The 59,292-nt window shown below is 40.0% G+C and overlaps 3 protein-coding genes across 9 annotated transcripts; all 3 read right to left on the bottom strand.

Annotated features, from left to right (window-relative positions):
- Positions 1 to 816: 816 nt before the first annotated feature.
- LOC144026913 (protein-glutamine gamma-glutamyltransferase K-like) lies at positions 817 to 26,073 on the bottom strand. Of its 4 annotated transcripts, none has more exons than XM_077534041.1 (14): positions 25,952 to 26,073; positions 19,703 to 19,983; positions 17,976 to 18,167; positions 14,264 to 14,512; positions 12,481 to 12,599; positions 12,302 to 12,409; positions 12,047 to 12,224; positions 10,440 to 10,620; positions 8,750 to 8,942; positions 7,693 to 7,846; positions 6,390 to 6,674; positions 4,854 to 5,014; positions 4,638 to 4,774; positions 817 to 4,550 (listed from the first exon to the last, which is right to left on the bottom strand). In XM_077534041.1, exons 2-14 carry the CDS (start codon positions 19,980 to 19,982, stop codon positions 4,391 to 4,393), a joined length of 2,397 nt encoding a protein of 798 aa, XP_077390167.1. In that variant the 5' UTR covers position 19,983; positions 25,952 to 26,073; the 3' UTR covers positions 817 to 4,390. The 4 variants fall into 4 exon arrangements, with proteins under 4 accessions (XP_077390167.1, XP_077390166.1, XP_077390164.1 ...); XM_077534040.1 differs by lacking the exon at positions 25,952 to 26,073 and adding an exon at positions 20,116 to 20,734; XM_077534038.1 differs by lacking the exon at positions 25,952 to 26,073 and having other exon boundaries at positions 10,440 to 10,578; positions 19,703 to 20,734.
- Positions 26,074 to 27,647: 1,574 nt separating this feature from the next.
- On the bottom strand, positions 27,648 to 41,069 carry rabggta (Rab geranylgeranyltransferase subunit alpha). 4 transcript variants are annotated; one of them, XM_077535010.1, is made up of 17 exons: positions 40,994 to 41,069; positions 40,639 to 40,679; positions 40,386 to 40,496; positions 39,910 to 40,034; positions 39,651 to 39,838; positions 38,779 to 39,021; positions 38,124 to 38,207; positions 37,241 to 37,323; positions 37,060 to 37,155; positions 35,028 to 35,133; positions 34,486 to 34,537; positions 34,295 to 34,383; positions 33,306 to 33,394; positions 33,098 to 33,214; positions 32,902 to 33,015; positions 32,688 to 32,775; positions 27,648 to 28,744 (listed from the first exon to the last, which is right to left on the bottom strand). In XM_077535010.1, the coding sequence occupies exons 2-17, from the start codon at positions 40,639 to 40,641 to the stop codon at positions 28,596 to 28,598; spliced, it is 1,737 nt and encodes a 578-aa protein (XP_077391136.1). In that variant the 5' UTR covers positions 40,642 to 40,679; positions 40,994 to 41,069; the 3' UTR covers positions 27,648 to 28,595. The 4 variants fall into 4 exon arrangements, with proteins under 4 accessions (XP_077391136.1, XP_077391138.1, XP_077391137.1 ...); XM_077535012.1 differs by having other exon boundaries at positions 41,005 to 41,059; XM_077535011.1 differs by having other exon boundaries at positions 40,639 to 40,721; positions 40,994 to 41,053.
- A 973-nt stretch (positions 41,070 to 42,042) lies between these two features.
- On the bottom strand, positions 42,043 to 57,711 carry LOC144027761 (uncharacterized). The gene is made up of 15 exons (XM_077535566.1): positions 57,424 to 57,711; positions 55,347 to 56,057; positions 54,554 to 55,240; positions 52,143 to 52,913; positions 51,932 to 52,060; positions 51,682 to 51,790; positions 51,243 to 51,372; positions 50,370 to 50,563; positions 49,769 to 49,790; positions 49,292 to 49,334; positions 46,432 to 47,142; positions 45,638 to 46,324; positions 44,144 to 44,926; positions 43,926 to 44,063; positions 42,043 to 43,754 (listed from the first exon to the last, which is right to left on the bottom strand). Exons 1-15 carry the CDS (start codon positions 57,437 to 57,439, stop codon positions 43,615 to 43,617), a joined length of 5,271 nt encoding a protein of 1,756 aa, XP_077391692.1. The 5' UTR covers positions 57,440 to 57,711; the 3' UTR covers positions 42,043 to 43,614.
- Between the last annotated feature and the right edge of the window lie 1,581 nt (positions 57,712 to 59,292).

Genomic DNA, 59,292 nt, shown 5'->3' on the forward strand with positions numbered 1-59,292 from the left:
TGATAACAACCAAAGCTCGCGCAAGCAAGCAGCCCGCCTCTTCACATCCTCTTGCGGTCGGAATTCTTTTAAGCCCGCGTGATAAATAAATGACAAATTACAAGTCTCTGCACGGTGACTGTTGGACGGTGCTGTTAAAGGACTAAGAAGAAAAAAAATACAACCAATCATTAGGTGAAGACGGAAACGCTAGCTGCTAAAAGATAAGCCGTATCCTGTTCGAGTGGAAACTACTAATTTGAAAACTATTTAAATGTTTCTTGACAATATGTTATATGTGACCTCGCTAGTCTAAACACGACATTATGATTAATATAACATTTGTGGAATATGAGTTGTGAAGTAAAACCCAGCCATTTTTATCCATCTCAAGGGGCGGCCATTTTGCCACTCGCTGTCAAATGAAGACGACATCACAGTTCTTCAGGGCTCAGGCAACAACCAATCAGAGCTCACCTGTTTTCTGAAGCTGAGCTAACATTGATGTTATCTTCAGTCGATAGAAAGTGGCAAAATGGCCGCCCCTGAGATGAATAAAAACAGCTGGATTTTTGCTGCTTAACTCCTGTTCCACTAACGCAATATTAACCACAATACGATATTTAGATTAGTCGGGCTACATAGGACAAATATTGAACAGGAAGTGACCTGATTTCAACAGGAAATGACCCAGAAGTGATCTGATTTCAACAGGAAGTGACCTGATTTCAACAGGAAATGACCCGGAAGTGACCTGATTTCAACAGGAAGTGACCTGATTCAACATTTTTTTTTCAACATTTTGTAAACAATCAAAGTCAATACAGAGACTTGGACCACAGTAAAATATATTTTTATAAATGTCAAAGATGATTGCAGTTGCCGACAAATGTAAACATACATGTTTTGTAAATAGCAAAGACAATCTCTGCATTACATGATATGACTAAAATTTGAAATCAGTAGTGACTAAAAAGAGGTCGACAAGCTCCTCCCGTATGTTTCGACGTGCGATTCACACGCTGAAAAAAAACACGGCGTTCACATCAGATGAGCTTCCATTCTCAATGTTTTAGGCAGCAGCAAAGCGGCTTAAGAAAGAGCGGAACACGTATGACGAGGCGAGTCGTCACGGTAGGCGAGTAGCTTGCTTTTTTTTCTTGACAGCTTTCCTCAGGCGAGCTGACAACAGACACACGACGAGCGAGAGGAATGTTTTTCTTCACCGGCGTGAAGGTGGGAAGATATCAGTGTCACTCGCGAAAAGTTTGCCCCTTCGCCAAACACTTTGATGACGTGCGAGAAGTTGGAGATGTCGACGGCTGTCGTTTCCGTAAGGGACGGACGGGAAATAAGGAAAGAGATGATGTGATGATAATAAATAAGTAATGTGACAAGAGCGTGATGGGGAACTCATTTGAGATACTTGCTCAAATGACCCAGTTAAGCTTAAATCAATGCATAACTAATAGTTGTTCAACTTTACAAGATAAACACTATTATTTTTAATGACAATAGATTCATAAAGATTCATAAAGAACTCTTTTGTCCACCATGCCATTGTACTCTACAACTCCTCACTGGGGGGTTGCATGCACTTCTCTTCACATATATGGCACTTTGATGTACTTTAATTTATTTAATTCAATCTCCGTTGTAATAACCTTATTTATTGATTGGTTGAATTATTATTATTATTATTATTATTATTATTATTATTATCATTATTATTAATTCAATCTCTGGTGTAATAACCTTATTTTTATTTTATTTTTAATATTATTATAATTATTATTAATTCAATCTCTGGTGTAATAACCGTATTTATTGATTGATTGATTTTTTATTTTATTATTATTAATATTATTATTATTATTATTATTATTATTATTATTATTATTAATTCAATCTCTGGTGTAATAACCTTATTTATTGATTGATTAAATTTTTATTTTATTTTATTATTATTATTATTACTATTATTAATTCAGTCTCTGGTGTAATTACCTTATTTATTGATTGATTTAATTTTTATTTTATTATTATTATTATTATTATTAATAATTCAATCTCTGGTGTAATAACCTTATTTATTGAGTGATTTAATTTTTATTTTATTTTTATTATTATTATTATTAATTCAATCTCTGGTGTAATGACCTTATTTATTGATTGATTTATTATTATTATTATCATTATTATTATTATTATTATTGATTCAATCTCCGGTGTAATAACCTTATTTATTGATTGAAATTTTATTTTATTATTATTATTATTATTATATTTCATAAATAAAAAAAATCAGATCATTTTCAAAATGTGCTTTCAAGCATTTCACAGGCCACACGACTCAGTAAAAGCCAACTCTGAATCCTCTATCAGTGGTCATCACCCATTTGTGTTCAGCTTGCTATGGAAATATATCTTTTATTCCGAAATCCCATTTCAAACTTGCACATCTCAAAATCAAGAAGAATGAAGTTCAGATAGCACAGGCACTGCATACGAATGATCATTCCCGAGTTTCAATTTGACACAGATATACTTCCATAGCTTCCCTTCATACGCCCCATCGTGATGATTGTCACTTGTCCCAAAAGAGATTGAAAAATCCATTACCTGGCATTCGTGTTCCGGAACGCGCAGGAAAACCCTCGACACTGTTGAAACTGATTATGTAAAACACTGAAACACGAGGGAATCGCTGGCTTCGTAATCAGCGTGTCAGACACACATTTAGCGGCGCTCCCTTACTTCTGCTCCGCTTAACACGACTCAGCACATTTTATTTTTATTTTTTTGAAGGAATTAGGCCGGTGTGGTGGAACACTAGCAAGGCGAGACTCCATGTGGTGCCAGTGACAGGATGTGAGAATGCCACGCCATTAATGAACTCAAAGGTTAATGTGCAGACAGAACACGAATTAAAATAGTGCACTGAAAACAGACTCGCTGAACACACTTACTTGAATGCAAGCTTGTGGAATTTGAATACAGCGTAACAATCTAATTGCAAAATGAATGTGCCAAAGAAGTATCACGATATTTATGATACTGGACCAGATTGCGATTCAAGCAGTATCATGATACTATCATATGAGCCATATTTTGATAATCATGGATTTGTGGTTCTAGATGATTCATAATATTAGTTGTACTAATTTTTGTGGCTAGTTCTGGTTAAATCGCAGTAGCTGTGTCATGATGCTCGTTGTTATTACTAGCTAACTTGAAATGCAAGTTTTTTTTTTTTACATGGCACGTATCGTGATGCTAGTTGTATCGTCAGGGTTTAGTCGCACATTTTATAGCTGTTGTAAATGTACGATCAAGTTTGAGCCAGATTTTTTTTTTTCTTCATCGAAGAAAATCGGTGCGCTGAGAGGCGACCTGTTAGGCTTCCATTTAGGTCTCCCCCTGTTGGTCATTGTTTTCATGTTTCTTGGACGGGCTGACTGGGGGAATATTTTTAGGGATCAATAAAGTAATCAGAATCCGAATGAATTTTATGAGCTGTATTGTTTTGTGCGACTTTAGATGTACAGTTTTTTAATTAATTAAAAAAAGAATAATTCAAGTCCTACTCAAGGGCAAGTATGTAAAATGTAGGGCTGGGAATCTTTGACTGTCTCACGATTCGATTCGATTATGATTTTTGGGTCTACGATTCGATTCGGAATCGATTTTCGATTCTCGATTCAAAATGATTTGATTGACTAATGATTTTTGCTTCAATTTACAGATATGCAAAACATTGTCATGATCTACTCCAGTCTGCTTTGCAAGACAAAATGACAAATAGAGACATTAAAATGTCTTTTTTTGTTTGTTTTTGTTTAAACATTTATTAATTTTGTACTGTAAGTGCCTTTTTCCACAAAAACAGCATGTGGGCTACAACTGCCTTTTCCCCTTCTTCTTCATTTCTAATTTAAATAAAATAGATTTTTGGATATTAAATATCGATTCGATTCGATTAATAAATGAGAATCTCGATTCTTTTATGAATCGATTTTTTTGGCACACCCCTAGTAAAATGTGATTAGCATATCTGGACTCACGGTCGGGAGGTTCCGGATTCAAGTCCCAGGGATTTGAACCAAGAACCTTTTGGCTGCAAGGCAGACATACTAACCACATTTCCAACGCACTGCCCTTCACTTGGTCCCACTGTGTGCAAAAGGTTATTTTGACCTAACCTAAAAAGTACACTGCAAAGGACAAGGACTTGCTAATTATTTTGGAGCGTGACTCTTACAGCTTACACTTTCACTTTCAGTCCTTTCCGAGGTGAAATGCAACTTTTGCACCAAGGCTTTTTTTTTATTCTTTGCAGTAGCCAATGTCAGACTTTAAATAAAGTTTGACTGCGTTTCTCTTGATGGTTCCTACAGGAAATGTCAGCCCCCTATACCGCGCCGTAGTTCTTTTGGTGCACGGCGACGTCCGTCACGCCGTGGACCTGCGTGAGCTGCTGGCAGTGCAAAGACGCCAGTAATTTCCTGGGCCCGGCAAGCGTGGGCACCAAGTGTTCAGTCAGGGAGACGGTGGCTCGGCTTACGATATCTCTGAGGGGTGGGACGGGAAATGACAGGTTATTAAAAAAGAAAAAAAAAAAAGGGAGGGAGTCAGCGCATTATATGTTTTTTACTCACCCATAATGAATTTTTCGAGCGGTGGCAAGGCCGAGTCCCTCCACGTGGAACATGACCGACTTGAGCACCTGAGGTAGAGGGTTAGTGAAGGAAATCTCCACCGCCATCTTCTCCCCGACGACGGCCTTCCCCATGGGCTGGAACATTTACACGTTTAAATATACTACATTTAATTCCCTTATGTGCCCGTTTTGAAGTAAACTTCATCTGGCTTACCTTTAAGCGCAGGTCTGGAGTCCTGAGTCGGAAATTGAACTGAGTGGCGAGGACCTGCTGGGTCTCTTTGACCCGGCCCGCCAGCGTCAGCATGAGGGCGGCCTGGTCCACCAGTTGGTCCTTGTAGTCTTTGTACTCCAAGGTCCACTCCAAAACCTCCTCTAAAGGATTAAAGACGACACACGCCATATAAAAAAAAATAAAAATCCTATTGCAATCACACGAGTGACTGACAGCCATGCTGATTGGTCCTGCCATCTGATATATTACGTTTGTGCTCAAAACCAAGTGAGACAGACGGTGGATTGCCAAGACTGATAAAATTGTGGCAGAGCCATCAGCGTCCTTCAAGGTTTAAATGAAGCAGGAGGCTCCACTGAAAGCTCGTAAACGATAAACAGACTCTGAAAAGAGAGAACTCCATTCAATCAATATAGTAAATTGTGAATTGCAAAAAAACACACCGCACTGAACCCGAATTAGTCAGAATAAGACACACTGACAAAAAATAAATAAATAAATAAATAAATAAAAATTAAAAAAAAAAAAAAGAGAGTGAGGGTCTTTTATCCTAGAGGACATTGAGGGCAGTGAAAAAAAAAAAAAGAGAGACACTGAAGAGTAGAACAATGCAGCAGCCAGAACTTAGCTTTTTTTTTTTTTAAATATAGGAGGAGAGTGTGGGCAACGACAAAAAATAGAGCACTGCAGCCAAGCGGAGACTGTGGAGTATAATACTGCAGTGTACGGAACTAAGCAGTCTTCTTGAAATATAAGAGGAGAAATGTGGGGAGCAAGAAAATGGATCAGTGCAGCAAAGCAGACACTGTGGAGTTTAACATTACAGCGTCAAGAGGGGTCTTCTTTTATTCAAGAGGAGACTAAGGGCACAGAGAAAATGGGATGTTGCAGCAAAACGTAGTCCATGGAGTATAATGCAGCTGTGTCCGGAATTAAATGGTATTCTTTTATCCAAGAGAAGACTGGGCAGCAAGAAAACGGCGTTGCGGCAAAGCAGAGACTGTGGAGTACAACAATGCAGCGCTCAAAACAAAATGTCATATTCTAGGCGAGAGGAGACTAAGGGCACTAAGAAAACAGGATGCTTCACAAAGCATAGACTGTGGAATATACTACAGTGTCCACAGCTAAGGTGTGTGCTTTTATCCAAGAAGAGACAAAGGGCACTGAAAAAATGCAATGTTGCAGCAAAGTGTAGACTGTGGTGTATAATACTACAGTTTCTTTATCTTAGAGGTTTTCCTTTTATCCAAGTGGAGACAAAGCACAGTAAGAAAAGCAGCGACTGTGGACTATAATATCGGTGTCCTGAATTTAGAGGTCTATTATCCAAGAAGACACTGAGGGCTGCAAGAAAACTCATTAAAAAGCAAAGCGTAAACTACGGGGTAAAATGCTGAAGTGTCCAGAACTAAGGGATTATCTTTTATCCAGGAAGAGACTGGCAGCAACAACAACAACAAAAAAAGAGGAGAGCTGCATCAAAATTGAGATTATGGAGTAAAGGGAACTCACCCTTATTGGGCAGCAGATCCAGGTTGGTGTGGTCCGTCCTGACGGTGGCCTTGTGAACGCCGGTGTAGTACATGATGGCCACCTGGCTGTGCAGGATGATGTGTCGGTGCTCCGCGCTGCTGTTTCGCAACGTGACGGTCAGCTCGGCGTCCCGCCCCATTTCGGGGCCGTCGCCCTCCATGGCCACCTTGATGAACACATCCTCCACCTCGGGAGAGGAGTACGCGGCCGCCTTGGAGCCGTAACGGCATGCCGTCTCCACGGCGATGCGCTCCGCCTCTGTTCCTGAACGCATAACACGGGGGAACTTTTTCAAATTCAAATCAAAGGACTCTGATGCATACACTTCCCAGCGAGACTACCAGACTCAGTCGGATGAGTGATATGGAAGAGAACTTGCATGTTAGCTGGTGAGATTAAGCCCACTGTTATTCAAGCACTCGTTGACGAGATCCAGCTCGAAGATCTCAAAAGTTCCACTTCATGCATACACTCGCTGGTGAGATGGCAGACAAAGCAAGCAAAGTATAAGAGGAGACAGCTGAAGGACAGACAAACTAGCACACTAGCATGCAAGTCCAGCCTGTTAGCTTGCTAGTGAAATCAAGAACTGTGGTATGCATACACTCGCTGGCAAGATGTTGCTCACTTTTACACTCACACTCACACTCACAGGTTAGATATGACCCACTGTTAGACATGCACACTCAGCAAGATATGGTCCACTGTTACACATGAGGTGCAGAGGTGAGCCAGGCCATCATTGTGCACACACTTACTGGTGAGATCCAGTCCACCTTTTACGCTTTAACTCACTGTCCAAACTCTAATACACTAGCCAGTGAGATGCAGCACAAGGTTACGCATACACTTCCTGGTGAGATACAGCACTGTACGCATACACTTGCTGGAAAGGTCTAGCCCATTGTTACACATGCATTCATTGGTGAAATACAGCACTGTGTTATGCACACACTTGCCAGCAAAATCCAGCCCACTGTTTCAAAGGCACCCGTCAACAATGCATACACTCACTGGCGAGATTAATCACACTTCAACAAACGCAAGAAGCACCACTTAAAAACACACACTTGCTGGTGAGTTTCAGATAACTAGCACACACACACACACACACATGCACCGGTTGTTACGCATACACTTGCTGGCGAGATAACAAGAGGCAGCCCATGAATGCTTTCTATTGGGAAAAATATGCGTTACATCAAATGGGCAGCATTTTGTTTTTAAAATAGGAAATCAATCATGTTAATCGTGTGAATGTTTATTATGAGGCCGGCGATACCTTCAGGATGCTTGTAAAGGTGCGTGATGTCGCTGCGTTCATCCGATCCGACAGCCTTGGTGCTGATGAGGTGGCCCACGACTTTCTTCTCGCTATAGATTTGCGAGAAGGTCCCGTCCGGGTTCCTCTGCCAGTAGATTTTATCGCTGTTCACCTGAGGATGTCCGGAGGGGCGGGAAAAAAGAAGAAGCTTAGAACAGATGCAAAGTGTCATTTGCGTCGATGTGTAAACACTTTTGAGGACAACAAGAAAAAGGAAATGAGCAGTCTAAATCCCAGAGTTATTGGCTTTTCTTTAATCCAAGACGGGAATAGATGCAGCAAGAAAACAGAGAAAAACAGAGACTGTGGAGTATAACACCAGAGCATTCATAGCATTATCCATATGGACACTAAGGGCACTAAGAAAAAAGTGCTGAAAAAAATGAAGATATTTGTGTAGTATAAAACGCCACAGCGCCAAAACTAAGCGGTCTTATTTCATCCAAGAGGAGACTTTGGGCAGCAAGAAAACTGAGTGCTGCAGCAAATTGGAGATTGTGGAGTATAACACCGCAGCATCTAGCGCTAAAAGGTATTTTATGTTGTCTGAAAGGACATTGAGGGGAGCAATAAAAGGGAGTGGTGCAGTAAAACAGATTGAACACCAAAGCATCGAGAGCTAAAAAGCAAGAAGACACTAAGGGCAGTGAAAAAGAGAAGACTGAACATCATCCAGGGTTAGGAGATATGCTTTAATCCAAGAGGAGCAGCAAGAAAACAAAGCACTACAGCCAAGCAGAGACTGTGGAGCACAACACCAAACATTCAGATCTTAAGTCTCTTTTTTTTTCTTTTTTTTAATCCATAAGGACACTAAGGGCATCAATAAAATGGAACTGGAAGAAAAGCAGAGATTATGGCTCCTATCTCCACAGCATTCGGAGGTAAGGAGTTATCTATTTACGAAGGTGACACTAAGATCTTCTTTTGCTAACCAAAACAGCAGCAACTACACAAAACAGCCCCGCCCCATCAGTGAAAAACATCGTCTGTGACCCCATCGCCATCGACTGACCTCGGCAAAGACAAACTGGGCGTCGTGCTTGAGGAAGACGTGTCCGTTGCGGATGGCGGCGAGAGAAGCGGGGCCGCAGCGGAAGGTTCCCTGACTGGTCTCTTGGGGCGTGGCGTCCAGCGCTTGCCAGCCGCCCATCCCGGGGGGCAAATCGTGACGAGCCATCCAGCAGTCGTTCCACACGTGGAAGTTCCTGCGCGCAACGCACACTTCAATCAGTGACGCCTGCTAATTGATCATCTCTTTGTTCATCTATCCATGCCAAAATTTATAGTGACAGGAAGAACAATCAGTTCACCTAACTCATTGACTGCCATTGACGGAAAAAGACGTCAAATAATGCATTTTTGCTGGGCTGGCAGTGAATGTGTTAAACACAATGTGCCAATATATTTTGTGATTATATTGCAGCCTCCTTTTTTCATTTTTTTTTTAAGGCAAATGTTGCTTAAAAATCCATCAATTTTGGTTACATCTCATCTTAAGTCATTGACTGCCATTGACGGAAAAAGACGTCAAATAATGCATTTTTTGCTGGGCTGGCAGTGAATGTGTTAAAAGCCGAATTCGGAACCCTTTAACCCACATTTTAAACCCTAACCCTTGCTTGAAACCCTAATTTCATGTTTTAACTTCCATTTGAAATCAGGCTTAAAACCTTAACTCAAAACCCTACTTTGACGCCCTTATCCACGTTTGAAACCCTAATTTGATAAGATAACCTCTCTTGAAACCATAATTTGACACTCTAACATGGTCTTAAAACTCAAATTTGAAACCTTCGATACCCCAACCCCTCTTGAAAGCATAATTTGAAACCCCACCCCAGGCTTGAAGCCCCAATTTGACCCTAATCATGTCTTGCAACCCAAATTTGAAAACCCAGGCTTGAAACTTTCATTTGAGATCCTAACCTTTGTTTAAAAACCTTAACTCAGGCTTGAAACTTTAAATTGAAATCAGAACCTTCGTTTGAAAACCCTAACCCAGGCTTGAAACCTTAATTTGAAATCATAACATTTGTAAAAAAAAAAAAAAAAACTTAACCCAGGCTTGAAACCTTAATTTGAAATCATAACCTTTGTTTTAAAACCTTAACCCAGGCTTGAAACCTTAATTTAAAGCCCCAACTTCTGTTTGAAACCCCAACCCAGCTTTAAACCTTAACTTGAAACCATAGTTTGAAATACTAAACCCTCTAATTCTTGATTGAATCCCTAATTAGATACTCGCCCTTGTTATGAACTCTGACCCAGGCTTGAAACCCTAACCAAGCCGTGAAATCCTAATCTGACACCCAGAGTCAATACTTTCAACAATCAGTATTTGTATGATTTGTTTATTACTGTTTACGTCTTCACTGTGACCCCACGATGTGACACTCTAATGGAACCATTAGATTTTTATTTATTTATGTATTTATTTATTTTTCCGAATATGGACTTGGATCAATTTATTTCAGTCACGAGCGCGTCACAGAACTCAATTTAACTATTTCATCATGATGACACCAGAATGTAAGTCATCGCTCCAGCAGTGGCGAGGCTCACATGAAGCCAATATCAATCATGCTGCTTTTTTTTTTTTTTTTTGCAATGTATATTTATTGATGTATATTTTGGCTAGTTGGCCGCACACCAATCATCCATTTCCACTCAGATGAACTGGTGTGTCACGACAGAGCACACACCAGACGGAGTCCGAATTCAGATGAGCCAAGGGCTGCATGTTCTCGTCCAGGTACACATCTGTTGTCAAGGAGACGTCGGTGTCGTGGGCTGAGCTGTAGTTGGTCACCGTTCGGCTCGGAATGCCCAAACACCGCAACACTGCACACATAAGTCGCCACGTTTGCTTCAGTTGCACCACAGCTTAAAAAAAAAAAAAAAGTACATGATGTAACGTGACTCAAAACTTGGATATCAAATTTTTCTATTGAAATTAATGAGAAATGGAATTAATCCATTGCAGTCACCATAAGACATTTTTTATAATGTGTAAAATACCAAAAACAAAAGTAAATTGTCATTGTGTCATTTTAGTGGGGAAAAAAATGTTTTTTTACATTTTTTTTTTTAATTTTTTTTAGTTTTTTAAATGTGACATACAACAAAGAATGTTCAAAAGCCTGACAAATTTGGTTGATTTAAAAAAAAATAATCCCAAAGTAAAAAAAAGAAAAAAAAACTGAACTTTTCACAATTATGCACTAAAAAAAAAATAAAAAAATAAAAAAATAAAAAATAAAAAATAACACACGACCCATTGATGTGTAGACTTGGGCCCAATCAATATGGCTTGAGGCCAATGTCGATACAAATATTTGGTAGAACAAAATTCAGATAACCAATTCAGTGGCTGATTAATAAAAAAAATATGCACAAATAAAATAATAAAATATATTTTGGTCCCATAACACAAAAATTAGGATGGGAATTACAGGCAGAACATTTGACTGCTTTACAAGTTACACTTTATCCTTTAGTATTCGGCCCAAAAAAATCAGCTGATTTTTATTTTTTTGATGGGGTTGAATGACATCATGTTTGTCTTGCGCTGTAATTGTGAATATGAAAAAAAAGGCCAAGAAATTGACCTATGTTCTTAGATTTGAACCCCCACGTTATGATACGGGTCAAATTGACCCGTTTAGAAAAATCTAGAAAAATATACTTAAAATTTTGTCTGTAGGCTTCCATTTTTTTTTTCTTAATATTAATACGGTTGCTTAATATTAACTCTTTTACTGCCACACGTTATCAAAAAAATAAAATAAAATAATAATAATAATATGACAAAGGCTTTGATGATTCACGTCATCCTTGAAAAAGTTCTATTTCATCAGATTTTGTCATGTTTCATTGTAATTTCATAAACCGGCAGCCCATTGAAAAGAGATACAATGCTGCCATCTGCTGGCCAGAGTTAGTGTTTCTGATTCCACAACCTATTGACCAGGCACGCTGCACTTAGATGATGCACTGCCCATTGATTTAAAAAAAAAAAAAAAACGTAGTTGACGTCATTTAACATTTATGGCGGCATACATCGTGATTTTACTAATCGTTATTAAACGTTTTTGGCAGTCAAAGAGTTAAAACACTGCATTGGATGATGTAATATTTTTTAGATGATTAAACATTAGAGCGGGTCACATTGACCCATGAACATTGTTCAGAAATAAACACAACGGAAGAGTTAAATGAGCTCAAAATCGGCCAGCTGATTAATCAGTCCGGCCTTTGTATAAACTTCAAATTTAAAAATGCCAAGAGTTCGTATTACTTCATAACCAACCTGTGGTGACGATCCCGGCAAAGGTCCAGCATTGGCCGTACTTGACGGGGGTTCCGTTGTTTTTGTGGTATTCCGTCAGTATTTCCATACTTCCACTCCAGACGCTCGGACATGTTCCTTCAGTGTAATTCCCCGACCAGTTTCCCTCCACAACGCCTTGGTCATCGCGAGAGTTGATCTACAGTTAGATGATGACATCAAAGACTATTAAAAAAGAAAAAGAAAAAAAAAGACCAAATGATCGCATTTTCTCACCATGCCTGACACGACTCGCACCACGTTGACGGGGTCTCCCCACCCAGATGGAGGAGTTCCGCTCTTCTCCAGGACGAACAGACACGCGGCCAGGATGCCCTCGTCAAACTGAAAACCAAAACAAGAGCAAAACCCGTCAACGTGCGCTTGAAACTCTTTGTTGCGCACCGAGTCCTCACCTGTCCGTAGTCCCACGTCCGGACGGCGATTTGGTCCTGCGTGCCGTAATAGATGCGGCCCACGTCGTTGAGGACGTACTCCTGACGCTCGTCTTCGGCGTCCATGAACACTGCGTCCTCTGGCACCATATTTCGGTCCACAAAAAAAAAAAAAAAAAATTTTTTTTTAGCTGTTTAACACATTCACTGCCAGCCCAGCAAAAATGCATTATTTGACGTCTTTTTCCGTCAATGGCAGTCAATGAGTTAAGATGAGATGTAACCAAAATTGACGGATTTTTAAGCAAAATTTGCCTTAAAAAAAGAAAAAGGGAAAAAAGGATGCTGCAATATAATCACAAAATATATTGGCCCATTGTGTTTAAAACATTCACTGCCAGCCCAGCAAAAATGCATTATTTGACGTCTTTTTCCGTCAATGGCAGTCAATGAGTTAATTTCACACTTGTTTAGAGGGGCAAGCGCACCAAAGCACTATTTGTACACATGCAATTTAAAAGTCAATTTTCGATATGTCAGCTTTAAATTTACTTTAGCACAGACGGCATTCAGGAAACATTGTGGACAACAAAACACAAGCGTATGGTGTGCATGCCATACTGTAAACAACCGTGTTGTTATTATTATGATTTCACTTTGCAGCTGTTTTTCTGTCACTAAATGTTCCAGGCTGGTGCACCAAAATTATGAGTAACAAAAGTACTGCAAGGTGATTCAAGTTGCTCTTCTGCTTATTAAAAAATGTGACAAAGATTTCTCATTCCAAGTTTAGTTTGTGTCATTTAAAAAAAAAAAAAAAAAAAAAAAAAAAAGTTTCTCATTATCCTCAAAGTGATTGGCTGAAAATTTTGTGATTGTAAATGTCAAGGGAAAATGTCTCGGTAATTGAAAAGAGACAGGACAAAGCCAGAGTAAAAAAGCCATTTAACATGAGGAGAATACATTATTATTTTGAGAGAAAAATGAACAAAGAAATGTTACAATGCCGTAGTGGGAGCGGACACAGTCAATTCCTGGACAATACAAGCGGCTTTAAAAAAAAAAAAAAAAAAAACTTCTAGAGCAAGTACTGTAGTAACGTGCCTATTTTTTGCAAAACTAAATGAATAAATAAATAAATACAAACATAAATATTTGGCCCCAAAACTAAGTTTGATTTTCATTAGTCTAATAGCATAATAGTCCATGTCATTTTAGCAGTTTTCTTGCTAAAAATTGTTTTTATTTCTATCTGTATAGCTTCTCCATCATCGAGCTTTAAAACTTTTTGACCGCCAAAAACGTTTAATAACGATGAGTAAAATCACGATGTATGCCGCCATAAACGTTAAATGACGTCAAATAAGCTTTTTTTTTTTTTTCTTTTCTTTTCTCTCATCAATGGGCAGTGCAACGTCTAAGTGCAGCGCTGCCTGGTCAATAGGTTGTGGAATCAAAAACACTCACTAACTATGGCCAGCAGATGGCATCATTGTACGCTTTTCAATGGGCTGTCGGTGCATGAAATTACAATGGAACATGACGGAATCTGATGAAATCTGATTAAATAGAATGTTTTCAAGGATGACGTGAATGATCAAAGGCTTTGTCAGTGTTTTTTTTTTTTTATTACGTGTGCTAGTAAAAGAGTTAATCTACAAAAGTTGAATCAAGGTATTTAGACTCTTTTTGTTTTCTGGGAAAAATGACAATTATGCTATTAGGCTAATGTTCTATTGGGCTGGCTTCGCTCTCATGCTCATATGCACTATGATTGTTAGTGTGTTTTTTTTGTTTTTTTTACCGTCACACCAGGGGTTGAAGAGCACATAGATGTCATTAGCCGGGTCGTGCGCAGAAAGAGCACGTCCGCTCGGACACTCCGTTTCCACCTGGAGGCGATAGCGGCCGACGGCGGCGCCGGCCGAGGAGTTGACGGACAGCTTCAACCTGGCGCCGTCCCGCTCCACTGGGCTGGCCTGCCAGATGTCCTGCAGCTCGTCCACCAGGGGGATAATGACGTGCGTTCCCTTTGAAACGGTCGGCAGAGGCCCTGAGGGGGAAAAGCAGACGTGAACGCGTGCGACGCCTCCGAGATCAGCAAGTTTATTTATTCTGCTGCCACGCCTGCATTCCGACCTCGACAGGTTTGCTCGGACACGACCGAGAAGGAGGAAAAACTCACAAGGTGCTGCTATGACGATAACAACAAACACTCAAAATGGAGGAGGAGACGCTTCCCACACTTTTAAATAGTTTTATGGGGTTTTAATAAAACATAAGTGACATCCATATTTACATTTTCTATACAGTAACGCTTATTAGGGGTTGTATAGTAGAATGCTGGACAATAATGGTGGCAAATTGGCAATTTTTATTGACAATTTGGCCATTTACACTTAGGGGTGCATTCACTTTTGTTGCCAGTGTTTTTTTTTTTTTATTATTATTATTATTATTATTGTAATACAGATAATATTTTTGCTTTTTATTGTCCCCCCCAAAAAAACATCAGAATGTGAAAAATAACGCCATATTAAATTGTGATCTTGAAAAGGGCCGGGGGGGAATTGCAATGAATTTTTTTTATAGATGTAAATTTTATTTACTTGTATACCGACTTATAATGTTTGTTTTGTTCTTGTTTTACTAATCTCATACTTTACTGCATGACCAATTTCTGTTCCATGTACAGCACTTTGTATACAGTAATGCTTGTTTTAAAGTGCTTTATAAATAACGTTAAGTATTTGTTTGTCACATTTGTTTTTCGCAGATGATAAAGAATACATTCCTGCGAGTATTGTGATATTTGTCTACACATATTACTTCACGTATCCTTTGCTAACCGTTAGCCCGTTCAATAGTATTTTAGTATTTTCATTATGTGTTAGCATTAAGCTAGCATGAGGATTCTTAGGGCAAGGTTTTTTGGTTGTACACTCTGGCTCTCAGAGTTAAAAATAATAATAATAAAAAAATAAATAAAATGCTCCCCCTCCTCACGCTTCTGCCAATCTCTCTGTGACATGGACTTTAAAATGGATCTCACAACCGGAATGCACAGGAACTTAGTTACAACTCACAGCACTTGCTTTCAATCTCGCAACAGGTGACATAGGCAAGAGTAGCAGAATAGTCAGAGCGTACTGTAATTTGCATACATTCACACCAGGTGGCGTTTTGTTTTTTGTTTTTTTAAATTATAGCCCAAAATCTTGCTACTGGTAGACTGCACAAAGCACCCGAGTCGAAAGGCCTCAAATGCGAAAAGTCAGCACAGTTGCTGTTGTTTTGAACGGCGCCGTTTGTGCTCGGCTTCACGCCAAGACATCAGCAGTCAAACGCCTTTCAGATGTCGGGAGTGGCATTAGTTGCCAGCTGGATGCGTCTTTGTGCTGTCACATCAAACCGGCTGGGACACTGGAAAATGCGTCCTTCAATAGTAATCCCCTTTTAATCCTCACAAAAACAATATAAGGGACTAATTACCTCAGGTTGAGCTTTGAATTGATTAATTTGTGGCTTTTATATATACATCTGGATTATCCATGGATGTCACACTTGCTTTTGGGCTACAATCATCACATTGTAACAACAGAGGAGCGTCACTATTCGCAGGGGATAGGAACCAGGTAAGATGATCAGCAAATTTCGCATATAATTGATGCTCATTATAAATGCATTGGAATTTTTTTAAATAGGCGAAAAAAAACTCCAAGTGTTTTTTTTTTTTTTTTTCACACAAAAATGGGGGCTGTCTCCCAGAAAAAAAATAAATTAAAAAAATAACAGCAGGGCCCCTAAAATTGAACCCTGTGGAACACCATATGAGAGTGAGGGAGAGTGGGACTTTTTTTTTTTTTTTTAAATACTCTTCCTTTTATTTCATTTTGGTAACGGATTTTAAACTTAAAAAAAAAAAAGTGTATTTTTTTTTTTTTAACTAAAATAACCTTGAACCCAATTACATGTTACCATTCCATCCCAGTTCATTCATTCCCCCACCCCCCCAAAAATTTTTTGCCATATGTTATTGAGTCACCTGGGAACTGCTATAAAATGTGAAAAAAAAGCATCATATAGAATAAGGCAGGTCTATTTGTATAGCATCATTCATACTCAAGGAAAATCAATAGTACTTTACAGTGGCAACGAAATCATGATTCAAAACAAGATTAAATGAAAAGAACCTTGATGGAGGTCTGGTTTAAAAAAAAAAAAAAGCCTTCACATTTCATGGCTTCCAAATACGGATGCACAATAACTCCAGTTAAGTCCGGCAGCCAAGCGTCACTTGCAGTTATAATTGCTGGACGCGGACGGGCCCCTGTCGCGGCATCTGCAGACGGGCCCCTGTCGCGGCATCTGCAGACGGGCCCCTGTCGCGGCATCTGCAGACGGGCCCCTGTCGCGGCATCTGCAGACGCCAACGCGAGTGGGGTGAACACGAGGCTCGCACCGCGTCTGTGGTAAGCGCAAGGGCAGATTGTTACTCGGAAGGACCGAGCGCTCTGCATCGGCTCGCTTTCTGGAGCATAGCAACCAAGAGTGGTTGCCATAGCGATAGCCGCCCAAAAATCCACCTTACTCCCTCCACCCTCACCCTTCCTTCCTTACTTCCATCATGCTCTCGCTTTTTTTTTTTTTTGTCAAGCTCCCCCTCCCCATCTCACAGAAGAAATTGCAGGAAGACCTTCTTATTCCATCCGCCAATTCCGAAAACCTGTTGGCGTTGCGGTCCGATTTAAGGGCTGCCATTTTTAGACGAGGCGGAGGCCAATGTAGGGGCAATTCTCACACATGGAATTAGAATTCCCACTCATGCTTCGGGAGACAAATGTGGCCACTGATAGGAATTAATGAAGTCAAAACTCAAGAGTTTTCAGGTTATCGCTAATTTACCTGTCACACCTTGAAATTTGAGTGCCTCAAGATTTGAATAACGACCACTGTATTGTGATTGCCATGAACCCATCTCACCTCACAATAGGCTGCACTTTGACAATTAATGAACAATTCTTTCACGAAGCCTTATGCTAGCCATTGACATGCTAATGATTAGCATCGTCGCAGTGCTGGATGACGGACATAGAATATCACAAAACTCACAGGCACAGATTCTTTATCCTCTTATCGGTAGGATGCCCTCTGGTGGCCAAGGCAGGCACACTAGGAGGAGCGGCAGAATGAAATTAAGCATTAAATATGATGGAACGTTTGAATTCGTTTACATTCCATCCAGTTATCCTATTATAGAGTGCTAATTTCATTTTCAAAAACACATTACAAAAATCTTGGTTGGGTTTTTGAGCAGGCGGAACGCATTAATGGGATTTCCATTCATTTCAATGGGAAATGATGATTTATAAGTGTGCTCACAGAATCAAGGCTCCAAATGATCTGGAAATATAAATAATTCAGTACCGATAGCTGAAAAGCAAAGTAATGAAGTATTTTTCATTGTCCTTCTATAATTATACAATGTGAGTATAATTGCCACCTCTTTGACTGACCCGTTTTGAGTTCCAGGTGGAGTTTGTCCGTGTCGGGCCGGAACGCTCGCGTCAGAGTGAGCCAGATGTGAAACGTCTGCCCTCTGCGGATGATGAAGTCGTCGCATTGGTAGAGGTGCGTGCGGTGCGCCAGGCGCTCGGCTCCCGTTTTGCTCTTCATCAGCTCGATTGATTTCACCTTGAGGGGAAGCTCTGCGGAAGGGAAGCGGAGCACACGGACGGGCAGATGAGAGTCGACCGCTGCAGCCACTGAGAGATCAGGTGCGCCATGGGAAAATATCCACTTTCACCTAATTGGTACATTTGTTCATCTAACTATGGAGTGACATATAGTGACAAGGAAACAATTAAATTAATTAAATTAAATTAAATTAAATTAAAGGGTCAGCAGCAACTTTTGCTGTCAAAAGAACCGTTTTAGTCCAAATAAACAACTACAAAAATCTGTCTGGAGCCACAAAACATTTGAACATTGTGATTAATTAAACAGTGTGTAATTGTACTGAGGGCCCAAGAGCTAATTAAAGCGTCATCATAAAACACAAATATGCAGTATCCAATATTTGGAGTTTCATTTTCTTCTACCTTTCGTCTCCCGTTTTTGGATTTTTTTTTGGGGGGGGGGTAATTTTTCACACTTCATTTTTTGTCTTTTTCTGTAAAATTTCTAACATTTTCGACAATTTTATGAATATATGGTAATTTTCTGCCTCTCTTAGTGCTTTTTGGACATTTTACGGCCATTGTTGAAGATTTTTTTTCTGCCTTTCTTGCTATCAATTTTGTGACATTTTTGTCAAATTTGCAGAAATTTTATGGTAATTTTCAGGATTTCCTGTTTTGTTTTTGTACATTTCACGGTTACATTTTAATGTTTTATTTTCTGTCTTTTTTTAAATCAGTGTTCCTTTTTTTTCTTTTTTCTTTTCTCAATTTATTTTATTTTTTGGGCATTTTATGATAATTTCCCACCTTTGTTCTTTTTGGTTACTTTTTGAACATTTTATTTTCTGCCTTTTTTATTCAGTTCAGACTTTTCTGGCAATTTCATGTACATTTTATGGTAATTTTCTGCTTTTCTTCTTTTTTTTATGGACTTTTAATGGCGACTTTTTGGACCTTTTTAACAATTAAAAAAAAAAATCAACTTTTTAAAAAATATTTTTCATTTTTTTTATTTCATCATTGATTCATTTGAAGAATATTTTATGTAATTTAAAAAAAATTGTAAATAAACAATTTCTATTTTATTTATTCTATTCTATTTTATTTTATTATTTCTTTTTTGGGAGGAGCTACAGGAGCCACATGTGACAGAAAAATGTCCTGGCGGAAGGTACAATCAACCATTGATTTAACACAATTCCCTACTTGTTTATGCCAGAAGTTACATTCCTTATTATTTATTATTATTTATGTACATTTGCAAAGCTTTATGCATAATACTAATAAAAAATATGCCCATGAGGTGCAGGTACCATGTTTGTGTGCTTAGTGTCGCCATCCTCACGCTTCACACTGTCGTATCTGTGACTTGAGTGACATGGGAGTCAGTCAATGAGAGTGTAGATTTGCCTCCCTCCAAATATAGTTGGCAAAAAGTAGTAGTCATAACGTCTTTGGGACATTTTGCCATGAGACTTTTCCAATGCAAACAATATGAAGGTTGGGAAGCATTGAAGTAACTGCAGACAATAAACAATATGGCGACCGAGCCAGGTGTGTACCTCCAAGCTCGCTATCGCCTGGCGCAGGCGTCTTGTCGGACTCCCCGGGGTCCTTCGCCTCTCCCGGCCCCTTCACCAGTGTGTTGGTGATGTCGTCGTCTGTCTCGGGGTAGCAGCACTGGCCCACCCGGCGCAGCCACCGTTGGCACGCGTTGTCTTTGGCCTCCTCGGGGGGATCCTCGGTGCCCTCCTCGGGGTCGTCGTCAAACGCGCCGAGAGTGACGCTTGGGAATCGACCCACGGCTGACATGTTTCGGAAGGAGTGCGTCTCCACCGGCATCCTGACGACGAGATAAGAGGAAATATTGATTGAATGGGAAAGAAATGTCATTTTATACTCTGTGGTTTGTCATTTACTTTTTATGCACTGAAAATCGGACATTTTGTGTTATAATTTACTCATCATGACTCACCAAATAATGACTTCACTCCACTTCCTTTAAATTTAGTAGAAACTCCATCCATCCATCCATCCATTTTCTTGACCGCTTATTCCTCACAAGAGTCGCGGGGGCTGCTGGCGCCTATCTCAGCTGGCTCTGGGCAGTAGGCAGGGGACACCCTGGACCGGTTGCCAACCAATCGCAGGGCACACAGAGACAAACAACCATCCACACTCACGCGCACACCTAGGGACAATTCGGAGCGCCCAATTAACCTGCCATGCATGTCTTTGGAATGTGGGAGGAGACCGGAGTACCCGGAGAAGACCCACGCGGGCACGGGGAGAACATGCAAACTCCACCCAGGAAGGTCCGAGCCTGGACTCGAACCGGAGACCTCAGAACTGGGAAGCGGACGTGCTAACCACTCGACTACCGTGCCGCCCTTAGTAGAAACTCAACTTATGAAAATGTTCAGTAACAAGAAATTTAAAATTACAAGAATATAAAATTGCCAATAATTTAATTCAATTTAAGGAAAAATTGGCATGGAACATGCTGTGTAGTTCATTGATACAGTACTTTCATAGTAATTCATAAAGTTATTTGAAATTAAAGTTAAGATTCAACTGTACTGTTAAAAAAAAAAAAAAAAGTGAGACAATTTGTGTTGAGGTCATTTTTCTGCCAGTAGATGGCATAGGTGTTTAATGTTGGACATTGATGACGGCACAGTTCAAAGGGTGGACGTTAAGCATGAAAAAAATTGTGTCATTAAAGGAGCTTTAAATTAACTCCATATTAATGCATTAATTTTGCTTTAATATCAAGTTAATGTAAAGGTCGTTTAACGACTAATTTCTTTAACACTTGATTAATGTCCGCCCCTTGCACTGTGTCGTCATCAATGTCCAACATTAAATGCTTATGCCATCTACTGGCAGAAAAATGACCTCATTACAAATAGTCTCACTTTTTTTTTTTGACAGTACAGTTAAGTCATAATATTTCAAATAACTTTATGAAAGACTATGAAATTAAAAGATACAACCATATTTGTATTAGGGTAACATTTTTTCCACTTTTATGCTAACAAGAGTATGACAAACTGGGAAAAATGTTTTACTGAACATTTTATTGTACATTTAGAGCATATATAAAGTGTGATTAATTTGTTAAAGAGGATAAAAATTAACTTAAAAAAATGTGGTTGCACAAGTGTGCACACCCTTTCATAACTGTGATGTGGCTATGCTCTGAATTAACTAACCATATTCAAACAAATGTTAAGTCACTGAAATATAGATTCTGCTATGTACTGTTGGGGAAAAAGTGTTATGGTTGCACGAAACCAAGGTGGAGCTTTGGGGCCCTAATTTCAAAAGGTATGTTTGGCGCAAACACAACACTGCTCATTATTAAAAGAACACCATCCAGTGAAGCATGGGGGGTGGCAGAATCAAGTTTTGGAGCTGTTGTTTTTTTCAGATGCAATTTGGGACTTGGTGAAAGGAACAATGCACAGTTCAAAACAAAATCTCGGGCTTCTGTTCGAGAGCAAAAAAAAACAAAAAACTGTCAGTAAGACATCAGAGGCATTTTAAATGGTGGCAGGTGTGTGCCAACTCCCATTTAACATGACTTTGAATGTGATTGTTTCATCCTGAAAACAGCCACATCACCAGATATAAGAGGCTTCCGCACACACACAAAAAAATGATCAGGCATGAAATCATAATTAGAGCTGCAGCCTTACGTTAAACGTTCAACACCTCCAGTGATTGATCTTACAGCTCGGCCTTCCCGTACTAAGGACCGCAGACTCCAATCGACCTCTTAAGCCTTTTTCTTATTAAAACACCATTCAGACAGATAGCATTAAAGCGCCATTAGCGATGACTCACTTTTAATTAGCGCTATCATCCTTTTGTTTCGTAACAGCCCTGCTTCCTCCTCTCCTCTATTCATCTCCCTTGCACTAAAATGCGCCGACAGCGGCCACCGCTAATGCTCTCACGGGGGGGAAAAAAATGTATTCCTTCAACCATAACCTGCGGTGTTCAAACAGAAATTATGAACGTGTTGAAATAGGATTTCAAAGAAGCTCTTGTCATAGCAGTGTTAGAGTAATTACATTCTTTTGTCTGCTTATGAATATGAAGGTCTCCCCAGGCTTGTTCTTTGACAATATTGTAGAAATACACCCACCGTGTGATTCAATTAGGAAATATATTTCATTTCACCTGCTAGTGATGATAAGAAGTATATGGATGGATGGTCAATATAATCCCGACTATCCCAATTCGCCTGCGTCCATAATGGGGAAAGCGCCACACAAAATGGATGACGCAATGATGAAAAAATAGTTTGTTTTTAACCAATTTGATTCTATAGCAAAAAGTCACAAAACTATTACATTCTTGAGATTGTAATCTTTTGTCTTTCATCCCTGGCTTCCTCCCTAGTGGTCAGAAGCAGGAAGTAGCCTACAATGTGCTGATTCCATCAAAAGCTGTCGAGATCCAGTTCAATGATGCCCACTTTGATTGATGAGTGAGCTTGAGGAAGTGAGCGTGCTCGGATTTACACCGCCATATACAGCGTTACTTTTGATCAAAAGTAACTCACACTAGCACCGCTTCTAAACATGATGTAAAAGATTAGATATTACTTAGATATTTTAGATAAATTTAATTGCGGCATGCTTTTGTTCATATACATAAATTACATCACACTTTTCACCTCTTTTTCCTCACAGGGTTCTTCTGTGCCCCGCCATGTTTTGGTTTGTGTTTATGGGTATGATTATGGGGATATTTTTATTTTGACTGCATTTATTGTTTATCACCTTGAGTTGCATTTGAATGTAAGAAAGGTTCTATATAAATAAAGTTTGATTTTTCTATCCTTGCTGAAATCAGCCTGGTTTATTTGAGTTGTCCTGTCTCAAGTCAGTGCTTGCGACTATAGGACATGAAATAAGAGGTATAAAAGAGAGTTAAAGCCTGTAAAAAATGTATTTCGTTCATAGAGGCAGCACTTCATCACTAATTGGTGTATTTAAAAAAAACTTAACGCAACTCTGCTTAGCTTTTGAGCTTGCGATAGTAGATGCTTCTGCATAGTTGCTTGAAAATGGTGGATCTTCACCCCGCCTAGCTACCAAATTTCAGAAGAACTTGCTCACAGGCATACTTTTCAAAATAAGAAGTTTACAAAACCAACTAAGACATTTTTGCGTTGTCTGTCCTGTTCAATGCTTTGCATAGTTACTCTTTTCAAAAGAGTGCGGTGAAACGCTGTTCCTCACCAACGGCGACGCTTTGAAGAACATTGCTACGCACCAACAATGGGCTTGCTCCGCATTCATATGAAAATGGCAACCAGACAATGAGTGGGATGCAAGTAGACAGACAGACAGACAGACAGTGAAGAAAAGAACTCCTTGAATTTCGAGTGCGTCACGCTGCTACCGACTGGCTCCGGGCCCTTTCAAAATGCGCCAAAAAATCCACAACAACCTGATGAACGGCCGAGATATGCACACAAGATGACAATCTTCTTTCTACAGATTGCATTGTTGGCATTGGCGAGGAAAAAGTTGGGATTTTCAGGCATATTAGGAATTAAGCCAAATTCAGATTTTTTTTTTTTTTTTTTTTTTAAGACAAAAATACATCACAATACTTTATATTTTGGCAATTTTCTACTTTCCTAATTTCTAGTTCCTTATCATAAAACAGAAAGTACTGATAACTTGAAATAATGGCGTGATGTAAGATTTTCCTCATGTAAATGATGTGCCTCGGCTCACGTTTCCATTTCACAACAAGCAGGGAAGACTCAGTGTTGATGTTTAGCGCAGAGCGGGCCGCTCGCACCCGAAAGTGAAAATGTAATCCACCCTTGACACCTGCCTCAGCGCTAAAATGAGGTGGATTTAGTGGTGGGTGCATTGATGCTCCCTGTTATGGAGATTATAGCCTGCTGTGTAATGCAAAAAAAAAAAAAATGTCGGTGTTGTGTGGTGATATTCTGTGCATGTTAACTGATCACACAACAGATTACATCACCTGGTGTGCAACATTCCGCCTAACCAGATGCCTTTAAGCGCAGAAAATTCCATGAATGAAGATCATCTGCCAAACAACAAGCAACAAAAAAAAAAAACTCCCCTCCCTCCCACGTGATGTCAGATCCAACATGGCTTCCTACGGGAGGATGCTGCCGAAGCAACAAGGCCCACTTGTGACCTGCTTTGCCTGCAGGCTGCTTGTTGTTGAGGATGGCTGGCAAAAAACAAAAGGGAACATTCACTTTTGGAATGTTGCGCTTAAAGGCTTGCCAGGCTTGCAAAGATTACACACTGCGCTTGTTGTGAGCTCGCCACGGATTTAATTCAACGCAGCGACGCCAACAAACGTACAAAGTCAAGTAGCCCAAAAGTGGTACAATTTGGATAGCCAGAGAACTGGAACGGTGACATTGGAGCGGATCTTGCTGCTCAGAATATGAGAAAAAAAAATATGTAGATGACAAAATATCAATGACATGCACACATTATTTTCAACAAATACATACTAACATACATTAAATGCACTTAGCATGTACTAGGTTGTATGTGGTTCACATTGGGTATAGCAACGGAAGAAAATGTGATATAAGTTATTTTCTTTTGTTTTGACTTTTAACCAAATTAAAAAATATATATATATATATTTGTAACAGTTCTAATATTTTTAACAGCACGTTTGCCTTCCTTTTTAGGAGGGGGCTACATTGTTTTTTCTTTTTTTTTTTTTTTTTTTTTTGGAAAGTGCAACATCACTATATTGTTTTTCTACTTAGGAAAGTATAACATTTTATTTTCCTTATAGAAAAGTACGTCATCAATAATTTGCCTTCTTTTTACAAAACGGCTTCATATGTTTTAACTTCTATTTCGAAAAGTATAGCAATATTTGTTTTCTTTCTGGGAAAATAGAACAAGTTTGTCTTCTTTTTATGAAAGTGCACCATCAATAAATTGTCTTATTTTTAGGAAAGTGACAGAAATAGTTTGTCATCTTTTTAGTGATGTGCACCATCAGTGCTGTCTTATCGGCGTAATGTTGACGAGAAGAGTGTGGGTGTGAGCCATGGGAGGAGTCTGTTTTGAATTGTTTATTTACAAACAAACGGTCAGAACTTAAGACCCCACCTTTAACTCCTAATCAGAAAATTATAACAAGATTTTTGTTTTCTTTCTTGGAAAATGCATATATGTCTTCTTTTTAAGAAAGTGCATGATCAATAAATTGGCTTCTTTTTAGGAAAGTTACACCAATATTTTTTTTCTTCTTTTTATGAAAATGCTTCATCGATTTTCATTTCAGGAAAGTGCAACGTCAATATTTCAACTTCTGTTTAGAATATTTTGTTTTACTTTAAGCAAAATACAACCAAGATTTTCTTCTTTTTAAGAATGTGACAACTCAGTAGTTGTCTTTTTTTTTTTTTTTTTTTTTTTTTTAAGGAATACTCCACCATTTTGTCCTTTTAGGAAGTGATGCAGACAAGTGTGACAGTATTGCAACATTTTCACCAGCATGAATCATTATTCTACAAAAGTGCAACTAACATCTGTTTTTGCTTTGGCTCTGTGTGAAGAGCAAAAGCGGCTCTTTAGTTGCCACTGGAAGCACCGAGCTGCTTGTTCTTTTTCCCCGTGAAGCACTAAAAGCAACGGCTCAGCATGGCCATCAAAACAACAAACGGTGAAGGATCGTGCAAGAAGTGCTGAGAAAGTAAGTTTGAATCAAAGACATCACCAAAAGGCCCAACAGTTCACACAAACTACAAATAAAGATACTCTAGAGCAACTCACTCAAGTCAGTGGCAGACGAATTGGGACACAAAAAAAAAAAAAAGAAGGCGAGCGGAGGCGGAAGAAGAAGAAATTGTCTTTCTTTTCCCAAAGGCTTTGTGGTGTTTCTGAGACTAGTTGCATGCTCACACCTCTTTTAAGTGCTCAGACGTTGAAGGCACACCCCTCTTACCACACACCCACACACTCCTTTGAATGCTGCTTTTGCCAACTTCTCCAAACGTCATCTTAAATGCCACAATTTGACACTTTTGATTAAAAATGAGTTTGTTATTTGTTCTTTTAGTAGTATGATTACTTTGTCTTTACCTGAGTGTGCTTCATTTCTTCATCATTTTGTGGCCCGATGTACAAAAAGAAGACATCCAGGCGGGACGTCGACACCTTCGTGATGAAGAGGAAGTCATGGTGATCGACGTAATATACAATCTGACTGAAATGACACATTAGATGACTGATTCACGTTATCTGCACTGACAGGTTAAGTGGATTTTTAGCAAGTTAGAAGTCTGTATAGTACAAGAATAATGGAAACATACTCACCCGTTGGAGATGACTGTGACGGAGAGGAAATGATAGGAGGCTGTAAATTGGCCTGTTTTAAGATTAAACCTCGAAATATATATAATGTGCATAATATATTAAAAAGATTGACCTAACACAAATAAATAAAAATAGGATTAAAAGTGACTCTTCCAGTTGCATCATTTTGGCTTCCATTGTCATGTGTTTTACAGTTCAACAATTCAGGCTCATAATCCCATGAAAGGAACAACAGAAAGATTTTTTTTTTTTTTTTTTTTAAAGTGGCTCAATTCCAGCAGCTGAGTCAGACGACACTCCCTTCTCTTGAAAATACCTGAGCGAGTTATTCCGTTTCATACACAAACCACACGGGAAGCGTTCACAGTTAAGGCAAGTGACACCATTTAATGATTCTTTATAGATTTGTGGTGACTGGGCACTTCTCCTGACATGTACAATAAATACAAATAAATGTTTTGCACCAGCAAGTGGTTGCAAATTCACAACGACAAGTGACAAGTAGACAACGCCGCTATGATCAGCGTTATAAGCCTCAGCAATTAAAGCAACAATAATAAGAAATATTGAATAACAGCGTCTTGTCAAACAGTTTAGAATAGAGTTAGGAAATATTTTTAGTACATTAAGATAACACTTCAAAATGTGAATTTATGTTGCGGGTCAAATGAACCCAGTGAAAGGATGTTTGTTTTTTTAAGTAGTGACTGTTGTGGCTCATTACATGTAATCAACTATGAATTTGATTGGAATGGGGAAAAAAATGTAAATTATATTGACTGAAATGGAGAATAATGGATCTCATTAGGATTGAGTTTGTTTGATTTTTGGTCTATTTCTGACACGTTCAACCCTTCAGTTATGTTGGTGGTGAAATTGACCCACTATGTTTTTTTTTGTTTTTTGTTTTTTCTCTAAGACATTTAGAGGCTTATCAAGTGTAATTAACAACAACAACAACAACAACTTTGTTTGAGACACTTGTGTAAATTTTGGGTCAAATTGACCCAGGAAATTTCTGTTGTGCAAAGCAGGTTAACATAATATGGTACGTGATGTCATTTAGTAAGTTTTGGTCATGATACAACTATTGAAAAATGTGCATAATATTTTTTGGAGCATTTAAAAAAAAATGGATCGTTGTTTTGGGGCCTTTTTTTTTTTCTTCTTAAATGTAGGTTTTATTTGGTTTTAAAATATGTCCAGTTGGATGGACGATCTGGCAGGCTGATTGTGCTTCACAGGGAGGTGTTTTACTATTTGCTGAAGGCCTCAGTCCCAATTAGTGCGAACAGGCTTGATATGTAATTGCGTGATCTGGTTGAATGGTTTTCTAGTGTAGTATGTGTCCAACTTGTAGTACATAAGTGGTATGTGAAACAAAAAAACAAAAATCACTGAAAAGTACAGCTCGGTTGTATTAGACTTTTAAGTTCAATAAATACATTTCATTTTTATGAAAGTTCTGTTTTTGTATTGAATTTTTGTGTGCCAACACTTTTTAACTGTATGATTTAAATTGGTTTCAATTTTTCGAAATTTAAGCACAATGTTTATGTTTAAACTGCATAATGCTACAATGGCTTACGTGAATATTAAATGACATTTTAATGTATTTATTTTAGGTGGTACTTGGTGTAAAATATTTAAAACCGCAAATCTCGAATCCAATGAGCTCCGCCCACATTATCGCAGCACATGGAGTTTCATTACTGTTGCTTTAAGCGACTTTAAGGCTTATAAAACGTGATGATGCGGATCCATCCACACACTGCCAATTTGTTCCATTATTGGAGATGTTGTAGCATGCATTTGCAGGTATTAATAGACCTTCACTCACATTTTGAGAAAAAGCACTTATGACTCATGCACACACGTACACACAAACACACAAACAACACAGACTTTTCATTACAGGTGTTTTGATATCCGCCTTCAGAGGCATTCAGATGAGCGTGGGGCTGTTTTGATCAAATTCCGATCAAACAAGTGGAAGTGACAGCTTGAAAAAAAAAATAAAATCATCCACTCACTCCTTCACAAACCGGCTGCCAGCGGCGTTGTCTTTTGAGTGACGGGCCTGACTCCCGCCGCCGGCGCATCAGAGCAGGAGACACGTCACGGTAGGCAGGAGCTCTGCTAGACGCGACTCGGCGTCGGCGCTCTGAGCGACGGGGTTGCCGCGGAGATCGAGATGCCGCAGCTTGGGGCAGGTGGCGAGCGGCCGCAGGGCAGCCAGCGTGGAGATGTCTGAGCGTGCGGGGTTAAAGGAGAAGCCTTTGATGGGGGTGTTTTAGGTGAGATGCGGTGAAGAATACGCCTCATCATCTACAGGCAATGACACTAAAACAAAACGTGAAGCCCAAATAGAAACACAGTGAATAAAGACATTCAACACACATTAAAGTATTCCCTCACCCGACTCACATTCACTTTTTATAGTGCTTGTACTGTTCAATGTCATGGAAGATGATTTAATAACAATGTAAAGCATTTTTCACCAAGTACTTGTGTTATTCGATTATTTACATAAAATCACAAATCCCTTCTTAACGTAAATTGAACCTCCATTGTGGACTTAAAAAAATAAATAAATAAATAAATAAATAGTTGCCACTATTCTGCAAAATGTCTGATCTGAAATTCAATTTGATGTTTAAAAAAAAAACAAAACAAAAAAAACAGAGCTGAGATTCAAACCCATAAGATCAGAGAAGCAAAATTGTCAATCACATGCCCGCCCTGCCAGCCGAAATAATAACAATAATAATTAGCCTGCAACTTCAGTCAAATTTAAGACCTCCCCTTCATTAAGAATGGTCATTAAGAGAGGACAATACTGATTGGAGACCAGTGCTTACTCAGTGTCAAGTACGGGTACGAGCGCTATAGAAAATGCAAGGATGGATGGAGTCGGCAATAGGGGCTCAAAAATACGTGGAAATGACACATTTTACCATGGTTGTGATGGTTTTTTTCTATACCAAAATTGAAACAAATTCATCAAACATGATCCAAGGATTTTCTAAGGCAACATAGCAATCTTGTACAATGCACATTTTTCAATTATGGGACTGGTGGATTATTGGATTAAGTGTCATTGTTAATGAAGGACAAATAATGACTTCATTCTGGAAAATCCGATTTAAGCCTTTAAAGGCTCATTCATAAAAGTTGCATGAATTATAACTTGGACAATACGCCTAAATCTTGGCATGGTGTGATTTATTTATTTTTTTTGTTAATTACAACTGTACTCCTATTGTGTGCGATTTTGCGAGAGTCTCCTGTGCACAACCCCCTTCGGGATACCCCAAACATTTTCAATTGGAGGCGAGCACTGCCAAGACCAAGAAAATCAGTCTAAGCTTTTGGGAGACCTGATGGGAGTTTTTTGTTTTTTTTTTCTGCTGTGTGGCACAAAAATAGTATATTACACCATTTATATCCCACGGCCAAACAAGGAGGCAGCAGCACCATGCTTTGGGCTTCCTTTTTTGCTTGTGGAGATAGAGGGTGGCCTAAAACCCAAACTTGTCTGCAAGAAATCTGAAGAGAAGAAAATAAAAGTATTCTCGATTGGGCCCAGACCTTTGTTGAACTGAAAAAGAAATAAAAATGCTTTTGCCAAGTTCCTACTAAGTTTGGACTTTATTCATTAATGCCTACTTTGTTTACATTATTAAAACAAACAAACATCTATTTTAACAAGGGGTAAGACTTGCTATAGCCGCCGTCTTTACACAGTGAGCCTGTCCAAACAAAAGAAAAACAAAGACATACAGTAAATGCCTCCTAACTTTCAGAGCTCATTAATCGCTCCTAAGATTAAAGGAGGAAATGAAGCGCGAAGAGGAAGGTGCCGCAGTGGCTTAATGATGCCTGTTTGCTTTGTGAAATGGAAAACTTAAGTTGTGGACACAAAATCTATAAGGTGAATAAAAGTACTGTAAATATAACTACAAACCGCTAGTGGAGATGAATGGACCCTCGCAGCCACTTTTTCATGTGGAATGCTCAAAATGATAAAAGTTTGAAACATGGTCTAGGCAAAACAACTTTGCAATTTTGGTATTACGCATTCTTCATTATTTGTGGTAAATTAATAAATTTATTTTTTAGCCTATTCAGTTAAAGTCTAATATACCTGCTCCCAATTGGAACTCATTTGGACTACCAAATTTACTCACTTTATTGCTGTTGTGGAAAAAAAGCAATTTATCAATGTTTTTAGGAACATTATTTGGCTTTAACACCACACCTCCTCACGCTCATCAATGCATTTCAATGGTCGTTTATTACAGGCAGACTTTTGCTGGTCATAGGCCGACCCTGTCAAATTGCATTACTTTATTATTATGGTACTTGTATTACATTATTAACTTAATGTTTTAACATGTAATTGTAAAATTATCAGAATACATTTTTGAAGCAAGTTATCCCCCCTCCCTACCCTTGTTATTTAAGTCTAATTCTACAAATTTATTGCTCAATTTTATGCATAGCTCCTTGGAATATTTTTCATGTGTGCCGTGACAATAAACACATCAATCTCATTACATTTCTAGTGAAACTACGGGCCATTTTTTTCTACATTTCTCGAGGGCGCTATAAAATTAGTTTTTGGGGTCGTTCCATGGCAAACATACCACCCTGATTGGCTCATAAATGTGTAAAAAAATACATACATTATTTACATGGAATGTCTCAGCATGCCATCAGATGCTCAATCTTGTTTTGCAGCGATGAGCCAGGCACGCTCGGTCCTGATTCGCAAATTTCCTGAGTCACCGCCAACTGTGGGTGGAGATTAAATATAACATTCGGCCCCGTAATGTTGTTGATGTCCCCTAGAGCATAATGATAATGTGTAAACATAACACCACATCACACCACACAGAGGATGCTTTTGCCTGTACAGATTATTTTTTAGGTAGACTTTTCCGCTCTCACTGCGACTCTTTGCTTAAATGAATTGTTAATTTGGCCAACAAACACCTACAAAGATAATTAACATGTTGGCGGCACTGCAGTAGCTGAGTCTGGAAAGATTTAGCTGGAAAACCAGAGCGTTCATTGCAAGGTCAATTTCAATAACAGATGGACAATCGGGTAATTAAGACTGACGTTGCTCCTCTGTGTGAAGACAATTTCCCTTTTGGGTTCAATAAAGTACAATAAAAACCGACTAAAATAGGACCTGGTGGAGTAAAGTGAAACCAAATCATCATGTCCGGCTGGTTTGTTTGACTTTCTCTGGTGGTAATTAGCATTACAAAGTGTCTGTGGCAGGCATTAAGCATATTTTTTTTCTGAACCACAGCCTCAGCTACTGGATCTGCCCCACTGTCCCCGATGCAAATGGACTGTAACTGTGCCAAAAATAACTTCATTGCTACCCATGTGCCACCCCGACAAAGTTACAATATGAACACTTGCAGCCAGCTACAAGAATTAGCGGGATTTGCTACAGAAGCAGATCACATGGTAAAGTGGAAGTCAATCTTAAAACATTTATTGACAATAATGATAATAATAATAATAATAATAATAATAATATTACATTTGTGGAATATGAGTTAAGCAGCAAAATCTAGCTGTTTTTTCCAGGGGGCGGCCATTTTGCCGCTTACTGTCAACTGATGACATCAAAGTTGCTCACTCAGGAAACAACCAATCACAGCTCGCCTGTTTTATGAAGCTGCGCTGTGATTGGTTGTTAGCTGAGAACTGAGCAACATTGATGTCATCTTCAGTCGACAGCAGGTGGCAAGATGGCCGCCCACTGAGATGGCTGGGGGAAAAAAACCCCAGCTGTATTTTGCTTTAGAACTCATATTCCACAAATGTAATATTAATCAAAATGTCATATTTAGACGAGTGAGGTCACATATAACATTATTGTCAATATTTTTTATTTATTTTTTTACTTACCCTTTAACTAGTATGGCTCCAATCCACTCTGATATTACTTCACAGAGAAAAGAAGAAGAGAACTAGCTACTGACATTTTGAGTTATTAAAACAAAATCTACTAAATATTCTGACAGTCGAGTGGTCCCTGCCTTTTAGCTGTGATAAGCTCCAGTTAGCCTGACACGAAAACAAAACCCAGCATACAAAATTGATGGATGGAGTGCCACAACTGCACTCAAGTGGCAAATAAAGGAAAATATTGACGTATGAAGGATACTGTTGTTCTTCAAGAGGACCTCCTCCAGTTTGGGCAGGCAGTAGACACCTTCCAAGTCTTCTATGGAGTTGTCATCAGCCTCCAACACCTAAAGGAATCGAGGGCATGAAGTTGAATGGGAAATATTGCAAAGCACACAGAAAAGAACAAACATCAGCAAATGGAACAAGCACAGTCCCGGCAGGACAAATATTGAGGTTGCGTCTTTTTTCACCTCCAGGCACTGTAACATGGAGAAGTGAGCGGAAATGCGCCGCAGCTGGTTAGAGGACAGATTGATGTGAGTGATGAGGAGCAGCTGGTCCAAATGGCACAAGGTGGTCAGGTTCTGTTGCGTGTGGAAAGAAGCCAGAAATGACTCCACCATCTTGGCGACTGAGTGGCGGGAAAATGATTTTTTGTGCGCAAACCTTATCGGAGATGCTGAAGACGCGCACTTCAGCATACTCCATTTTCAAAATGGTGTTTTCGATCATAAATTTGCTGCACAGGTCGCTGTAATAGGCCGAGCGCATGGAGTCCACTTCCTGAGGGAGAGGAGGTCATGAGCGCGTTGCGTGTGAATACATCTCCATTTAATGGAATGCACGCCAAATTGCTGTTGGTGCTGCTGCTTACTTTGAGAGTTTGGAAATGATTGAGCGTCTCCTTTTCGTAGCCAAGGGGGTCTAGCGCCCTCATCAGGAGGATAATGGTCAACAAGCACCCTGCAAGGAAAAGCACAGATACAGTCAACACAAGAGCAACACTAAATTTTCCCCAAAAAATGCAGACAACTATGATCCTAAATCATATTACTACTTCAAACTCATCTTCCAAACATTAACCTTGATATAAATGGCTTACAAATTATTTAATTTTGATAAAAATGTCATTAGCCTTGTAAATGTAGTTACTCTGATATTCATATTTCAAAAGATGTGTGTTTTTGTTTGTTTTTTGGAACACCATATGAAGCAGATAGCAGCTGCTATCTATGATATAACCTCAGCCAAGCTTCTCATACAAAACCCACATGCAGGCGATTTAACACAACCACTGCCAGTTTTGAAATGAACCAAAAAGCCAGCTATGCTTGGCTGGAGACCAGCGGCGAGACCTGGTGCTCTCTGCCCTCTGCTTTGGGAGGCGCGCCATGCCAGAGCGTCTGAGTCTGAGCCAGACGCATCTGCACCAAAATTTCTATCTGCTATCTGAAGCCAAATGAGGACTTGCTGAGGAATGACTTTGATATAGCGACAAATTAATTTGCCAGACAGCAGCGCTGATATCTCCGTGGTGGTGTTCATTCGATAAGGTCGATGTGACCTTGTATTCGTACGCCGCCCAACAAACTAGCTCATTACGCACTCTAAACCTCGAATTTCGGAATGACATGAACCTATGGGGCTATTATTCACAATCATGCCAAAACACGTTTATCCAGACAATGAAAGTTCTTCTGATTGAAAACTGCACCATTGCCGCAAGGTGCGACCAAAAAAATTATTTATTAATCTCTGTGAACAGCACCGGTGGCGAGACAGTGCCGAGCAGCAAATAAGACTTCCCAGTTCTGTGAGACGCACACGCGCACAAAAACAAATAGAATCAAATAAAGCACTTACACTTATTGAGCGGCTCCAGTTCTAGCAGCTGGTTACATGATTGTAACTCAGACTGCAACACCGAACTCTTCTCCACAGAGAGCTCACTCCTGTGGAGGGGAAAAAAAAAAAAAGGGACAACACTTTTATATTCTAAAAAGAAATCCGGAGAGGATAAAAAAGCCTGCTTGCATCATCGACCAAATCATTACCTGAAGAGCTCCTGATCCGTGGCAGAATCGCGACACCAACTCTCATTTCGACCTGAGGAAAGTGAACTTTTGTTTTGAAAGTTGCACAACAGTCTTTTAAAATACAAATAAGAAACATCGTAATTTTCAGGGGGTAATGTTTGAATGTCATTATCTTCATCTTATGTTGTAATGCGTTCATGTGTAGTTTAAAAAAACAACATGCATATTAATCAGTCGGGCCCTAATTGTAAGTTCATTGCATGCCACACATATGTTGGTGCCATCGTAAACAGAGGGGAATAGGAATTAAAATGTCAGAAGGGGTTTATAAAGACCCCAAGGGACAAAGTAAAGAACTTAGTGCTTGTTCTTGTTGAGTGAGAGTCAAGTTGAGTTCTTGACACTGATGGACCATTTTTGACTTGCTGTGCTCTGCACCAATTGTACGTTTATAAAGGAGCATTCACTTGGGCTAACTGTGTGACACTCACTCTCCATGCTGGTTCATTTGAATCATTTAATAAGCGTAAAGAGATGGACAAATACAATTAGTGCTTCACCTGTGTACAGAGCACAGTCTCGACGAGTGTGTTTTTCGGACCAGTGCACCGTCAGATTGAGTTCATTCGAGATGTCGCTGATGGATCCCGGAGGAAGATCGCAGATCTGAGTCATGGTTAAGAACGTTAAACAGGGGGAAAAAACAAAACAAAACTAAATATAGTTAAAAAAGTGAGAAGAATAACTGAAACCAATTTGCAAAAGCGAGCTGGTCCCTTTGCGTGAGTCTGCATACTAAAAGGCAGCTCGTTAAAGGCGAGGGCGCAAGCGACTAGCTTTAAGATTTCTTTTTTTTTTTTTTTATCTGAAGCCACTAATGGGAGGCACACTAACCGCTGATATATCAAGCATTCTCAACCACACCGCTCCTCCAAGGACATTAAATTTGGTACCACTGACTATTTGCTTATTAGCAGGCTTAAGAGCATACTTTCCCCAGAATGGATTCTCATCAATTCCGAGCTATTCAAGTGCCATTCTTTTTAAGGACTAGCCACTCCCAGAAGGACTTTCCTGCCAGGACAAGCTGCAAGAACTTTTTAGCCAATAGCTCTTGTACGAAGTGAACACTTAATGTCTTCGTTGTTGGCAACTTAACAATTTTATTGCTACATTTAGCAACTTTTAGGACCACCTTTGTAACTAGCAACAATGCCGACAGTGCACCTCATATTAACAACATTCTTATTTCCTACACAGTAGAGGAAAAAAGGGGATTTGTTGCGTTAATCATTTGGGAGTAGCAACTTGGGATTGCTAATATTAGTTAGCGGTTGGTGCTCCAAATTTTAGTACACTTTGAAAATACTGAAAACTGACGCAAACGCTAATCATTGCAATGTTAAATAAAATTATAATCAGTCGCATAAAATAAATGTAAGATATAGATAAACGTATCACTATTTAATCAACACTGACCAAAAAAACGTGCTCACAGATTTCTTCGCACCCAGCCTTTGACATCCGTGTCGGGTTTAGGAAAGCAGCCCCAGAACAAAACTAAGCCTGCTGCTTGTGTTTGGTAAAGTGTTTTTTTTTTTGTTTTTTTTTGCACGCACAGCCTAGGAAACATTTTTGGGACCCTTTTGTTAAAAACAACAAAAACATTTTGGCTTTTCAATATGCATTTTGGCCAATTTTGCCAGTTTCAACTTATTTCAGTGATGATTGTGGGTTTTTCCATTCTTTAATAAAATGGTCTGTGCCAATTGTAGAAAGAAAACAACACACTTTGCCGCACGTGTATGTGGGTGCATTTTAAAAAAAATCAAAGTAATTTATTTTAAGGAGAACAAAAAAAATATTTTGAAATGATGAGGTGCTTTTTGGAACAACCGTTTCTAAACATTTTTGTATGAGCTAAGTGTATTGGGGGTTTTTTCCCACTGGTCATTGTCTCTAGTCCTCACAAAGAATGGGCATTCTCAAATATAACACCCACAAAACCGCTCGACAAATGAGCAACCAACAGTGTTTTATGTCACCCATATGACATGGGTGGCACAATTGGAACCGCGGCTATGCTGGTAGAAATTTGGCTCCTACTGAGAAACCAATCAGAACAAACACTATAGAAAACAGATGAATGTAATATCGGTTGGCCATTTTTCAGGCTACTCCTAGCGGAAGCCCTGCAGGCAAGCCAAGAGACTTAAATGGAATTGCACCTCATCGGTTATCTGGATTTGTAAAATAAACACTGTGGTGTCTTGTGCACAACTGACAAGTTGAAAGAAAGGAAAAAGCAAAGCCTATAAGCAAAACCTTTGGGGGAAAGTTCTTTTTGTGATAGTGGTAAAAGGAACATCTCGGTACACAGACAATCTTATCAGCAATTCAGTTAGGTCCTACTACGGTAACTAGCTGATTAAACAAGATGCTGTGGGAATTGAAAACGAGAAGGGAGCAAAGCTGACTGAAGCATCTCTCCACTAACTGCGACTGTAAGCTGGAGTCTATCCCGGCTGACTTGAAGTGATCGGCCAAACAAGCATTCACACTCCTCATCACAGTTTGGACAGAAAAGGATACCCAGACAGGACAATGTTTAAATCGTGGGTGGACGCTCCTCCAGTCCACTTGTTGCGGCTGACCATCCAACACCAGCAGCAGGCCACCGGACTGCACCTGCATGAGAGCATGCGGGTCAATAAAACATAACAATATGATGACATAATTAATACCCAACAACAAACAGGGGCTTGTAACTCACCTGGACCGGCCTCGAAAAGGCAACAGCCACCCTCTCTTCATCCCGGCTGATGAACACACAACTTATCATCTCTTCACGCTCGGCTGTCATGCAAAAAGAAAGATGCATGAATTAAGTTGTGACCATCACTGAGTTCAACGACAGTAACACACTTAAAGACAATCACACAAATTTAAACACACAAAATCACACATTGTAAAATAAACTTTAACTTTAACACACTTGAGAACACGCCCACACACTTGAACACACATGGACATAAACGGAACTGAAACGCCACTCAAACGCATACTTACCCAAATACGCACTTAACTCATTCAAACCCAAAAATGCATAAATATGTTTTTTTAATACTTTGTCCTTTACTCCCAAAAATGTATTTATACGTTTCTCCACTTAGATGGGCAGTCACTGATACTTTACTTTTTTTTTATGCTAGAGCATACCAAAGGCTTTGATACAGCTTTTGACAGGAAGAGGTCACTTAAACCAATGTTAATTATTACAAAAAAAAAGGCCAGCAGGTGGCAGCAGAGTATAAGAGATCAGTCAGGGTCATGTTGCAAAACACTTTTTCCCCACTGTTTTCAACAGTTTGTGAATAATGATGACACTTAGCTATATTATAATGCTAATTGCTGCAAAACGGAATCAGATACAAATGTACTATTTTTCCTGATGAAAGAAGAGACTCTAATCTTTTGGTTGGTTCCATGTTTTTATAGCAATAGGACAGAATATTCTGTAGACCTTGCAAAATCAGTCAGTGAAAATCGCTGGGAGTGAATGAGTTAAACACCCTCAAATACAAACAAAAAATGCTACACACACATATGTGAACATTTTTTTTAAAACACATGCACTCATACGCACACAAACACACCTCTGCCAAGCAGCCAACGATAGTAGAACCAAGCACTCTGGTCATTGGGGTCGGTGAAGAAAGCGTTTTGCACAAGTTCATATTCTGAAAAGGAAAAAACGCATGCTGTCAATATGATCAATTTCCCAGAAAACTTAAAATTTATTTCAGTTCAGTTCAATTTAGCAGTTCATTCAGTCAGCCAAGCTACGCGCATGACCTTGTCTTAAGTGGAGTTGGGTGAGAAAATAGGTTGAGTTGTGACAGCCACATCCCAAGGGCACATGGGAATGTGGCTGATGCAACTACAAAAACAAGTATGCAACAATGCAAAGAAACTACAAGATTCAATTTGTGAACAGATCTCATCAATGATCCTCGTTTAACAGTTTTCGCTGTTCGTTTTGCTTCAGTGGTGCGAATAGTGGGGAATTACTGTAGGTCGCCGTCACTTTCTTTATTGACATGCACCGTTTCTCCTGCGTGTAATAAGTCTGCTCTAAAGTACAGTGCTTACTCATTCACAACTATGTCGGTGGAAAAATAATAGTGAACAATATTCTTTGCCTGCAGGAGTGGAAGACTTTTAAATGAAAGATATGTCTTTAAATTTTAGAGTCAGACTGCCCCCTGTGGGTGGTTTCTGTGTACTACCTCCCGCCTGCAGCAGGTTTACCTTTGAGAAGCTGCTCTTCACAGACGCGATGGGAGTGGGTCTGCGGCGAGGGAGGAGAGGAGCCCGACGGGGGGGCCGATTCGGGAGACTGCGGGTGGAGCAGCGGCAACAGGGTACTTCGGTAATGCCAGCTGGAGTAGTTGGAAAAGTTGGAGCCGATGAGACGATCGGTGAACTCTAACTCCTTTCCCACGGGGACGGCGGATTTCTTCACGACGATTCGGCGGTAATCCCAGCAGTGAACTGGCGGAGACAGTGGAACATGGGCTGCGGTTTCAGATAAGCGTAGCCTACAAAAGGTTTTTCCTACTTGATTAAGAGGTGGCTAGAAAGCCAAAACATGGCCCAGCATGGCCTTCTTTGCTGACCTTGACACTACCGTATAAGGCACACGTATCAAATGAAAGGTCTGGGGGGGCGTGATCCGGCCCACTGTATAATTTTATGTGGCCCACAAATGAAAATCATATGTTGATTTCATGTTTCTTGCAAACTGTCTCCACTTACCAACACTGAGATGAGATTTTGCTTCCTTAACAATTATCCCTTTAAAATAAATTGAAAAATTCTTCTGATTTTATACTAGTTATCCACCAATTTCTTGTGAATGATGATGTGGCCCAAGACAAAGTTATGTTTGACACCCTTCGTATAAACACTGACATGCATTTAAAACCCAATTTCCACTATTTGTTGCATGAAATTACATAAATTTATTCCCAAAATTCTATTCCGATCATATCATCCTGTATTGCTTGGTTGCACTGATTCCAATAAAGGTCACAAATGGTACCAACTATCTGCCTCAATTTCAGCGAAGAAAAATCCTGTAAGCATAAACTAGGATCTTCTCTTTAAATGGAATCACTCACAGTTGCGGTCATCCAGGCTGAGGCAGCGGTCACACAGGCTCAACTCTTGGGCCCAGTCCATTTGAGGCGCCCGTTCCGAGACCCAGTTTCGGTGGTGCCAGCTGCCATATGACTTTGGGTTGACTTTCAGGCAAGACTCCAGAAAAGACAGCTCGGCCTGGTACATCTTTTGTACTTCGCTCTCGTCTCTGAAAGCAAAAGTCAACCAAACCTCAAGGGACATACAATTCATAAAATGTAAAATGGTGGCTGAGCTCACTTGATGGTCTCCTGATGCATGAGGATCTCTCTTCTGTAATTCCAAAGGGTAGCAAAGTCAGGGTTTGACGATAGCAGCTGATGGCTCAGGTGGAGGGCCTCTTCGTCACAAACGCCCTCCTTCCTCTGTCATGACAACATTTTGGCATTATGGCGAATCTGTTTATTGCGGGGGATAAACTCAAGACTCACCTGTAATAGGTAATGATCAACAATATAGTCAGACCACATCATTGTTTAAATGTTTTTTTTTAACTTGAAAATTTCCATTAAAAAATATTAAAATTGAAAGTGAAATTGATATTTTTTGTTATTGAAAAATACAAATTGCTATAAGTCACAAATGTCCACAATATACTGTACTTCGGATTTGTACAACAATTATGTTATGCAGGACCACGGTAGGTGAACCACAATCTAGTGGGGGAGCACTATATTCCTGAATAAATAAGGTGATTTATATTGACTATAAAGTACCTTGGAAAAACAGGCATCACGTGCTGCTGTATATATCTTTAGTTTCTTCTCCCGTTCCTTTCTTTTCTCCTCCTCTTGCTGGGCAGTGGACTTTATCTTTACTCGACCGTGCTGTGAACAATCAAAAGGGTAAGAAAGGGTAAGTTATTCATTAATTGGGACTTTTTTTAATTATCTATTTGTCACGTGCAAATATTATAGTGTGAATAAATATGTGGCTTAGGCATTGGCAACTGAGGCATCCATAACTCACCATTTTTTTTTACTGTTTAGGAAGGAGACTTTCCTCAATATCTGGATGTCATGCCATAAAAAAAGAGATATTAAAGGTTAACCCTGTTTAATAAATCGAACACAAAAACATAAGGTTGACATTAGAGCAGACTTATAAGTCGAGCATCTGTAAGATGCAACACAGTTGATAAAATGAATGAAAATTTAAGTTAGCGTCCTAATTAGCTCCGTTCCCAGTAAACAGCAGGCAGTTATTTGACAACAATAACAGCGCACTTCTACTGAAAACAGAAGGCCATTTGTATGGAATTAAAAAAATAAATAAATAAAATAAAAGATGAGACGCCAAATTACGTAAACAGAAAGACACGCACCTCGTCTTTACCTTGTTGTGCTGTGAATATTTGAAAAAGAAATTTGATTCATGACAGTCATTGGCGTTTACTTCCGTCTCATAAATATGATGTCACCGGTTTACAGCCGCGCCGTTTGCAGTATTTTGCTGACCTCTAGTGGAGGTTGTTACATACCGGGCAGTGGGCACATGGGCACTCTAAATTAAATTTTAAATCAAGCAGGAAAAAATAGGGTACAATACTTTATTGTCCAGATATGCGTCAATGTACTCGGTTTCATTTTCGTTTGAGCTCGTCTCAGAAAAATGCACTTTGGCTGGTTAAAAAGGGTTTTTTTCGCATCTATTTTTAGATATGACGTATAGAGTGAATTCCCCTTTATCCGCTTGAAGAGGACAAATATGTTGGCAGTAAAAAAAAAAAAAAAACATAATTGGGAATTAATAACTTACTGTACTTCTATTCAGACTGTGAAATCGATATTCTTGTGGTGTTTCTAATTCGTTATAAGTCGGTCCACACAAAAGGAAATTGACATCGAGTTCTAAAATGTCGGAACTTCCTTAATTCTTGACGTATTGACAAAATGTAAACACATTTTGCTTCTTTTTTTTCTCCTCAATCTCTTTTCATTGACATTGGTCTTACTGAAGCAAAAAGTTTAGTTTTATTTTTTTTTGTCACGTGCATTTAGGAAACAATGTAGGATGACGATTCCAACACGGTTTGAGGTTGTTTTCACTTTCCCTTTAAGTTATGTCCAAATGTCCCAATACTTTTAAATGTACAAAATTATCAAGGCAAGTCGCGTGTGTATCACGAAAAATATATTCGCATATTTTTTGAGAGGAACATATCTTCCATAGTTTGAGAATTACAAAGCCATGTGAAATATAAAAACAGTGCTTTGGCACATTGGCACCAAGCAACTTTAATGAACTAAAACGGAAGACACGAAACATACATAAACACATATTAATCATGCCATAAAGACATTTAAATACGAATCAACCAAACTTCGGTTATTTTGACCAAATAACCGCCTCCAGTCAGAAACACTACTTCACTTTTACCTGGACTGTAAAGAAATGATTTATTTTCTATGAAATTCATCGACAATGTGCACATATATTAAGACATGAAGAGGTGTCTGCACCAGATTTTGCAGAAAACTAATTTCCATCTGTAGTACAGAGAAAAAAAGCAAACACAACATATAAAAGCCCTAAATTGGGGTACACAACAGCACAGATGCATCAATACTGTGTTTACAATAATAATGGATACAAACAGGCACATGGTTATAGTAGTCAAACGGCATTTCATAACGTTTTGAAATAAAAAAATATTTCTCACAAATTAAACTATCCAAAGTCCAATGAAAATTACAAAATAAACAGTGTGAGAACGCTGCTAAAAATTCATACAGATTTAACTTAAATACAAACCACCTTCTTTCCGAGCGTCAGCAATTTTAAAATTCCAAAGAATATTTTAAAACACCAGAAATTAGTTTGTTTTTTAGTAGAGTTAGAATAACTCTGTTCAGTATTTATACAGGGAGAAAAAGAGACAACCAGCATCCTCAGTCACTTCGTCAATGGTGACAGATTTGGTCATTTAAAAATCAGTGATGTATTTTTTTTTGGTCTTCATTAGAAACTAATTTGTGAAGGTTGTTTGGTTTGTATTGACCGTTTCCACAATTATTTGGACTCATATGAGAAGACTGGTTTCTTTCAATTTCAAGTTTGAAAATTGCCTTGCACTGAACTTGCACTGAAAACAAAATCAAGTACTTTATCTGGTATATATAATGAAGCTGACATGTTTAACAACCACAATGCATATTTATTTTACAGAATTAAAAACAAAAAAAATAGATTGATGCTCAGGGAGGCTAGACCTTCAAACAAACAACAGGTTAAAAAAAAATCAATGAGATGTCTCCCTTCTCCAACAGAGGTGATTCAAATTATCAACTCAGCAAGCTCTAGAGAAGCCCTATAAGGATCCTCACCTATGTTTTGGAGGCGGGAGACATCTAAAACACACAGGACTGTGGCTCTCCAGGACCAGTGTTGCCTACCCCTGAAGTAGGCAATTTATTTAATTTCATGTATTTTATTCTCTCTCTTTTTTTCTTTTTTTTCTTTTTTTTTTTTACTTTGCAGTAAATTAAACGTACTGACAGTGTTACGATTCAGAAGTAGTGGGACCCAAAGGCGGCGAAAACAGGCAGGAAGAGGATTGAGGCATATGAACAAATTTGATGAAACAGAACGGGGTCGGATGGGACATGACAGGGACAGACAAAAACTAAAACACTTAAAGTAAAATGCTTTGTGAGTACAAAGATTTGTAGAAAAAAAAATCTCAGCCAACTGGACACCTTAGACTGGTCAGCAGTTAAAGTCAGGGGACATAAAGACAAACAACCAATTCACACCCAATGACAATTTTGAGTTTTCACTTAACCTAAAAAGCACGTTTTCATAATGTGGGACAAAGCCGGCTAGCTTTTTCATCGTGCCACCTAGTACTGAATCGCACCCTCCAATTCCACTTGCACTGTGAAAAGCAAATAGAAGTGAGTGCCTTTTCCCCGATTGGCAAACCGGTTACGTGAGGAAGGTCAGTTATCCGGTGTCGTTATATTGTGATCTATACCCCGATGACGCTGAAAAATTGAGCGACAGGGTAGACTCTTGACTTGTGCTGATTTGAAGCTGAGATAGCCAATCCAGAACTTTATCCATTTCTTGGGTGGATCCACTCACTGCAAATGAAGACGCAACATTTTAACAGACATGCATTTGTGATACCGTGTTGACTGATTCTGCATGAGAGGTATGAATTTGACATTTTCCCCTCTGATCTAGTATGATTTTGAAAGGGAATAGCAATAGCTTCAATGCTAACATACACACAACGGGATATATTTACGTACAGCTAGGTATCCCGAAGTCCATGCTGCTCCGAAGTTGACGTTGAGGCGATGACGTCATGATTTCCATATTCAGCACTGTAATCTGTTGTTCAATATCTAACAGTACAGATTTCTTCGTGGGCTTGACACCGGTGCCTTCTTGAAGAGCAAACATGAAGACCGATGAATATTGAGATGATCCATTGAAAATCAATGGAAATTAGCAGGAGGCTACTTACTCAGTGTCAATGGAAAGGGACCCATATTGTTTATGTCCTGTTGCAGCTTCTCGAGCTTCTCCTTGAAGTAGTTCAACAACTCCAGCTCTCGCCTCCTTATCGCCTGCTCGCATTTCACATTGATCACATTCTGAAGAGTATTTTTGATTTTCCTCGTCTGGAACTTTTCCTCAATCCTCAGGGAGATGTCGTCCATGTCGGGGTTGAAGAGGCAGCCCTGGTTTTCTGCTGACATGTCTTCTATCTTCTTAAACAGCTCGTTGTGCTGGCTAACATCGCTTGTATCTGTGATGTTCAGACAGTGGTATTTGTCTCCACACTTGTCTACCAACCATTGCAGCGCACTGTGTTCCCTCTCAATGAACACCTCCAGGGATCTGTCTGCCAAAGCGTCCACATTTGTGAACAGAACCATCGTGTGGTTCCAGATGTTGTCACCAAAGAGCTTAACATGATCCTCCAGGGCGTCCTGATTGGTCTGGTTGAATTTGCAATCCAAGGAAATCGCAATCAGAACGGCGTCAAAACCCGCAGGGCTCAGGGTCAGACCATGGACTATTTTTTGATCCTGCTCCCTGGTGCACTCAGCCTCATTGTACCAGCCCGGGGTGTCGACCACTATGACTTGCCTGCCAGCAACGTGTACCTCCCGGGCGATACACCCTTCATTCTGCTGTGTGGGGAACACTTTGCTCAGCAGGATGCAGTTTGCTGCTGTTGTCTTTCCTGACATCTTTTCACCAATTATTAAAATTCTCAGTGTGTTCAACGTTTTGGCAGGACCTGTGAGGAGAAACAAAGTTGAAGTTAGGACACAAATGGCAAAATAGAGGTGGTGAAGCAGTTTGTGAAACAAGGACCAACAGTGGACAGCAGAAAACAGAAAAGGTACACACACCTTTTCATTGGGTTGGCCCGCTACTCCAGAGTTGCAAAGGGTCCCAAATGTTCCCAAACAGTAGCAAGAGAGTGGAAAATAGTTGCTAATCTTCGCAATACTTTTCCAAATTGTAATAAAGCCCATATCTCACTTAGATGTATGCATGTAGCGAGTGTTAGTTTTTCTGCCAGCTTCCTAAAGTGTTGCAAGACGTTGCAAACCCTCTTTATCCTCTCAAACCCTTTTTCTTGTTGTAGAGAAACATATTCAAAATGTGATTGCGACAAGAAAAGGGGTTTGAGAGTATAAAGTGTGTTTAAAGAGTGTGGCAAGAGGCTTTGCAACATTTTGCAACACTTTAGGAAGCCGGCAGAAAAAGCAACACTCGCTATGTGCGCGGACCCTCCCAAACCTGCACCGGTCAGTGAGATACGGGCTTAATAATAGACACCATTTGTTTTTTGCAAACACCCTCCCAAATATTCGCCTGTTGTCTCTAATTATCTCTAAAAGTTGCTAATGATTTTCGCCAACATTCGTCAGAAAAGTTGACGTGTCCGACTATCTTCGCAAGTATTTGGCCGCTCAGTGTAACTTGGTTTCGAGATAGGTACCTGTCAATGTTCTGGTGAAATTGGCTTGATGTCTCAATCGGGCGGCTCTTTCCACTCTTATTTCTTTCTCCTTCAGCTCCTTCAGCATCTTCTCATCGGGTGTAAAATGTTGCCATGCATTCTCCGCCAGAGTCAGAATGATTTTCCCCAGTAGCTCGTCTACCTGACTGCTGTCGTCTGCGTTCATGTTGTCCAGGACGTGATATCTGTTACCGCACTGTTCCACCAGCGACTGCAGGGCTTTCCCCTCACCCTCGATGTATTCTTCAATCCTGTGTGGCCTCAGCCAGTCTCCATGAGTGAACACCACCATTGTGTGTTGCCACACGTTTTCTCCAAACAGCTCCACGTGAGTGGTGGCTGCTTCCAGGTGCTTGGCGTTAAACGAGGCATCTGCGTCGATCACCAACAAGAAAACATGGGGCCCAGGTGGGCACTTGCACATGCTGTGTAGCAACTCATCCTTGATCATTTCAGTTGTGTCGGACGTGGTGAAGCCTTTCCGCCAACCCGGCGTATCCACAACCGTTATTTTCATCCTGCCCACTGAGGCCTGCTGGACCTGACAAAGCATTGTTCTTGCTTCTTCGTGCTCTTTCATTGCCAAGATGGTGTTCACGACGGAGGTTTTTCCAACAAGTTGGCTGCCCAGGAGAATAATACGAAGTTCCTGGATGGGCTCCATTTCTAAATTTGTTAGAATAAAAAGCAAGAGATTGTTATTGTTGTTGACTCACTGACTTAAAGAGGACCATATCTGTTTTGTTTTTTTGTTTTTTTAGTGCAATGCTTACCAGAAATGATCTTTTCTATTTGCTTTCTTTGTTCCAAGGCCTGCTTCCATCTCTGTTCGGCCTTCTCAGCCACATCTTCTTGCTTCTTCTTAATGTTTTGCGACATGTGTTCATCTAGCATGTAGAAACTGTTCTCATTTTCATAGACCATGTGGTCAATCTTCTCCATCAACTTAATGACCTGAGTTGGGTTGCTCTTGTCCTTATTGTTGAACACGTGGTACCTGTTCCCACACTTATCTACCAGCCCGGTGAGCGCGTCACCCTCGCTCTCAATGTGCTGCTCAATGGTTTTCTGTCCCAGGTAGTCACCAAAGGTGAACAGCACCATGGTGTATCTCCATGCCCGCTCCCCCAGCAGCTTCATGTGTTCTTGTATGGTCTCCCTCTGATTGAAGGAGAAGCTGGAATCTGTGGGTATGACAATGAGGAAGACATGAGGTCCAGGCGGACACTTGGAACCGCAGAGCTTAAGTTGCTGCTTGTCTCTTTTTGGGATATCGCGGAGGGAAGAAGAGTTCTTCCATCCCGGAGTGTCAACCACAAACAGGTTCCAGCGTTTGACTATTTCGTGTCGGGCTTCCAACTCAGCTGTCCGGGTGCGACCACACTCGAATCTTTCTTTTCTCAGAATGGTGTTAGCTGATGAGCTTTTACCGCTCCGTCTAGCTCCGATAATGACCAGTCTTCTCTCATGTGACTGTTTTACGCCTGCAAGCAAAAAGACAATGTTGTAGATGATTATCAGACAATGAAGCAGACAATAATAATATGTTATATGTAACCTCACTAGTCTAAACATGACATTCAAATTAATATTACATTTGTGGAATAAGAGTTATGAGGCAAAATCCAGCCGTTTGTATCCATTTCAGGAAGCGGCCATTTTGCCTCTTGTTGTCAAATGAAGATGACATCAATGTTGCTCCGGTCTAGATGATTATTTGACAATGAAGCAGACTAAAAGCCTTGTTATAATACAAACCTGAGCTCTAATGTAAAAATCGATTTAATTTGCCTCTTCAATAAAGTACATCGATTAGTCTATCTCAGTGGGTTCTTAACAACCAATCAGAGCTCAGTTTTAGAAAACAGGTGAGCCGTGACGTGTCATTTCCCGAGCCCTGAGTCAGTGTGTTGTCATTCTCATTTAACAGCAAGTGGCAAAATGGCCACCACCTGTGATGGATAAAAACAGGTGGTTTTTGCTACTTAACTCATATTCCACAAAATCAATATTAATCAGAATGTTGTTTTTAGACTAATGGTGGCACATACAAACATATTGTAAAGACTATTTTGACGTTGTCTTCCCCTTTAAAGTTTTAATTTGAGTGTTTCGGTGACTTATCATTTTCAATTATGTAAATGAATTACATCACCAAACATAATTAAGGGTAAATAAAAAATAAACTAATAGAAATGTAGATCAAGTGCAACTTTGAAATTCAACAGCATAGGTTTTAAGAAATCACAACAATTAGGTATGTGATGTTTTTTCTCCTTTGTAATTAAATGTGTTGATTTAAAAAAAAAATGGAAAAAAAAACATAAAGGATCGCTAGATTCTTAATCAATATAAGAGAAAATTGAAGTCTGTAATGGTTTCAGTTGGAACTGATACAACGCTAATTATACTCCCACTGAATTCAACTCTTTCGGTTTCTTGGTCTTTCTTTGTGCCAACAATGGAAATTTTTACTCAATCACGCTGACGGACATTTAGAGAAAATCAAACAGAATTAAAACAGAATGAAGCAAAAATTAAGCAGAGGTCTAATAAAACAAGTCATTCACAGAACACCAGAGCGTTTTTCAAGTGTTTCAGGTTTGCGACGCTGACAGTAATCAACAAGTGTTTCTCTGAGGAACGGTCCGGTCTTACAGGTTTGTTGGTGGCATTTGTTCAAATGGTTATACGCAAAAGCACCAAAGAAAACAAAACCTACAAGAGCAAGACAAATGTTGGATCCCCCCCCCCCCCCCCCATATTTACAAATAGCAAAGTGAGCACCAAAAATAAAACATGAACTTCTTGTTGACAATTTAACGTCTATTGCCCAGGGGCAGGAATAAACTCACCCTCCTCATCCGCCATTCTTCCTGATATATTCCCAAAACAAAGTACGTTGTACCAAGTAAAAGCGAGTACTATAATCCACAACAAAGATTTTTTCTTCTTCTGTCACTATTCTTCACAAGGAACAACTTAAAAAGAAAGTATTATGAGATTCATCTCAACAGTCCACCTCATCTTACACAAACTGTCTGATTGAGTCTTGATAGGGTGTGTTCATGAGCAAAAGCTGTCCTACTGGTTTAGGCTTGGAGGTTGGACTTGCGGTAAACAACAAACATTTACTTTGCCTGTAAAATACATGGGTCGACCAGAATTAAGATTAAGCAGCAAAAGTTGCAGACAAAAACTGAAACATAACTTTATTCTAAAACACACAACATACACACACACACAACAACAACAAGACATAAGAGAAACAGGAAAAACAACTACAACACAGGTGCAAGTTAAGACCCGATTGGTTGAAACTCATTAAGGGGTGGGGCAAGCCACACAAATCCAGGAAGTTGAAAAGCAGAGTCATGGTGGAAAAGTATAACTCTATTTAGCAAGCATGACGAATCAAATGAGCAAATGACATTATCCCATTTATTGTAAATCATCATTTTGCACTAAATATCTTTCATGCCACAATTCCACTTGATGAATTTGGCGAATTGTGTGAGGCCCCTAATGAAATTAGTAACATTGAATTAATGAAGTATTCAGCTGCATGTGGAAAACAAAAGTGAAGACTAATCAAAGAGTATTTGTTACAGTATAATTCATGTACTTGTTTACCTGAAGTATTGCTTCCAATTCTACACAAGATTGCCTGGCTGCCCTTCAAAGACAATTTATTGCATATAGAAAATTCTTGCACAAAGTGACAAAAATTAATCTTTCTCAAAGGTCTTGTTTTTTCTAACTTTTCTATTATTATACATGATTTAATTAATTTAAGCATCCGTCTATTTTCTTCTTTTTGACTTTATTCATTTAACATTTTTTTTTTTTTAACTTAAAAACAGTTTTCTAAAATGTTGTTCAATGTGTTCTGGTGCACGAAATAAGCAGGACATAGATTTGGATCCAGAGTTGGGATTTATTTCTGCAAGTGTGAGAAAACAAAACAAATTGGGCAGCAAGCTGCGTGGATGGGAGGGGTGGGGGGAATCCCCAAGTCTATCACATGCCTAGCTTAAAAAATAAGTAGCATGTTACAACAGACCCTTCTCGCTGACGTCACTTTACCCAGAATGCTTAGCTACCACTTACCTTCCCAGAGGGCAAACCATCACTAGAAACACACGGAAAGAGCATTGTTTAGGTTAACATTTCGTTTAAATGGTGGGAAAATGTGACAAATGTAGCAAAAAAACAAAAACAAAAAAACATCCCTAGTAGAAAAGTAGGTTACTGCGACTCACTGGAACCAGCCGTTCTGAGCCGTTCTCTCCAAAAGCTGATGTTGGTTCAAGGGCAAGATCCCTATCACTGCAAAAAAAAATCTGTTTTTACGGGGAAAACCCGGCAGCTGTGGTTACCAGGGAAATTATGTAAAAAAATAAAAATAAAAAATACAGTGGGAAAATGTAAATAACTTTACAGAACAACTTGTTCATTATACTGGCATTGAATGTACAATAAACAGTAACTGGCGCTGAGTTTTACTGGGATTCAGTGACTGTATAATAAACACAATCTGCATGATTTTACAAATTTTACAGAACAAAATAGTATAAATTCAGCAGGTGCTTGGAAAATGGTACTTCATTTCTATAGCACTGTACTACCTTACAAGGCCCTCAAAGTGCTTTGACTACTCATTTCACAGCATCAGAAACAACTGAACTTAGATGACCTTGCTTATGGATACTTGAGGCTTCCGAGGAGCCGGGACGGGGACTTCGGCCTGCTGCTTCCAACGAACAGGGACAGTCCATGCGCCTCCAGCTGGATCCTTACTTGGTGGGTGCATTCTGTCACGGTGGACGTGAGCGGTTGGGTGATGGTGGACCCAAATGCGGAGAAGCAAGGCAGGGAGATGGGAATGAATGGCAATGTGAAGAACTATTGAGACATAGAGAGAAAGGTGCGTAGACAATGACTGGATGGGACATGACTGGATTGGACGAGACTGGACTGGTCGCCATGACTGGATGGAACGAGACTGGACTGGTCGCCATGACGGGACAAGATGACAGTAGACAGGTCGCCATGACTATACCGGATGTGAGTAGGTTGGTCGCTATGATTGGAACGAGCGTGACGTGACCGGACCTGGTTTGCCTTGACTTGACTTGCTGCAGAGTGACTTGACTTGGCTGGGGCTATGGCTCCTTGGCTGTGATGAGGACGACTTGGAGGACTTCCACACATGACATTAACAATGCTCCCACACCGACTGGACAAACACAACAGACTAAGGCCCCGTTTACACCGAAGCAAAGCCGGCTTCGTTCCTCAAACAAATCTTGTACAGACAGAACGTGACACGCGAGTGTCCAAAATAAGACGCCTAGGATGTTTAACGGCTGTAATATATATGCCAATTCTGGAGTGGCACTGTAGTGCTGCCATAGGGAGTTAACGGGAAGCGTAGACGAAGAATCAGCAAAGAAGACGAACCACTGATCGAATAGACCCTTCCAGTGTGACGTCACGTTTATGTGCGCCTCTTGCGGTGAAGGACAGGGCATCTATGCGTGTGATGAAAAACAGTCAGTGTGAGCTAGAAAATGGGTCAAACAGTTGATATATCAGCGAGGACTGCTATGGTGAACTTGTGCACGGCCGACCGATACTCTTGTGGCTCAAAGAGAGATGAGATCGTTCCTTCGGCTTGCACTTTGCCTTCCAACAAACTCCATTTTTTGTACCTAACGGCACCAAACAGCTGCTTTCAACGAGTCGCAGTAGTGTCCTACTCGGGACGTTTTTCGTGACACTTGACATATTTCCCATCTTTTAACGAAAACGCTCGCCGAAAATCAAGCTCGGTACGTTCATTTGTTATGGGATGTTTGCCCTCCAGCTGGAAGGGTCTATAGCCAATAGGCCAAGACTTTTGAAGCCGCCATATTACTCCTCCCAAGACTCTTTTCTCGGCATATGATCCTCTACATTTACACTATCGAAATTAGAGAACATTTGAGACAGTACTTAAGATACTGTATTGTGAGCTATACCCCGACGACTCTGAATTGTTGAGCATCAGGGTAGACTCTTGAGTTGTGCGGATTTGAAGCTGAGATAGCCAATCCAGAACTTTATCCATTTCTTGGGTGGATCCACTCACTGCAAATGAAGACGCAACATTTTAATGGACAGTCATTGGTGATACCATTTTGACTGACTCTGCATGAAAGCTATCAATTTGACATTTTCCCCTCTGATCTGAAAATAGTGAGATCTACACGATGAGATATGTTTACGTACAATTCGGAAGAGAGATGTCCATGCTACTCCGAAGTTGATGCATGGACTCCATAATTTTCATATTCAGCTCTTCAATCTGGTGTTCAATATCTGACGCCACAGATTTCTTGTTGTCCTTGCCCTTGTCACCTGTGTTTTTATGAAGAGCAAACAAGAAAACAAGAAATGTTCGGGTGGTCAATTTAAATCAATGGAATTCAACACTACTTACTCAGTGGCTGTGGAAAGGGATCAAGATCATTTATGTCCTCTTGAAGCTTCACAAGCTTCTCCTTGAAATCTTTGAACAGCTTCAGCGCTTGGCTCCTTAACGCCTGCTCGGTCATATGTTGAAGAGTAGTTTTGATTTTCCTCTTCCAGAACTTTTTCTCAATCCTCAAGGAGATGTCGTTCATGTCGGGGTTGAAGAGGCAGCCCTGGTTTTCTGCTGACATGTCTTCTATCTTCTTAAACAGCTCGTTGTGCTGGCTAACATCGCTTGTATCTGTGATGTTCAGACAGTGGTATTTGTCTCCACACTTGTCTACCAACCATTGCAGCGCACTGTGTTCCCTCTCAATGAACACCTCCAGGGATCTGTCTGCCAAAGTGTCCACATTTGTGAACAGAACCATCGTGTGGTTCCAGATGTTGTCACCAAAGAGCTTAACATGATCCTCCAGGGCGTCCTGATTGGTCTGGTTGAATTTGCAATCCAAGGAAATCGCAATCAGAACGGCGTCAAAACCCGCAGGGCTCAGGGTCAGACCATGGACTATTTTTTGATCCTGCTCCCTGGTGCACTCAGACTCATTGTACCAGCCCGGGGTGTCGACTACTATGACTTGCCTGCCAGCAACGTGTACCTCCCGGGCAATACACCCTTCATTCTGCTGGGTGGGGAACACTTTGCTCAGCAGGAGGTAGTTTGCTGCCGTTGTCTTACCTGACATCTTTTCACCAAGTAGCAAAATTCTCAATGTGTTCAACATTTTAGGAGGACCTGTGAGGAGAAACAAAAATAGTAGTTAGTTGTACAACGCCGGTTTGAATGAGTCTAAGGACACAAAATAGAGGTGAGAAGTAGGGTTGGGCAGTAATACGGTAATAAGGTATCCCGGGGTGTTTAAAAATAGAAACGGTGTCACTTTAAATACCGCCATTCAAAAAAATAAATAAATAAAATTATGATCTAAACATATTTTTGAGAGTAAATATAAATGTGTACTTATTTTCAATTTAAAGGGTTAGTTTGGATTTTTTGACATGAATCTCTATTTCATCCTCACCTCCAGTGTGTGCGATCAGCACTGACTTACCCCTGACAGCGTTCTGTGACACGAGTTCTGGTCCGGTGTTGGACGAGAGGAAAATAGTCCAGCAAGTTGGCTGGGGTCACGGAAATAAAGCGTTTTTCTTCTCAAACAATTTGTGTTCAAGAGTGATACATTTGCACACTAAACTCCTTTCTGAAAAAAAGTAAGACGCCATAGCCGCCGGGCACTACTTTTCTGTTCGTTCGTATCACTGCGCATCGCCCTGAAGACAGCTGATCCGCACGCCTTCTGCCTTCGAAAAGACAAACAATTTGTAGGTTAGTGTGCGTCTATCAGCTGCATGCGGGGCGTCACGCAGTGATACGAACGAACAGAAAAGTAGTGCCCGGCAATAATGGCGTCTGACTTTTTTTCCGAAGGGAGTTTTGTATGGAAATGTATCACTCTTTTGAACACAAATTGTTTTTAGAAGAAAAACGCTTTATTTAGGTGACCCCAGCCAACTTGCTGGACTAGTTTCCTCTCGTCCAACACCGGACCAGAACTCGTGTCACAGAACAAGGGGTAAGTCAGTGAGGATCGCACACACTGGAGGTGAGGATGAAATAGAGATTCATGTAAAAAAAATCCAAACTATCCCTATAATAGGCTTGTAACTATTTTAAAAAACTAATAGCAATAATTAGTCATGTGACAGCATGACATGAACAACACTGGAACAACTAATGGCAAGATGGTTAGCCGAGCAGCTCCCGCAACTACATTGGTCACAAAAAAAGGCGGCACTTATGCAGTTTGGTAGTATTTTGGCTTCAGGTCCGGTAAAAAAAAACAAAAAAAAAAACGAGCCGGTAGATGTCGACGAGGCAATATGCAAACTGTGCGTGAAGACTGTAATTGCGAGATTCCGATGCGCGGACCCTGGCGGACCTCACTGTGGAGGAGCGAGCTGGAGCAGAAGCCGCTGCCTATTATCGTGAACCCGTCATTCAGGAAGACGATGACCAACCGAAAGCGAGATAAAAATGGCACATCCAGCCGTCTATGAGTCCAAGTGGACGGGAAACATCCGGATAACTTGTCTTCTGCTAGACTAAGCTACAAGTCATGTGCTAAAGCAATACTCGCTACGTGACGGACGCAATCCAAACTTGCGCTGCTCAGTGAGATACGGGCTTAAGAATAGTCACCATCGTCACATCGTCTTTTGCCAACACTCTCCCAAACATTCGCCTGTTATCGCTAAAAGTTGCTAATGATTTTCGCCAACATTTGTCAGAAAAGTTGAGTTAGCCGACTATCTTCGCATGTATTGGCTGCTCAGTTATATACCACCTTTTGTGCAACTTAGTTTTGAGATAGGTACCTGTTAATGTTCTGGTGGAATTGGCTTGATGTCTCAATCGGGCGGCTCTTTCCACTCTTATTTCTTTCTCCTTCAGCGCCTTCAGCATCTTCTCATCGGGTGTAAAATGTTGCCATGCATTCTCCGCCAGAGTCAGAATGATTTTCCCCAGTAGCTCGTCTACCTGACTGCTGTCGTCTGCGTTCATGTTGTCCAGGACGTGATATCTGTTACCGCACTGTTCCACCAGCGACTGCAGGGCTTTCCCCTCACCCTCGATGTATTCTTCAATCCTGTGTGGCCTCAGCCAGTCTCCATGAGTGAACACCACCATTGTGTGTTGCCACACGTTTTCTCCAAACAGCTCCACGTGAGTGGTGGCTGCTTCCAGGTGCTTGGCGTTAAACGAGGCATCTGTGTCGATCACCAACAAGAAAACATGGGGCCCAGGTGGGCACTTGCACATGCTGTGTAGCAACTCATCCTTGATCATTTCAGTTGTGTCGGACGTGGTGAAGCCTTTCCGCCAACCCGGCGTATCCACAACCGTTATTTTCATCCTGCCCACTGAGCCCTGCCGGACCTGACAAAGCATTGTTTCTGCTTCTTCGTGCTCTTTCATTGCCAAGATGGTGTTCACGACGGAGGTTTTTCCAACAAGTTGGCTGCCCAGGAGAATAATACGAAGTTCCTGGATGGGCTCCATTTCTAAATTTGTTAGAATAAAAAGCAAGAGATTGTTATTGTTGTTGACTCACTGACTTAAAGAGGACCATATCTGTTTTGTTTTGGGGTTTTTTAGTGCAATGCTTACCTGAAATGATCTTTTCTATTTGCTTTCTTTGTTCCAAGGCCTGCTTCCATCTCTGTTCGGCCTTCTCAGCCACATCTTCTTGCTTCTTCTTAATGTTTTGCGACATGTGTTCATCTAGCATGTAGAAACTGTTCTCATTTTCATAGACCATGTGGTCAATCTTCTCCATCAACTTAATGACCTGAGTTGGGTTGCTCTTGTCCTTATTGTTGAACACGTGGTACCTGTTCCCACACTTATCTACCAGCCCGGTGAGCGCGTCACCCTCGCTCTCAATGTGCTGCTCAATGGTTTTCTGTCCCAGGTAGTCACCAAAGGTGAACAGCACCATGGTGTATCTCCATGCCCGCTCCCCCAGCAGCTTCATGTGTTCTTGTATGGTCTCCCTCTGATTGAAGGAGAAGCTGGAATCTGTGGGTATGACAATGAGGAAGACATGAGGTCCAGGCGGACACTTGGAACCGCAGAGCTTAAGTTGCTGCTTGTCTCTTTTTGGGATATCGCGGAGGGAAGAAGAGTTCTTCCATCCCGGAGTGTCAACCACAAACAGGTTCCAGCGTTTGACTATTTCGTGTCGGGCTTCCAACTCAGCTGTCCGGGTGCGACCACACTCGAATCTTTCTTTTCTCAGAATGGTGTTAGCTGATGAGCTTTTACCGCTCCGTCTAGCTCCGATAATGACCAGTCTTCTCTCATGTGACTGTTTTACGCCTGCAAGCAAAAAGACAATGTTGTAGATGATTATCAGACAATGAAGCAGACAAAAATAATATGTTATATGTAACCTCACTAGTCTAAACATGACATTCAAATTAATATTACATTTGTGGAATAAGAGTTATGAGGCAAAATCCAGCCATTTTTATCCATTTCAGGAAGCGGCCATTTTGCCCTCTTGTTGTCAAGTGAAGATGACATCAATGTTGCTCAGGTCTAGATGATTATCTGACAATGAAGCAGACTAAAAGCCTTGTTATAATAGAAACCTGAGCTCTAATGTAAAAATCGATTTAATTTACCTCTTCAATAAAGTAGATCGATTAGTCTATCTCAGTGGGTTCTTAACAACCAATCAGAGCTCAGCTTTAGAAAACAGGTGAGCCGTGACGTGTCATTTCCCGAGCCCTGAGTCAGTGTGTTGGCATTCTCATTTAACAGCAAGTGGCAAAATGGCCACCACCTGTGATGGATAAAAACAGGTGGTTTTTGCTACTTAACTCATATTCCACAAAATCAATATTAATCAGAATGTTGTTTTTAGACTAATGGTGGCACATACAAACATATTGTAAAGACTATTTTGAGGTTGTCTTCCCCTTTAAAGTTTTAATTTTAGTGTTTCGGTGACTTATCATTTTCAATTACTTAAATGAATTACATCACCAAAAATAATTAAGGGTGAATAAAAAAGTAAACTAATAGAAATGTAGATCAAGTGTAACAACAGAAATTCAACAGCATAGGTTTTAAGAAATCACAACAATTAGGTATGTGATGTTTTTTCCCCATTGTAATTAAATGTGATTTTAAAAAAAAAAAATTGAAAAAAAACATAAAGGATCGCTAGATTCTTAATCAATATAAGAGAAAATTGAAGTCCGTAATGGTTTCAGTTGGAACTGATACAACGCTAATTATACTTCCACTGAATTCAACTCTTTCCGTTTCTTGGTCTTTCTTTGTGCCAACAATGGAAATTTTTACTCAATCACACTGAAGGGACATTTAGAGAAAATCAAACAGAATTAAAACAGAATGAAGCAAAAATTTAAGCAGAGGTCTAATAAAACGAGTCATTCACAGAACACCAGAGCGTTTTTCAAGTTTTTCAGGCTTGCCACGCTAAGAGTAATCAACAACTGTTTCTCTGAGGAACGGTTCGGTCTTACAGGTTTGTTGGTGGCATCTGTTCAAATGGTTATACCCAAAAGCACCAAAGAAAACAAAACCTACAAGAGCAAGACAAATGTTGGATTCCCCCCCATATTTACAAATAGCAAAGTGAGCACCAAAAATAAAACATGAACTTCTTGTTGACAATTTAACGTCTATTGCACAGGTACAGGAATAAACTCACCATCGTCATCCGCCATTCTTCCTGATATATTCTAAAAATAAAATACGTTGTACCAAGTAAAAGCGAGTACTAGAATCCACAACAAAGATTTTTCCTTCTTCTGTCACTATTCTTCACCAGGAACAACTTAAAAACAAAGTATTATGAGATTCATCTCAACAGTCCGCCTCAAACTGCCTGATTGAGTATTGATAGGGTGTGTTCATGAGCAAAAACTGTCCTACTGGTTTAGGCTTGGAGGTTGGACTTTCAGTATAACAAACATTTACTTTGCCTGTACAATACATGGGTCGACCAGAATTAAGATTAAGCAGCAAAAGTTGCAGACAAAAAGTGAAACATAACTTTATTCTAAAACACACAACATACACACAACAACAAGACATAAGAGAAACAGGAAAAACAACTAGAACACAGGTGCAAATTAAGACCCGATTGGTTGAAACTCATTAAGGGGTGGGGCAAGCCACACAAATCCAGGAAGTTGAAAAGCAGAGTCATAGTGGAAAAGTATAACTCCATTAAGCAAGCATGACGAATCAAATGAGCAAATGACATTATCCCATTTATTGCAAATCATCATTTTGCACTAAATATGTTTCATGCCACAATTCCACTTGATGAATTTGGCGAATTGTGTGAGCCCCTAATGAAATTAGTAACATTGAATTAATGAAGTATTCAGCTGCATGTGGAAAACAAAAGTGAAGACTAATCAAAGAGTATTTGTTACAGTATAATTCATGTACTTGTTTACCTGAAGTATTGCTTCCAATTATACACAAGATTGCCTGGCTGCCCTTCAAAGACAATTTATTGCATATAGAAAATTCATGCACAAAGTGACAAAAATTAATCTTTCTCAAAGGTCTTGTTTTTTCTAACTTTTCTATTATTATACATGATTTAATTAATTTAAGCATCTGTCTATTTTCTTCTTTTTGACTTTATTCATTTAACATTTTTTTTTTTTAACTTAAAAACAGTTTTCTAAAATGTTGTTCAATGTGTTCTGGTGCACGAAATAAGCAGGACATAGATTTGGATCCAGAGTTGGGATTTATTTCTGCAAGTGTTAGAAAACAAAACAAATTGGGCAGCAAGCTGCGTGATCCGGGGGGGGGGGGGGGGGGGGGGGGGCAAGTCTATCACATGCCTAACACAAAAATTAAGTAGCATGTTACAATAGACCCTTCTCGCTGACTTAAATTTATCCAGAATGCTTAGCCATCACACCCTCCCGAAGGGTAAACAATCAATAGAAACACACGAAAAGAGCATTGTTTTCGGTGAGCATTTCGTTTAAATGGTTGGAAAATATGACAAGTGTAGCAAAAAAACAACAACCAAACAAAAAAAACAAAAAACGTCCCTCGTAGGAAAGTAGGTTATCGCGACTCATTGGAACCAGCCATTCTGAGCTGTTATCTCCAAAAGCTGGAGTTGGTTGGAGGGCAAGATCCCTATGTATAGATTTTCACCATCGGCTTGGTCAATGGAAGACACTACATTTCGCCAAATGAGCTACCACCACATTATCATCCATCCATTTTCATCCTCACAAAGGTCACGGGTTGCTGGAGCCTATCACAGCTGGCTTTGTGCAATAGACGGGGGGTACACCCTGAACTGGTTGCCAGCCACATAGACAAACAACCATTCACACTCACAATCCCACCTAGGGACAATTTAGTGTTCAATGAACCTACCATGCATGTCTTTGGAATGTGTGAGGAAGCCGGAGTACCCGGAGAAAACTCACACAAGCACGGGGAGAACATGCAAACTCCACCTAGGAAGTTCGAAGCCTGGATTCGATCTTACATCCTCAGCAGGGAGGCGGACGTGCTAGTACAAAAATTTGTAGGA

Source organism: Festucalex cinctus, chromosome 10 (assembly GCF_051991245.1).
Source record: "Festucalex cinctus isolate MCC-2025b chromosome 10, RoL_Fcin_1.0, whole genome shotgun sequence".
Classification (NCBI taxonomy): domain Eukaryota; kingdom Metazoa; phylum Chordata; class Actinopteri; order Syngnathiformes; family Syngnathidae; genus Festucalex; species Festucalex cinctus.

Bases quoted from the DNA above. Each gene is read 5' to 3' on its own strand.
- LOC144026913 (XM_077534037.1), bottom strand. From the start codon at position 20,033: ATGACATTTCTTTCCCATTCAATCAATATTTCCTCTTATCTCGTCGTC. The intron at 10,621-12,046 runs GTTGGTTATGAA...TTTTTTTTTAAG, and splicing joins TGCCGGGATCGTCACCACAG to CTGTGGTGCAACTGAAGCAA. The intron at 4,775-4,853 runs GTAAGCCAGATG...TAAATGTTCCAG, and splicing joins CTCCAGACCTGCGCTTAAAG to CCCATGGGGAAGGCCGTCGT.
- rabggta (XM_077535010.1), bottom strand. The intron at 39,839-39,909 runs GTGAGCTCAGCC...TTTTGCTTTCAG, and splicing joins ATGCATCAGGAGACCATCAA to AGACGAGAGCGAAGTACAAA. The intron at 37,324-38,123 runs GTGTGTTTGTGT...TTTGCATGACAG, and splicing joins TCGTTGGCTGCTTGGCAGAG to CCGAGCGTGAAGAGATGATA.
- LOC144027761 (XM_077535566.1), bottom strand. The intron at 52,914-54,553 runs GTACCTATCTCA...TTCTCCTCACAG, and splicing joins TTCCACCAGAACATTAACAG to GTCCTCCTAAAATGTTGAAC. The intron at 51,791-51,931 runs GTACGTAAACAT...CTTCATTTGCAG, and splicing joins GGACATCTCTCTTCCGAATT to TGAGTGGATCCACCCAAGAA.